Below are 72,089 nucleotides of genomic sequence, written 5' to 3'. Positions count from 1 at the left end.
AAGGGCTTTTACCATGCATTTAAAAGTTATATTCATCAAGAATCAAGGGCTTTTACCATGCATTTAAAAAGTTATATTCATCAAGAATCAAGGGCTTTTACCATGCATTTAAAAAGTTATATTCATCAAGAATCAAGGGCTTTTACCATGCATTTAAAAAGTTATATTCATCAAGAATCAAGGGCTTTTACCATGCATTTAAAAAGTTATATTCATCAAGAATCAAGGGCTTTTACCATGCATTTAAAAAGTTATATTCATCAAGAATCAAGGGCTTTTACCATGCATTTAAAAAGTTATATTCATCAAGAATCAAGGGCTTTTACCATGCATTTAAAAGTTATATTCATCAAGAATCAAGGGCTTTTACCATGCATTTAAAAAGTTATATTCATCAAGAATCAAGGGCTTTTACCATGCATTTAAAAGTTATATTCATCAAGAATCAAGGGCTTTTACCATGCATTTAAAAAGTTATATTCATCAAGAATCAAGGGCTTTTACCATGCATTTAAAAAGTTATATTCATCAAGAATCAAGGGCTTTTACCATGCATTTAAAAAGTTATATTCATCAAGAATCAAGGGCTTTTACCATGCATTTAAAAAGTTATATTCATCAAGAATCAAGGGCTTTTACCATGCATTTAAAAGTTATATTCATCAAGAATCAAGGGCTTTTACCATGCATTTAAAAAGTTATATTCATCAAGAATCAAGGGCTTTTACCATGCATTTAAAATATTCATCAAGTTATATTCATCAAGAATCAAGGGCTTTTACCATGCATTTAAAAAGTTATATTCATCAAGAATCAAGGGCTTTTACCATGCATTTAAAAAGTTATATTCATCAAGAATCAAGGGCTTTTACCATGCATTTAAAAAGTTATATTCATCAAGAATCAAGGGCTTTTACCATGCATTTAAAAAGTTATATTCATCAAGAATCAAGGGCTTTTACCATGCATTTAAAAAGTTATATTCATCAAGAATCAAGGGCTTTTACCATGCATTTAAAAAGTTATATTCATCAAGAATCAAGGGCTTTTACCATGCATTTAAAAAGTTATATTCATCAAGAATCAAGGGCTTTTACCATGCATTTAAAAGTTATATTCATCAAGAATCAAGGGCTTTTACCATGCATTTAAAAAGTTATATTCATCAAGAATCAAGGGCTTTTACCATGCATTTAAAAAGTTATATTCATCAAGAATCAAGGGCTTTTACCATGCATTTAAAAGTTATATTCATCAAGAATCAAGGGCTTTTACCATGCATTTAAAAAGTTATATTCATCAAGAATCAAGGGCTTTTACCATGCATTTAAAAAGTTATATTCATCAAGAATCAAGGGCTTTTACCATGCATTTAAAAAGTTATATTCATCAAGAATCAAGGGCTTTTACCATGCATTTAAAAAGTTATATTCATCAAGAATCAAGGGCTTTTACCATGCATTTAAAAAGTTATATTCATCAAGAATCAAGGGCTTTTACCATGCATTTAAAAAGTTATATTCATCAAGAATCAAGGGCTTTTACCATGCATTTAAAAAGTTATATTCATCAAGAATCAAGGGCTTTTACCATGCATTTAAAAAGTTATATTCATCAAGAATCAAGGGCTTTTACCATGCATTTAAAAAGTTATATTCATCAAGAATCAAGGGCTTTTACCATGCATTTAAAAGTTATATTCATCAAGAATCAAGGGCTTTTACCATGAATTTAAAAAGTTATATTCATCAAGAATCAAGGGCTTTTACCATGCATTTAAAAGTTATATTCATCAAGAATCAAGGGCTTTTACCATGCATTCAAAAGTTATATTCATCAAGAATCAAGGGCTTTTACCATGCATTTAAAACGTTATATTCATCAAGAATCAAGGGCTTTTACCATGCATTTAAAAGTTATATTCATCAAGAATCAAGGGCTTTTACCATGCATTTAAAAAGTTATATTCATCAAGAATCAAGGGCTTTTACCATGCATTTAAAAAGTTATATTCATCAAGAATCAAGGGCTTTTACCATGCATTTAAAAAGTTATATTCATCAAGAATCAAGGGCTTTTACCATGCATTTAAAAAGTTATATTCATCAAGAATCAAGGGCTTTTACCATGCATTTAAAAAGTTATATTCATCAAGAATCAAGGGCTTTTACCATGCATTTAAAAGTTATATTCATCAAGAATCAAGGGCTTTTACCATGCATTTAAAAAGTTATATTCATCAAGAATCAAGGGCTTTTACCATGCATTTAAAAAGTTATATTCATCAAGAATCAAGGGCTTTTACCATGCATTTAAAAAGTTATATTCATCAAGAATCAAGGGCTTTTACCATGCATTTAAAAGTTATATTCATCAAGAATCAAGGGCTTTTACCATGCATTTAAAAAGTTATATTCATCAAGAATCAAGGGCTTTTACCATGCATTTAAAAGTTATATTCATCAAGAATCAAGGGCTTTTACCATGCATTTAAAAAGTTATATTCATCAAGAATCAAGGGCTTTTACCATGCATTTAAAAGTTATATTCATCAAGAATCAAGGGCTTTTACCATGCATTTAAAAAGTTATATTCATCAAGAATCAAGGGCTTTTACCATGTTTAAAAAAAGTTATATTCATTAAAAAGTTATATTCATCAAGAATCAAGGGCTTTTACCATGCATTTAAAAAGTTATATTCATCAAGAATCAAGGGCTTTTACCATGCATTTAAAAAGTTATATTCATCAAGAATCAAGGGCTTTTACCATGCATTTAAAAAGTTATATTCATCAAGAATCAAGGGCTTTTACCATGCATTTAAAAAGTTATATTCATCAAGAATCAAGGGCTTTTACCATGCATTTAAAAAGTTATATTCATCAAGAATCAAGGGCTTTTACCATGCATTTAAAAGTTATATTCATCAAGAATCAAGGGCTTTTACCATGCATTTAAAAAGTTATATTCATCAAGAATCAAGGGCTTTTACCATGCATTTAAAAAGTTATATTCATCAAGAATCAAGGGCTTTTACCATGCATTTAAAAAGTTATATTCATCAAGAATCAAGGGCTTTTACCATGCATTTAAAAAGTTATATTCATCAAGAATCAAGGGCTTTTACCATGCATTTAAAAAGTTATATTCATCAAGAATCAAGGGCTTTTACCATGCATTTAAAAGTTATATTCATCAAGAATCAAGGGCTTTTACCATGCATTTAAAAAGTTATATTCATCAAGAATCAAGGGCTTTTACCATGCATTTAAAAGTTATATTCATCAAGAATCAAGGGCTTTTACCATGCATTTAAAAAGTTATATTCATCAAGAATCAAGGGCTTTTACCATGCATTTAAAAAGTTATATTCATCAAGAATCAAGGGCTTTTACCATGCATTTAAAAGTTATATTCATCAAGAATCAAGGGCTTTTACCATGCATTTAAAAGTTATATTCATCAAGAATCAAGGGCTTTTACCATGCATTTAAAAAGTTATATTCATCAAGAATCAAGGGCTTTTACCATGCATTTAAAAGTTATATTCATCAAGAATCAAGGGCTTTTACCATGCATTTAAAAGTTATATTCATCAAGAATCAAGGGCTTTTACCATGCATTTAAAAAGTTATATTCATCAAGAATCAAGGGCTTTTACCATGCATTTAAAAAGTTATATTCATCAAGAATCAAGGGCTTTTACCATGCATTTAAAAGTTATATTCATCAAGAATCAAGGGCTTTTACCATGCATTTAAAAAGTTATATTCATCAAGAATCAAGGGCTTTTACCATGCATTTAAAAAGTTATATTCATCAAGAATCAAGGGCTTTTACCATGCATTTAAAAAGTTATATTCATCAAATCAAATGCATTTAAAAGTTATATTCATCAGAATCAAGGGCTTTTACCATGCATTTAAAAAGTTATATTCATCAAGAATCAAGGGCTTTTACCATGCATTTAAAAAGTTATATTCATCAAGAATCAAGGGCTTTTACCATGCATTTAAAAAGTTATATTCATCAAGAATCAAGGGCTTTTACCATGCATTTAAAAAGTTATATTCATCAAGAATCAAGGGCTTTTACCATGCATTTAAAAAGTTATATTCATCAAGAATCAAGGGCTTTTACCATGCATTTAAAAAGTTATATTCATCAAGAATCAAGGGCTTTTACCATGCATTTAAAAAGTTATATTCATCAAGAATCAAGGGCTTTTACCATGCATTTAAAAAGTTATATTCATCAAGAATCAAGGGCTTTTACCATGCATTTAAAAAGTTATATTCATCAAGAATCAAGGGCTTTTACCATGCATTTAAAAAGTTATATTCATCAAGAATCAAGGGCTTTTACCATGCATTTAAAAAGTTATATTCATCAAGAATCAAGGGCTTTTACCATGCATTTAAAAAGTTATATTCATCAAGAATCAAGGGCTTTTACCATGCATTTAAAAAGTTATATTCATCAAGAATCAAGGGCTTTTACCATGCATTTAAAAGTTATATTCATCAAGAATCAAGGGCTTTTACCATGCATTTAAAAAGTTATATTCATCAAGAATCAAGGGCTTTTACCATGCATTTAAAAGTTATATTCATCAAGAATCAAGGGCTTTTACCATGCATTTAAAAAGTTATATTCATCAAGAATCAAGGGCTTTTACCATGCATTTAAAAAGTTATATTCATCAAGAATCAAGGGCTTTTACCATGCATTTAAAAGTTATATTCATCAAGAATCAAGGGCTTTTACCATGCATTTAAAAGTTATATTCATCAAGAATCAAGGGCTTTTACCATGCATTTAAAAGTTATATTCATCAAGAATCAAGGGCTTTTACCATGCATTTAAAAAGTTATATTCATCAAGAATCAAGGGCTTTTACCATGCATTTAAAAAGTTATATTCATCAAGAATCAAGGGCTTTTACCATGCATTTAAAAGTTATATTCATCAAGAATCAAGGGCTTTTACCATGCATTTAAAAAGTTATATTCATCAAGAATCAAGGGCTTTTACCATGCATTTAAAAGTTATATTCATCAAGAATCAAGGGCTTTTACCATGCATTTAAAAAGTTATATTCATCAAGAATCAAGGGCTTTTACCATGCATTTAAAAGTTATATTCATCAAGAATCAAGGGCTTTTACCATGCATTTAAAAAAGTTATATTCATCAAGAATCAAGGGCTTTTACCATGCATTTAAAAAGTTATATTCATCAAGAATCAAGGGCTTTTACCATGCATTTAAAAAGTTATATTCATCAAGAATCAAGGGCTTTTACCATGCATTTAAAAAGTTATATTCATCAAGAATCAAGGGCTTTTACCATGCATTTAAAAAGTTATATTCATCAAGAATCAAGGGCTTTTACCATGCATTTAAAAAGTTATATTCATCAAGAATCAAGGGCTTTTACCATGCATTTAAAAGTTATATTCATCAAGAATCAAGGGCTTTTACCATGCATTTAAAAAGTTATATTCATCAAGAATCAAGGGCTTTTACCATGCATTTAAAAAGTTATATTCATCAAGAATCAAGGGCTTTTACCATGCATTTAAAAAGTTATATTCATCAAGAATCAAGGGCTTTTACCATGCATTTAAAAAGTTATATTCATCAAGAATCAAGGGCTTTTACCATGCATTTAAAAAGTTATATTCATCAAGAATCAAGGGCTTTTACCATGCATTTAAAAAGTTATATTCATCAAGAATCAAGGGCTTTTACCATGCATTTAAAAAGTTATATTCATCAAGAATCAAGGGCTTTTACCATGCATTTAAAAAGTTATATTCATCAAGAATCAAGGGCTTTTACCATGCATTTAAAAAGTTATATTCATCAAGAATCAAGGGCTTTTACCATGCATTTAAAAAGTTATATTCATCAAGAATCAAGGGCTTTTACCATGCATTTAAAAAGTTATATTCATCAAGAATCAAGGGCTTTTACCATGCATTTAAAAGTTATATTCATCAAGAATCAAGGGCTTTTACCATGCATTTAAAAAGTTATATTCATCAAGAATCAAGGGCTTTTACCATGCATTTAAAAAGTTATATTCATCAAGAATCAAGGGCTTTTACCATGCATTTAAAAAGTTATATTCATCAAGAATCAAGGGCTTTTACCATGCATTTAAAAAGTTATATTCATCAAGAATCAAGGGCTTTTACCATGCATTTAAAAAGTTATATTCATCAAGAATCAAGGGCTTTTACCATGCATTTAAAAAGTTATATTCATCAAGAATCAAGGGCTTTTACCATGCATTTAAAAAGTTATATTCATCAAGAATCAAGGGCTTTTACCATGCATTTAAAAAGTTATATTCATCAAGAATCAAGGGCTTTTACCATGCATTTAAAAAGTTATATTCATCAAGAATCAAGGGCTTTTACCATGCATTTAAAAAGTTATATTCATCAAGAATCAAGGGCTTTTACCATGCATTTAAAAAGTTATATTCATCAAGAATCAAGGGCTTTTACCATGCATTTAAAAAGTTATATTCATCAAGAATCAAGGGCTTTTACCATGCATTTAAAAAAAGTTATATTCATCAAGAATCAAGGGCTTTTACCATGCATTTAAAAGTTATATTCATCAAGAATCAAGGGCTTTTACCATGCATTTAAAAAGTTATATTCATCAAGAATCAAGGGCTTTTACCATGCATTTAAAAAGTTATATTCATCAAGAATCAAGGGCTTTTACCATGCATTTAAAAAGTTATATTCATCAAGAATCAAGGGCTTTTACCATGCATTTAAAAGTTATATTCATCAAGAATCAAGGGCTTTTACCATGCATTCAAAAAGTTATATTCATCAAGAATCAAGGGCTTTTACCATGCATTTAAAAAGTTATATTCATCAAGAATCAAGGGCTTTTACCATGCATTTAAAAGTTATATTCATCAAGAATCAAGGGCTTTTACCATGCATTTAAAAAGTTATATTCATCAAGAATCAAGGGCTTTTACCATGCATTTAAAAAGTTATATTCATCAAGAATCAAGGGCTTTTACCATGCATTTAAAAAGTTATATTCATCAAGAATCAAGGGCTTTTACCATGCATTTAAAAAGTTATATTCATCAAGAATCAAGGGCTTTTACCATGCATTTAAAAAGTTATATTCATCAAGAATCAAGGGCTTTTACCATGCATTTAAAAAGTTATATTCATCAAGAATCAAGGGCTTTTACCATGCATTTAAAAAGTTATATTCATCAAGAATCAAGGGCTTTTACCATGCATTTAAAAAGTTATATTCATCAAGAATCAAGGGCTTTTACCATGCATTTAAAAAGTTATATTCATCAAGAATCAAGGGCTTTTACCATGCATTTAAAAAGTTATATTCATCAAGAATCAAGGGCTTTTACCATGCATTTAAAAAGTTATATTCATCAAGAATCAAGGGCTTTTACCATGCATTTAAAAAGTTATATTCATCAAGAATCAAGGGCTTTTACCATGCATTTAAAAAGTTATATTCATCAAGAATCAAGGGCTTTTACCATGCATTTAAAAAGTTATATTCATCAAGAATCAAGGGCTTTTACCATGCATTTAAAAGTTATATTCATCAAGAATCAAGGGCTTTTACCATGCATTCAAAAAGTTATATTCATCAAGAATCAAGGGCTTTTACCATGCATTTAAAAAGTTATATTCATCAAGAATCAAGGGCTTTTACCATGCATTTAAAAAGTTATATTCATCAAGAATCAAGGGCTTTTACCATGCATTTAAAAAAGTTATATTCATCAAGAATCAAGGGCTTTTACCATGCATTTAAAAAAGTTATATTCATCAAGAATCAAGGGCTTTTACCATGCATTTAAAAAGTTATATTCATCAAGAATCAAGGGCTTTTACCATGCATTTAAAAAGTTATATTCATCAAGAATCAAGGGCTTTCACCATGCATTTAAAAAGTTATATTCATCAAGAATCAAGGGCTTTTACCATCCATTTAAAAAGTTATATTCATCAAGAATCAAGGGCTTTTACCATGCATTTAAAAAGTTATATTCATCAAGAATCAAGGGCTTTTACCATGCATTTAAAAAGTTATATTCATCAAGAATCAAGGGCTTTTACCATGCATTTAAAAAGTTATATTCATCAAGAATCAAGGGCTTTTACCATGCATTTAAAAGTTATATTCATCAAGAATCAAGGGCTTTTACCATGCATTTAAAAAGTTATATTCATCAAGAATCAAGGGCTTTTACCATGCATTTAAAAGTTATATTCATCAAGAATCAAGGGCTTTTACCATGCATTTAAAAAGTTATATTCATCAAGAATCAAGGGCTTTTACCATGCATTTAAAAAGTTATATTCATCAAGAATCAAGGGCTTTTACCATGCATTTAAAAAGTTATATTCATCAAGAATCAAGGGCTTTTACCATGCATTTAAAAAGTTATATTCATCAAGAATCAAGGGCTTTTACCATGCATTTAAAAAGTTATATTCATCAAGAATCAAGGGCTTTTACCATGCATTTAAAAAGTTATATTCATCAAGAATCAAGGGCTTTTACCATGCATTTAAAAAGTTATATTCATCAAGAATCAAGGGCTTTTACCATGCATTCATTTAAAAAGTTATATTCATCAAGAATCAAGGGCTTTTACCATGCATTTAAAAAGTTATATTCATCAAGAATCAAGGGCTTTTACCATGCATTTAAAAAGTTATATTCATCAAGAATCAAGGGCTTTTACCATGCATTTAAAAAGTTATATTCATCAAGAATCAAGGGCTTTTACCATGCATTTAAAAGTTATATTCATCAAGAATCAAGGGCTTTTACCATGCATTTAAAAAGTTATATTCATCAAGAATCAAGGGCTTTTACCATGCATTTAAAAAGTTATATTCATCAAGAATCAAGGGCTTTTACCATGCATTTAAAAAGTTATATTCATCAAGAATCAAGGGCTTTTACCATGCATTTAAAAAGTTATATTCATCAAGAATCAAGGGCTTTTACCATGCATTTAAAAGTTATATTCATCAAGAATCAAGGGCTTTTACCATGCATTTAAAAAGTTATATTCATCAAGAATCAAGGGCTTTTACCATGCATTTAAAAAGTTATATTCATCAAGAATCAAGGGCTTTTACCATGCATTTAAAAAGTTATATTCATCAAGAATCAAGGGCTTTTACCATGCATTTAAAAAGTTATATTCATCAAGAATCAAGGGCTTTTACCATGCATTTAAAAAGTTATATTCATCAAGAATCAAGGGCTTTTACCATGCATTTAAAAAGTTATATTCATCAAGAATCAAGGGCTTTTACCATGCATTTAAAAAGTTATATTCATCAAGAATCAAGGGCTTTTACCATGCATTTAAAAAGTTATATTCATCAAGAATCAAGGGCTTTTACCATGCATTTAAAAAGTTATATTCATCAAGAATCAAGGGCTTTTACCATGCATTTAAAAAGTTATATTCATCAAGAATCAAGGGCTTTTACCATGCATTTAAAACGTTATATTCATCAAGAATCAAGGGCTTTTACCATGCATTTAAAAGTTATATTCATCAAGAATCAAGGGCTTTTACCATGCATTTAAAAAGTTATATTCATCAAGAATCAAGGGCTTTACCATGCATTTAAAATATTATATTCACCATGCATTTAAAAAGAATTCATCAAGAATCAAGGGCTTTTACCATGCATTTAAAAGTTATATTCATCAAGAATCAAGGGCTTTTACCATGCATTTAAAAAGTTATATTCATCAAGAATCAAGGGCTTTTACCATGCATTTAAAAAGTTATATTCATCAAGAATCAAGGGCTTTTACCATGCATTTAAAAGTTATATTCATCAAGAATCAAGGGCTTTTACCATGCATTTAAAAAGTTATATTCATCAAGAATCAAGGGCTTTTACCATGCATTTAAAAAGTTATATTCATCAAGAATCAAGGGCTTTTACCATGCATTTAAAAAGTTATATTCATCAAGAATCAAGGGCTTTTACCATGCATTTAAAAAGTTATATTCATCAAGAATCAAGGGCTTTTACCATGCATTTAAAATATTCATCAAGTTATATTCATCAAGAATCAAGGGCTTTTACCATGCATTTAAAAAGTTATATTCATCAAGAATCAAGGGCTTTTACCATGCATTTAAAAAGTTATATTCATCAAGAATCAAGGGCTTTTACCATGCATTTAAAAAGTTATATTCATCAAGAATCAAGGGCTTTTACCATGCATTTAAAAAGTTATATTCATCAAGAATCAAGGGCTTTTACCATGCATTTAAAAAGTTATATTCATCAAGAATCAAGGGCTTTTACCATGCATTTAAAAGTTATATTCATCAAGAATCAAGGGCTTTTACCATGCATTTAAAAAGTTATATTCATCAAGAATCAAGGGCTTTTACCATGCATTTAAAAAGTTATATTCATCAAGAATCAAGGGCTTTTACCATGCATTTAAAAAGTTATATTCATCAAGAATCAAGGGCTTTTACCATGCATTTAAAAAGTTATATTCATCAAGAATCAAGGGCTTTTACCATGCATTTAAAAGTTATATTCATCAAGAATCAAGGGCTTTTACCATGCATTTAAAAAGTTATATTCATCAAGAATCAAGGGCTTTTACCATGCATTTAAAAGTTATATTCATCAAGAATCAAGGGCTTTTACCATGCATTTAAAAAGTTATATTCATCAAGAATCAAGGGCTTTTACCATGCATTTAAAAAGTTATATTCATCAAGAATCAAGGGCTTTTACCATGCATTTAAAAAGTTATATTCATCAAGAATCAAGGGCTTTTACCATGCATTTAAAAAGTTATATTCATCAAGAATCAAGGGCTTTTACCATGCATTTAAAAAGTTATATTCATCAAGAATCAAGGGCTTTTACCATGCATTTAAAAGTTATATTCATCAAGAATCAAGGGCTTTTACCATGCATTTAAAAATCAAGAATCATATTCATCAAGAATCAAGGGCTTTTACCATGCATTTAAAAAGTTATATTCATCAAGAATCAAGGGCTTTTACCATGCATTTAAAAAGTTATATTCATCAAGAATCAAGGGCTTTTACCATGCATTTAAAAAGTTATATTCATCAAGAATCAAGGGCTTTTACCATGCATTTAAAAAGTTATATTCATCAAGAATCAAGGGCTTTTACCATGCATTTAAAAAGTTATATTCATCAAGAATCAAGGGCTTTTACCATGCATTTAAAAAGTTATATTCATCAAGAATCAAGGGCTTTTACCATGCATTTAAAAGTTATATTCATCAAGAATCAAGGGCTTTTACCATGCATTTAAAAAGTTATATTCATCAAGAATCAAGGGCTTTTACCATGCATTTAAAAAGTTATATTCATCAAGAATCAAGGGCTTTTACCATGCATTTAAAAAGTTATATTCATCAAGAATCAAGGGCTTTTACCATGCATTTAAAAAGTTATATTCATCAAGAATCAAGGGCTTTTACCATGCATTTAAAAGTTATATTCATCAAGAATCAAGGGCTTTTACCATGCATTTAAAAAGTTATATTCATCAAGAATCAAGGGCTTTTACCATGCATTTAAAAGTTATATTCATCAAGAATCAAGGGCTTTTACCATGCATTTAAAAAGTTATATTCATCAAGAATCAAGGGCTTTTACCATGCATTTAAAAAGTTATATTCATCAAGAATCAAGGGCTTTTACCATGCATTTAAAAAGTTATATTCATCAAGAATCAAGGGCTTTTACCATGCATTTAAAAAGTTATATTCATCAAGAATCAAGGGCTTTTACCATGCATTTAAAAGTTATATTCATCAAGAATCAAGGGCTTTTACCATGCATTTAAAAATATTCATCAAGTTATATTCATCAAGAATCAAGGGCTTTTACCATGCATTTAAAAAGTTATATTCATCAAGAATCAAGGGCTTTTACCATGCATTTAAAAAGTTATATTCATCAAGAATCAAGGGCTTTTACCATGCATTTAAAAAGTTATATTCATCAAGAATCAAGGGCTTTTACCATGCATTTAAAAAGTTATATTCATCAAGAATCAAGGGCTTTTACCATGCATTTAAAAAGTTATATTCATCAAGAATCAAGGGCTTTTACCATGCATTTAAAAAGTTATATTCATCAAGAATCAAGGGCTTTTACCATGCATTTAAAAAGTTATATTCATCAAGAATCAAGGGCTTTTACCATGCATTTAAAAAGTTATATTCATCAAGAATCAAGGGCTTTTACCATGCATTTAAAAAGTTATATTCATCAAGAATCAAGGGCTTTTACCATGCATTTAAAAAGTTATATTCATCAAGAATCAAGGGCTTTTACCATGCATTTAAAAAGTTATATTCATCAAGAATCAAGGGCTTTTACCATGCATTTAAAAAGTTATATTCATCAAGAATCAAGGGCTTTTACCATGCATTTAAAAGTTATATTCATCAAGAATCAAGGGCTTTTACCATGCATTTAAAAAGTTATATTCATCAAGAATCAAGGGCTTTTACCATGCATTTAAAAAGTTATATTCATCAAGAATCAAGGGCTTTTACCATGCATTTAAAAGTTATATTCATCAAGAATCAAGGGCTTTTACCATGCATTTAAAAAGTTATATTCATCAAGAATCAAGGGCTTTTACCATGCATTTAAAAAGTTATATTCATCAAGAATCAAGGGCTTTTACCATGCATTTAAAAAGTTATATTCATCAAGAATCAAGGGCTTTTACCATGCATTTAAAAAGTTATATTCATCAAGAATCAAGGGCTTTTACCATGCATTTAAAAAGTTATATTCATCAAGAATCAAGGGCTTTTACCATGCATTTAAAAAGTTATATTCATCAAGAATCAAGGGCTTTTACCATGCATTTAAAAAGTTATATTCATCAAGAATCAAGGGCTTTTACCATGCATTTAAAAAGTTATATTCATCAAGAATCAAGGGCTTTTACCATGCATTTAAAAAGTTATATTCATCAAGAATCAAGGGCTTTTACCATGCATTTAAAAAGTTATATTCATCAAGAATCAAGGGCTTTTACCATGCATTTAAAAAGTTATATTCATCAAGAATCAAGGGCTTTTACCATGCATTTAAAAAGTTATATTCATCAAGAATCAAGGGCTTTTACCATGCATTTAAAAAGTTATATTCATCAAGAATCAAGGGCTTTTACCATGCATTTAAAAAGTTATATTCATCAAGAATCAAGGGCTTTTACCATGCATTTAAAAAGTTATATTCATCAAGAATCAAATCAAGGGCTTTCAAGAATCATGCATTTAAATTTAAAAAGTTATATTCATCAAGAATCAAGGGCTTTTACCATGCATTTAAAAAGTTATATTCATCAAGAATCAAGGGCTTTTACCATGCATTTAAAAAGTTATATTCATCAAGAATCAAGGGCTTTTACCATGCATTTAAAAAGTTATATTCATCAAGAATCAAGGGCTTTTACCATGCATTTAAAAGTTATATTCATCAAGAATCAAGGGCTTTTACCATGCATTTAAAAAGTTATATTCATCAAGAATCAAGGGCTTTTACCATGCATTTAAAAAGTTATATTCATCAAGAATCAAGGGCTTTTACCATGCATTTAAAAAGTTATATTCATCAAGAATCAAGGGCTTTTACCATGCATTTAAAAAGTTATATTCATCAAGAATCAAGGGCTTTTACCATGCATTTAAAAAGTTATATTCATCAAGAATCAAGGGCTTTTACCATGCATTTAAAAAGTTATATTCATCAAGAATCAAGGGCTTTTACCATGCATTTAAAAAGTTATATTCATCAAGAATCAAGGGCTTTTACCATGCATTTAAAAAGTTATATTCATCAAGAATCAAGGGCTTTTACCATGCATTTAAAAGTTATATTCATCAAGAATCAAGGGCTTTTACCATGCATTTAAAAAGTTATATTCATCAAGAATCAAGGGCTTTTACCATGCATTTAAAAAGTTATATTCATCAAGAATCAAGGGCTTTTACCATGCATTTAAAAAGTTATATTCATCAAGAATCAAGGGCTTTTACCATGCATTTAAAAAGTTATATTCATCAAGAATCAAGGGCTTTTACCATGCATTTAAAAAGTTATATTCATCAAGAATCAAGGGCTTTTACCATGCATTTAAAAAGTTATATTCATCAAGAATCAAGGGCTTTTACCATGCATTTAAAAAGTTATATTCATCAAGAATCAAGGGCTTTTACCATGCATTTAAAAGTTATATTCATCAAGAATCAAGGGCTTTTACCATGCATTTAAAAAGTTATATTCATCAAGAATCAAGGGCTTTTACCATGCATTTAAAAAGTTATATTCATCAAGAATCAAGGGCTTTTACCATGCATTTAAAAAGTTATATTCATCAAGAATCAAGGGCTTTTACCATGCATTTAAAAAGTTATATTCATCAAGAATCAAGGGCTTTTACCATGCATTTAAAAAGTTATATTCATCAAGAATCAAGGGCTTTTACCATGCATTTAAAAAGTTATATTCATCAAGAATCAAGGGCTTTTACCATGCATTTAAAAAGTTATATTCATCAAGAATCAAGGGCTTTTACCATGCATTTAAAAAGTTATATTCATCAAGAATCAAGGGCTTTTACCATGCATTTAAAAAGTTATATTCATCAAGAATCAAGGGCTTTTACCATGCATTTAAAAAGTTATATTCATCAAGAATCAAGGGCTTTTACCATGCATTTAAAAAGTTATATTCATCAAGAATCAAGGGCTTTTACCATGCATTTAAAAAAGTTATATTCATCAAGAATCAAGGGCTTTTACCATGCATTTAAAAAGTTATATTCATCAAGAATCAAGGGCTTTTACCATGCATTTAAAAAGTTATATTCATCAAGAATCAAGGGCTTTTACCATGCATTTAAAAAGTTATATTCATCAAGAATCAAGGGCTTTTACCATGCATTTAAAAAGTTATATTCATCAAGAATCAAGGGCTTTTACCATGCATTTAAAAAGTTATATTCATCAAGAATCAAGGGCTTTTACCATGCATTTAAAAAGTTATATTCATCAAGAATCAAGGGCTTTTACCATGCATTTAAAAAGTTATATTCATCAAGAATCAAGGGCTTTTACCATGCATTTAAAAAGTTATATTCATCAAGAATCAAGGGCTTTTACCATGCATTTAAAAAGTTATATTCATCAAGAATCAAGGGCTTTTACCATGCATTTAAAAAGTTATATTCATCAAGAATCAAGGGCTTTTACCATGCATTTAAAAAGTTATATTCATCAAGAATCAAGGGCTTTTACCATGCATTTAAAAAGTTATATTCATCAAGAATCAAGGGCTTTTACCATGCATTTAAAAAGTTATATTCATCAAGAATCAAGGGCTTTTACCATGCATTTAAAAGGTTATATTCATCAAGAATCAAGGGCTTTTACCATGCATTTAAAAGATTATATTCATCAAGAATCAAGGGCTTTTACCATGCATTTAAAAGTTATATTCATCAAGAATCAAGGGCTTTTACCATGCATTTAAAAAGTTATATTCATCAAGAATCAAGGGCTTTTACCATGCATTTAAAAAGTTATATTCATCAAGAATCAAGGGCTTTTACCATGCATTTAAAAAGTTATATTCATCAAGAATCAAGGGCTTTTACCATGCATTTAAAAAGTTATATTCATCAAGAATCAAGGGCTTTTACCCTGAATTTAAAAGGTTATATTCATCAAGAATCAAGGGCTTTTACCATGCATTTAAAAGTTATATTCATCAAGAATCAAGGGCTTTTACCATGCATTCAAAAGTTATATTCATCAAGAATCAAGGGCTTTTACCATGCATTTAAAACGTTATATTCATCAAGAATCAAGGGCTTTTACCATGCATTTAAAAGTTATATTCATCAAGAATCAAGGGCTTTTACCATGCATTTAAAAAGTTATATTCATCAAGAATCAAGGGCTTTTACCATGCATTTAAAAAGTTATATTCATCAAGAATCAAGGGCTTTTTTACCATGCATTTTAAAAAGTTATATTCATCAAGAATCAAGGGCTTTTACCATGCATTTAAAAAGTTATATATTCATCAAGAATCAAGGGCTTTTACCATGCATTTAAAAAGTTATATTCATCAAGAATCAAGGGCTTTTACCATGCATTTAAAAAGTTATATTCATCAAGAATCAAGGGCTTTTACCATGCATTTAAAAAGTTATATTCATCAAGAATCAAGGGCTTTTACCATGCATTTAAAAAGTTATATTCATCAAGAATCAAGGGCTTTTACCATGCATTTAAAAAGTTATATTCATCAAGAATCAAGGGCTTTTACCATGCATTTAAAAAGTTATATTCATCAAGAATCAAGGGCTTTTACCATGCATTTAAAAAGTTATATTCATCAAGAATCAAGGGCTTTTACCATGCATTTAAAAAGTTATATTCATCAAGAATCAAGGGCTTTTACCATGCATTTAAAAAGTTATATTCATCAAGAATCAAGGGCTTTTACCATGCATTTAAAAAGTTATATTCATCAAGAATCAAGGGCTTTTACCATGCATTTAAAAAGTTATATTCATCAAGAATCAAGGGCTTTTACCATGCATTTAAAAAGTTATATTCATCAAGAATCAAGGGCTTTTACCATGCATTTAAAAGTTATATTCATCAAGAATCAAGGGCTTTTACCATGCATTTAAAAAGTTATATTCATCAAGAATCAAGGGCTTTTACCATGCATTTAAAAAGTTATATTCATCAAGAATCAAGGGCTTTTACCATGCATTTAAAAAGTTATATTCATCAAGAATCAAGGGCTTTTACCATGCATTTAAAAAGTTATATTCATCAAGAATCAAGGGCTTTTACCATGCATTTAAAAAGTTATATTCATCAAGAATCAAGGGCTTTTACCATGCATTTAAAAAGTTATATTCATCAAGAATCAAGGGCTTTTACCATGCATTTAAAAGTTATATTCATCAAGAATCAAGGGCTTTTACCATGCATTTAAAAAGTTATATTCATCAAGAATCAAGGGCTTTTACCATGCATTTAAAAAGTTATATTCATCAAGAATCAAGGGCTTTTACCATGCATTTAAAAGTTATATTCATCAAGAATCAAGGGCTTTTACCATGCATTTAAAAAGTTATATTCATCAAGAATCAAGGGCTTTTACCATGCATTTAAAAAGTTATATTCATCAAGAATCAAGGGCTTTTACCATGCATTTAAAAAGTTATATTCATCAAGAATCAAGGGCTTTTACCATGCATTTAAAAAGTTATATTCATCAAGAATCAAGGGCTTTTACCATGCATTTAAAAGTTATATTCATCAAGAATCAAGGGCTTTTACCATGCATTTAAAAGTTATATTCATCAAGAATCAAGGGCTTTTACCATGCATTTAAAAAAGTTATATTCATCAAGAATCAAGGGCTTTTACCATGCATTTAAAAAGTTATATTCATCAAGAATCAAGGGCTTTTACCATGCATTTAAAAGTTATATTCATCAAGAATCAAGGGCTTTTACCATGCATTTAAAAAGTTATATTCATCAAGAATCAAGGGCTTTTACCATGCATTTAAAAAGTTATATTCATCAAGAATCAAGGGCTTTTACCATGCATTTAAAAAGTTATATTCATCAAGAATCAAGGGCTTTTACCATGCATTTAAAAAGTTATATTCATCAAGAATCAAGGGCTTTTACCATGCATTTAAAAAGTTATATTCATCAAGAATCAAGGGCTTTTACCATGCATTTAAAAAGTTATATTCATCAAGAATCAAGGGCTTTTACCATGCATTTAAAAAGTTATATTCATCAAGAATCAAGGGCTTTTACCATGCATTTAAAAAGTTATATTCATCAAGAATCAAGGGCTTTTACCATGCATTTAAAAAGTTATATTCATCAAGAATCAAGGGCTTTTACCATGCATTTAAAAAGTTATATTCATCAAGAATCAAGGGCTTTTACCATGCATTTAAAAAGTTATATTCATCAAGAATCAAGGGCTTTTACCATGCATTTAAAAAGTTATATTCATCAAGAATCAAGGGCTTTTACCATGCATTTAAAAAGTTATATTCATCAAGAATCAAGGGCTTTTACCATGCATTCAAAAGTTATATTCATCAAGAATCAAGGGCTTTTACCATGCATTTAAAAAGTTATATTCATCAAGAATCAAGGGCTTTTACCATGCATTTAAAAAGTTATATTCATCAAGAATCAAGGGCTTTTACCATGCATTTAAAAAGTTATATTCATCAAGAATCAAGGGCTTTTACCATGCATTTAAAAGGTTATATTCATCAAGAATCAAGGGCTTTTACCATGCATTTAAAAAGTTATATTCATCAAGAATCAAGGGCTTTTACCATGCATTTAAAAAGTTATATTCATCAAGAATCAAGGGCTTTTACCATGCATTTAAAAAGTTATATTCATCAAGAATCAAGGGCTTTTACCATGCATTTAAAAAGTTATATTCATCAAGAATCAAGGGCTTTTACCATGCATTTAAAAAGTTATATTCATCAAGAATCAAGGGCTTTTACCATGCATTTAAAAAGTTATATTCATCAAGAATCAAGGGCTTTTACCATGCATTTAAAAAGTTATATTCATCAAGAATCAAGGGCTTTTACCATGCATTTAAAAAGTTATATTCATCAAGAATCAAGGGCTTTTACCATGCATTTAAAAAGTTATATTCATCAAGAATCAAGGGCTTTTACCATGCATTTAAAAAGTTATATTCATCAAGAATCAAGGGCTTTTACCATGCATTTAAAAAGTTATATTCATCAAGAATCAAGGGCTTTTACCATGCATTTAAAAAGTTATATTCATCAAGAATCAAGGGCTTTTACCATGCATTTAAAAAGTTATATTCATCAAGAATCAAGGGCTTTTACCATGCATTTAAAAAGTTATATTCATCAAGAATCAAGGGCTTTTACCATGCATTTAAAAAGTTATATTCATCAAGAATCAAGGGCTTTTACCATGCATTTAAAAAGTTATATTCATCAAGAATCAAGGGCTTTTACCATGCATTTAAAAAGTTATATTCATCAAGAATCAAGGGCTTTTACCATGCATTTAAAAAGTTATATTCATCAAGAATCAAGGGCTTTTACCATGCATTTAAAAGTTATATTCATCAAGAATCAAGGGCTTTTACCATGCATTTAAAAAGTTATATTCATCAAGAATCAAGGGCTTTTACCATGCATTTAAAAGTTATATTCATCAAGAATCAAGGGCTTTTACCATGCATTTAAAAAGTTATATTCATCAAGAATCAAGGGCTTTTACCATGCATTTAAAAAGTTATATTCATCAAGAATCAAGGGCTTTTACCATGCATTTAAAAAGTTATATTCATCAAGAATCAAGGGCTTTTACCATGCATTTAAAAAGTTATATTCATCAAGAATCAAGGGCTTTTACCATGCATTTAAAAAGTTATATTCATCAAGAATCAAGGGCTTTTACCATGCATTTAAAAAGTTATATTCATCAAGAATCAAGGGCTTTTACCATGCATTTAAAAAGTTATATTCATCAAGAATCAAGGGCTTTTACCATGCATTTAAAAAGTTATATTCATCAAGAATCAAGGGCTTTTACCATGCATTTAAAAGTTATATTCATCAAGAATCAAGGGCTTTTACCATGCATTTAAAAAGTTATATTCATCAAGAATCAAGGGCTTTTACCATGCATTTAAAAAGTTATATTCATCAAGAATCAAGGGCTTTTACCATGCATTTAAAAAGTTATATTCATCAAGAATCAAGGGCTTTTACCATGCATTTAAAAAGTTATATTCATCAAGAATCAAGGGCTTTTACCATGCATTTAAAAAGTTATATTCATCAAGAATCAAGGGCTTTTACCATGCATTTAAAAAGTTATATTCATCAAGAATCAAGGGCTTTTACCATGCATTTAAAAAGTTATATTCATCAAGAATCAAGGGCTTTTACCATGCATTTAAAAAGTTATATTCATCAAGAATCAAGGGCTTTTACCATGCATTTAAAAAGTTATATTCATCAAGAATCAAGGGCTTTTACCATGCATTTAAAAGTTATATTCATCAAGAATCAAGGGCTTTTACCATGCATTTAAAAAGTTATATTCATCAAGAATCAAGGGCTTTTACCATGCATTTAAAAAGTTATATTCATCAAGAATCAAGGGCTTTTACCATGCATTTAAAAGTTATATTCATCAAGAATCAAGGGCTTTTACCATGCATTTAAAAAGTTATATTCATCAAGAATCAAGGGCTTTTACCATGCATTTAAAAAGTTATATTCATCAAGAATCAAGGGCTTTTACCATGCATTTAAAAAGTTATATTCATCAAGAATCAAGGGCTTTACCATGCATTTAAAAGTTATATTCATCAAGAATCAAGGGCTTTTACCATGCATTTAAAAAGTTATATTCATCAAGAATCAAGGGCTTTTACCATGCATTTAAAAAGTTATATTCATCAAGAATCAAGGGCTTTTACCATGCATTTAAAAAGTTATATTCATCAAGAATCAAGGGCTTTTACCATGCATTTAAAAAGTTATATTCATCAAGAATCAAGGGCTTTTACCATGCATTTAAAAAGTTATATTCATCAAGAATCAAGGGCTTTTACCATGCATTTAAAAAGTTATATTCATCAAGAATCAAGGGCTTTTACCATGCATTTAAAAAGTTATATTCATCAAGAATCAAGGGCTTTTACCATGCATTTAAAAAGTTATATTCATCAAGAATCAAGGGCTTTTACCATGCATTTAAAAAGTTATATTCATCAAGAATCAAGGGCTTTTACCATGCATTTAAAAAGTTATATTCATCAAGAATCAAGGGCTTTTACCATGCATTTAAAAGTTATATTCATCAAGAATCAAGGGCTTTTACCATGCATTTAAAAGTTATATTCATCAAGAATCAAGGGCTTTTACCATGCATTTAAAAAGTTATATTCATCAAGAATCAAGGGCTTTTACCATGCATTTAAAAAGTTATATTCATCAAGAATCAAGGGCTTTTACCATGCATTTAAAAAGTTATATTCATCAAGAATCAAGGGCTTTTACCATGCATTTAAAAAGTTATATTCATCAAGAATCAAGGGCTTTTACCATGCATTTAAAAAGTTATATTCATCAAGAATCAAGGGCTTTTACCATGCATTTAAAAAATCAAGTTATATTCATCAAGAATCAAGGGCTTTTACCATGCATTTAAAAAGTTATATTCATCAAGAATCAAGGGCTTTTACCATGCATTTAAAAAGTTATATTCATCAAGAATCAAGGGCTTTTACCATGCATTTAAAAGTTATATTCATCAAGAATCAAGGGCTTTTACCATGCATTTAAAAAGTTATATTCATCAAGAATCAAGGGCTTTTACCATGCATTTAAAAAGTTATATTCATCAAGAATCAAGGGCTTTTACCATGCATTTAAAAGTTATATTCATCAAGAATCAAGGGCTTTTACCATGCATTTAAAAAGTTATATTCATCAAGAATCAAGGGCTTTTACCATGCATTTAAAAAGTTATATTCATCAAGAATCAAGGGCTTTTACCATGCATTTAAAAAGTTATATTCATCAAGAATCAAGGGCTTTTACCATGCATTTAAAAGGTTATATTCATCAAGAATCAAGGGCTTTTACCATGCATTTAAAAGGTTATATTCATCAAGAATCAAGGGCTTTTACCATGCATTTAAAAGATTATATTCATCAAGAATCAAGGGCTTTTACCATGCATTTAAAAGTTATATTCATCAAGAATCAAGGGCTTTTACCATGCATTTAAAAAGTTATATTCATCAAGAATCAAGGGCTTTTACCATGCATTTAAAAAGTTATATTCATCAAGAATCAAGGGCTTTTACCATGCATTTAAAAAGTTATATTCATCAAGAATCAAGGGCTTTTACCATGCATTTAAAAAGTTATATTCATCAAGAATCAAGGGCTTTTACCATGCATTTAAAAAGTTATATTCATCAAGAATCAAGGGCTTTTACCATGCATTTAAAAAAGTTATATTCATCAAGAATCAAGGGCTTTTACCATGCATTTAAAAAGTTATATTCATCAAGAATCAAGGGCTTTTACCATGCATTTAAAAAGTTATATTCATCAAGAATCAAGGGCTTTTACCATGCATTTAAAAGTTATATTCATCAAGAATCAAGGGCTTTTACCATGCATTTAAAAAGTTATATTCATCAAGAATCAAGGGCTTTTACCATGCATTTAAAAAGTTATATTCATCAAGAATCAAGGGCTTTTACCATGCATTTAAAAAGTTATATTCATCAAGAATCAAGGGCTTTTACCATGCATTTAAAAGTTATATTCATCAAGAATCAAGGGCTTTTACCATGCATTTAAAAAGTTATATTCATCAAGAATCAAGGGCTTTTACCATGCATTTAAAAGTTATATTCATCAAGAATCAAGGGCTTTTACCATGCATTTAAAAAGTTATATTCATCAAGAATCAAGGGCTTTTACCATGCATTTAAAAAGTTATATTCATCAAGAATCAAGGGCTTTTACCATGCATTTAAAAAGTTATATTCATCAAGAATCAAGGGCTTTTACCATGCATTTAAAAAGTTATATTCATCAAGAATCAAGGGCTTTTACCATGCATTTAAAAGTTATATTCATCAAGAATCAAGGGCTTTTACCATGCATTTAAAAAGTTATATTCATCAAGAATCAAGGGCTTTTACCATGCATTTAAAAAGTTATATTCATCAAGAATCAAGGGCTTTTACCATGCATTTAAAAAGTTATATTCATCAAGAATCAAGGGCTTTTACCATGCATTTAAAAAGTTATATTCATCAAGAATCAAGGGCTTTTACCATGCATTTAAAAAGTTATATTCATCAAGAATCAAGGGCTTTTACCATGCATTTAAAAAGTTATATTCATCAAGAATCAAGGGCTTTTACCATGCATTTAAAAAGTTATATTCATCAAGAATCAAGGGCTTTTACCATGCATTTAAAAAGTTATATTCATCAAGAATCAAGGGCTTTTACCATGCATTTAAAAAGTTATATTCATCAAGAATCAAGGGCTTTTACCATGCATTTAAAAAGTTATATTCATCAAGAATCAAGGGCTTTTACCATGCATTTAAAAAGTTATATTCATCAAGAATCAAGGGCTTTTACCATGCATTTAAAAAGTTATATTCATCAAGAATCAAGGGCTTTTACCATGCATTTAAAAAGTTATATTCATCAAGAATCAAGGGCTTTTACCATGCATTTAAAAAGTTATATTCATCAAGAATCAAGGGCTTTTACCATGCATTTAAAAAGTTATATTCATCAAGAATCAAGGGCTTTTACCATGCATTTAAAAAGTTATATTCATCAAGAATCAAGGGCTTTTACCATGCATTTAAAAAGTTATATTCATCAAGAATCAAGGGCTTTTACCATGCATTTAAAAAGTTATATTCATCAAGAAATCAAGGGCTTTTACCATGCATTTAAAAAGTTATATTCATCAAGAATCAAGGGCTTTTACCATGCATTTAAAAAGTTATATTCATCAAGAATCAAGGGCTTTTACCATGCATTTAAAAAGTTATATTCATCAAGAATCAAGGGCTTTTACCATGCATTTAAAAAGTTATATTCATCAAGAATCAAGGGCTTTTACCATGCATTTAAAAGTTATATTCATCAAGAATCAAGGGCTTTTACCATGCATTTAAAAAGTTATATTCATCAAGAATCAAGGGCTTTTACCATGCATTTAAAAAGTTATATTCATCAAGAATCAAGGGCTTTTACCATGCATTTAAAAAGTTATATTCATCAAGAATCAAGGGCTTTTACCATGCATTTAAAAAGTTATATTCATCAAGAATCAAGGGCTTTTACCATGCATTTAAAAAGTTATATTCATCAAGAATCAAGGGCTTTTACCATGCATTTAAAAAGTTATATTCATCAAGAATCAAGGGCTTTTACCATGCATTTAAAAAGTTATATTCATCAAGAATCAAGGGCTTTTACCATGCATTTAAAAAGTTATATTCATCAAGAATCAAGGGCTTTTACCATGCATTTAAAAAGTTATATTCATCAAGAATCAAGGGCTTTTACCATGCATTTAAAAAGTTATATTCATCAAGAATCAAGGGCTTTTACCATGCATTTAAAAAGTTATATTCATCAAGAATCAAGGGCTTTTACCATGCATTTAAAAAGTTATATTCATCAAGAATCAAGGGCTTTTACCATGCATTTAAAAAGTTATATTCATCAAGAATCAAGGGCTTTTACCATGCATTTAAAAAGTTATATTCATCAAGAATCAAGGGCTTTTACCATGCATTTAAAAAGTTATATTCATCAAGAATCAAGGGCTTTTACCATGCATTTAAAAAGTTATATTCATCAAGAATCAAGGGCTTTTACCATGCATTTAAAAAGTTATATTCATCAAGAATCAAGGGCTTTTACCATGCATTTAAAAAGTTATATTCATCAAGAATCAAGGGCTTTTACCATGCATTTAAAAAGTTATATTCATCAAGAATCAAGGGCTTTTACCATGCATTTAAAAAGTTATATTCATCAAGAATCAAGGGCTTTTACCATGCATTTAAAAAGTTATATTCATCAAGAATCAAGGGCTTTTACCATGCATTTAAAAAGTTATATTCATCAAGAATCAAGGGCTTTTACCATGCATTTAAAAAGTTATATTCATCAAGAATCAAGGGCTTTTACCATGCATTTAAAAAGTTATATTCATCAAGAATCAAGGGCTTTTACCATGCATTTAAAAAGTTATATTCATCAAGAATCAAGGGCTTTTACCATGCATTTAAAAAGTTATATTCATCAAGAATCAAGGGCTTTTACCATGCATTTAAAAAGTTATATTCATCAAGAATCAAGGGCTTTTACCATGCATTTAAAAAGTTATATTCATCAAGAATCAAGGGCTTTTACCATGCATTTAAAAAGTTATATTCATCAAGAATCAAGGGCTTTTACCATGCATTTAAAAAGTTATATTCATCAAGAATCAAGGGCTTTTACCATGCATTTAAAAAGTTATATTCATCAAGAATCAAGGGCTTTTACCATGCATTTAAAAAGTTATATTCATCAAGAATCAAGGGCTTTTACCATGCATTTAAAAAGTTATATTCATCAAGAATCAAGGGCTTTTACCATGCATTTAAAAAGTTATATTCATCAAGAATCAAGGGCTTTTACCATGCATTTAAAAAGTTATATTCATCAAGAATCAAGGGCTTTTACCATGCATTTAAAAAGTTATATTCATCAAGAATCAAGGGCTTTTACCATGCATTTAAAAAGTTATATTCATCAAGAATCAAGGGCTTTTACCATGCATTTAAAAAGTTATATTCATCAAGAATCAAGGGCTTTTACCATGCATTTAAAAAGTTATATTCATCAAGAATCAAGGGCTTTTACCATGCATTTAAAAAGTTATATTCATCAAGAATCAAGGGCTTTTACCATGCATTTAAAAAGTTATATTCATCAAGAATCAAGGGCTTTTACCATGCATTTAAAAAGTTATATTCATCAAGAATCAAGGGCTTTTACCATGCATTTAAAAAGTTATATTCATCAAGAATCAAGGGCTTTTACCATGCATTTAAAAAGTTATATTCATCAAGAATCAAGGGCTTTTACCATGCATTTAAAAGTTATATTCATCAAGAATCAAGGGCTTTTACCATGCATTTAAAAAGTTATATTCATCAAGAATCAAGGGCTTTTACCATGCATTTAAAAAGTTATATTCATCAAGAATCAAGGGCTTTTACCATGCATTTAAAAAGTTATATTCATCAAGAATCAAGGGCTTTTACCATGCATTTAAAAAGTTATATTCATCAAGAATCAAGGGCTTTTACCATGCATTTAAAAAGTTATATTCATCAAGAATCAAGGGCTTTTACCATGCATTTAAAAAGTTATATTCATCAAGAATCAAGGGCTTTTACCATGCATTTAAAAAGTTATATTCATCAAGAATCAAGGGCTTTTACCATGCATTTAAAAAGTTATATTCATCAAGAATCAAGGGCTTTTACCATGCATTTAAAAAGTTATATTCATCAAGAATCAAGGGCTTTTACCATGCATTTAAAAAGTTATATTCATCAAGAATCAAGGGCTTTTACCATGCATTTAAAAGTTATATTCATCAAGAATCAAGGGCTTTTACCATGCATTTAAAAAGTTATATTCATCAAGAATCAAGGGCTTTTACCATGCATTTAAAAGTTATATTCATCAAGAATCAAGGGCTTTTACCATGCATTTAAAAAGTTATATTCATCAAGAATCAAGGGCTTTTACCATGCATTTAAAAAGTTATATTCATCAAGAATCAAGGGCTTTTACCATGCATTTAAAAAGTTATATTCATCAAGAATCAAGGGCTTTTACCATGCATTTAAAAAGTTATATTCATCAAGAATCAAGGGCTTTTACCATGCATTTAAAAGTTATATTCATCAAGAATCAAGGGCTTTTACCATGCATTTAAAAAGTTATATTCATCAAGAATCAAGGGCTTTTACCATGCATTTAAAAAGTTATATTCATCAAGAATCAAGGGCTTTTACCATGCATTTAAAAGTTATATTCATCAAGAATCAAGGGCTTTTACCATGCATTTAAAAAGTTATATTCATCAAGAATCAAGGGCTTTTACCATGCATTTAAAAAGTTATATTCATCAAGAATCAAGGGCTTTTACCATGCATTTAAAAAGTTATATTCATCAAGAATCAAGGGCTTTTACCATGCATTTAAAAAGTTATATTCATCAAGAATCAAGGGCTTTTACCATGCATTTAAAAAGTTATATTCATCAAGAATCAAGGGCTTTTACCATGCATTTAAAAAGTTATATTCATCAAGAATCAAGGGCTTTTACCATGCATTTAAAAAGTTATATTCATCAAGAATCAAGGGCTTTTACCATGCATTTAAAAAGTTATATTCATCAAGAATCAAGGGCTTTTACCATGCATTTAAAAGTTATATTCATCAAGAATCAAGGGCTTTTACCATGCATTTAAAAAGTTATATTCATCAAGAATCAAGGGCTTTTACCATGCATTTAAAAAGTTATATTCATCAAGAATCAAGGGCTTTTACCATGCATTTAAAAAGTTATATTCATCAAGAATCAAGGGCTTTTACCATGCATTTAAAAAGTTATATTCATCAAGAATCAAGGGCTTTTACCATGCATTTAAAAAGTTATATTCATCAAGAATCAAGGGCTTTTACCATGCATTCAAAAAGTTATATTCATCAAGAATCAAGGGCTTTTACCATGCATTTAAAAAGTTATATTCATCAAGAATCAAGGGCTTTTACCATGCATTTAAAAAGTTATATTCATCAAGAATCAAGGGCTTTTACCATGCATTTAAAAAAGTTATATTCATCAAGAATCAAGGGCTTTTACCATGCATTTAAAAAGTTATATTCATCAAGAATCAAGGGCTTTTACCATGCATTTAAAAAGTTATATTCATCAAGAATCAAGGGCTTTCACCATGCATTTAAAAAGTTATATTCATCAAGAATCAAGGGCTTTTACCATCCATTTAAAAAGTTATATTCATCAAGAATCAAGGGCTTTTACCATGCATTTAAAAGGTTATATTCATCAAGAATCAAGGGCTTTTTATATTCCATGCATTTAAATTTAAAAAGTTATATTCATCAAGAATCAAGGGCTTTTACCATGCATTTAAAAAGTTATATTCATCAAGAATCAAGGGCTTTTACCATGCATTTAAAAAGTTATATTCATCAAGAATCAAGGGCTTTTACCATGCATTTAAAAAGTTATATTCATCAAGAATCAAGGGCTTTTGCATTTAAAAAGTTATATTCATCAAGAATCAAGGGCTTTTACCATGCATTTAAAAAGTTATATTCATCAAATCAAGGGCTTTTACCATGCATTTAAAAGTTATATTCATCAAGAATCAAGGGCTTTTACCATGCATTTAAAAAGTTATATTCATCAAGAATCAAGGGCTTTTACCATGCATTTAAAAGTTATATTCATCAAGAATCAAGGGCTTTTACCATGCATTTAAAAGTTATATTCATCAAGAATCAAGGGCTTTTACCATGCATTTAAAAGTTATATTCATCAAGAATCAAGGGCTTTTACCATGCATTTAAAAAGTTATATTCATCAAGAATCAAGGGCTTTTACCATGCATTTAAAAAGTTATATTCATCAAGAATCAAGGGCTTTTACCATGCATTTAAAAAGTTATATTCATCAAGAATCAAGGGCTTTTACCATGCATTTAAAAAGTTATATTCATCAAGAATCAAGGGCTTTTACCATGCATTTATTCATTTAAAAAGTTATATTTTACCATGCATTTAAAAAGTTATATTCATCAAGAATCAAGGGCTTTTACCCTGAATTTAAAAGGTTATATTCATCAAGAATCAAGGGCTTTTACCATGCATTTAAAAGTTATATTCATCAAGAATCAAGGGCTTTTACCATGCATTTAAAAAGTTATATTCATCAAGAATCAAGGGCTTTTACCATGCATTTAAAAGTTATATTCATCAAGAATCAAGGGCTTTTACCATGCATTTAAAAAGTTATATTCATCAAGAATCAAGGGCTTTTACCATGCATTTAAAAAGTTATATTCATCAAGAATCAAGGGCTTTTACCATGCATTTAAAAAGTTATATTCATCAAGAATCAAGGGCTTTTACCATGCATTTAAAAAGTTATATTCATCAAGAATCAAGGGCTTTTACCATGCATTTAAAAAGTTATATTCATCAAGAATCAAGGGCTTTTACCATGCATTTAAAAGTTATATTCATCAAGAATCAAGGGCTTTTACCATGCATTTAAAATCAAGTTATATTCATCAAGAATCAAGGGCTTTTACCATGCATTTAAAAAGTTATATTCATCAAGAATCAAGGGCTTTTACCATGCATTTAAAAAGTTATATTCATCAAGAATCAAGGGCTTTTACCATGCATTTAAAAGTTATATTCATCAAGAATCAAGGGCTTTTACCATGCATTTAAAAAGTTATATTCATCAAGAATCAAGGGCTTTTACCATGCATTTAAAAAGTTATATTCATCAAGAATCAAGGGCTTTTACCATGCATTTAAAAAGTTATATTCATCAAGAATCAAGGGCTTTTACCATGCATTTAAAAAGTTATATTCATCAAGAATCAAGGGCTTTTACCATGCATTTAAAAGTTATATTCATCAAGAATCAAGGGCTTTTACCATGCATTTAAAAAGTTATATTCATCAAGAATCAAGGGCTTTTACCATGCATTTAAAAAGTTATATTCATCAAGAATCAAGGGCTTTTACCATGCATTTAAAAAGTTATATTCATCAAGAATCAAGGGCTTTTACCATGCATTTAAAAAGTTATATTCATCAAGAATCAAGGGCTTTTACCATGCATTTAAAAAGTTATATTCATCAAGAATCAAGGGCTTTTACCATGCATTTAAAAAGTTATATTCATCAAGAATCAAGGGCTTTTACCATGCATTTAAAAAGTTATATTCATCAAGAATCAAGGGCTTTTACCATGCATTTAAAAAGTTATATTCATCAAGAATCAAGGGCTTTTACCATGCATTTAAAAAGTTATATTCATCAAGAATCAAGGGCTTTTACCATGCATTTAAAAAGTTATATTCATCAAGAATCAAGGGCTTTTACCATGCATTTAAAAAGTTATATTCATCAAGAATCAAGGGCTTTTACCATGCATTTAAAAAGTTATATTCATCAAGAATCAAGGGCTTTTACCATGCATTTAAAAAGTTATATTCATCAAGAATCAAGGGCTTTTACCATGCATTTAAAAAGTTATATTCATCAAGAATCAAGGGCTTTTACCATGCATTTAAAAAGTTATATTCATCAAGAATCAAGGGCTTTTACCATGCATTTAAAAGTTATATTCATCAAGAATCAAGGGCTTTTACCATGCATTTAAAAAGTTATATTCATCAAGAATCAAGGGCTTTTACCATGCATTTAAAAGTTATATTCATCAAGAATCAAGGGCTTTTACCATGCATTTAAAAAGTTATATTCATCAAGAATCAAGGGCTTTTACCATGCATTTAAAAGTTATATTCATCAAGAATCAAGGGCTTTTACCATGCATTTAAAAAGTTATATTCATCAAGAATCAAGGGCTTTTACCATGCATTTAAAAAGTTATATTCATCAAGAATCAAGGGCTTTTACCATGCATTTAAAAGTTATATTCATCAAGAATCAAGGGCTTTTACCATGCATTTAAAAAGTTATATTCATCAAGAATCAAGGGCTTTTACCATGCATTTAAAAAGTTATATTCATCAAGAATCAAGGGCTTTTACCATGCATTTAAAAAGTTATATTCATCAAGAATCAAGGGCTTTTACCATGCATTTAAAAAGTTATATTCATCAAGAATCAAGGGCTTTTACCATGCATTTAAAAAGTTATATTCATCAAGAATCAAGGGCTTTTACCATGCATTTAAAAAGTTATATTCATCAAGAATCAAGGGCTTTTACCATGCATTTAAAAAGTTATATTCATCAAGAATCAAGGGCTTTTACCATGCATTTAAAAAGTTATATTCATCAAGAATCAAGGGCTTTTACCATGCATTTAAAAAGTTATATTCATCAAGAATCAAGGGCTTTTACCATGCATTTAAAAAGTTATATTCATCAAGAATCAAGGGCTTTTACCATGCATTTAAAAAGTTATATTCATCAAGAATCAAGGGCTTTTACCATGCATTTAAAAGTTATATTCATCAAGAATCAAGGGCTTTTACCATGCATTCAAAAAGTTATATTCATCAAGAATCAAGGGCTTTTACCATGCATTTAAAAAGTTATATTCATCAAGAATCAAGGGCTTTTACCATGCATTTAAAAAGTTATATTCATCAAGAATCAAGGGCTTTTACCATGCATTTAAAAAGTTATATTCATCAAGAATCAAGGGCTTTTACCATGCATTTAAAAAGTTATATTCATCAAGAATCAAGGGCTTTTACCATGCATTTAAAAGTTATATTCATCAAGAATCAAGGGCTTTTACCATGCATTTAAAAGTTATATTCATCAAGAATCAAGGGCTTTTACCATGCATTTAAAAGTTATATTCATCAAGAATCAAGGGCTTTTACCATGCATTTAAAAAGTTATATTCATCAAGAATCAAGGGCTTTTACCATGCATTTAAAAAGTTATATTCATCAAGAATCAAGGGCTTTTACCATGCATTTAAAAAGTTATATTCATCAAGAATCAAGGGCTTTTACCATGCATTTAAAAGTTATATTCATCAAGAATCAAGGGCTTTTACCATGCATTTAAAAAGTTATATTCATCAAGAATCAAGGGCTTTTACCATGCATTTAAAAAGTTATATTCATCAAGAATCAAGGGCTTTTACCATGCATTTAAAAGTTATATTCATCAAGAATCAAGGGCTTTTACCATGCATTTAAAAAGTTATATTCATCAAGAATCAAGGGCTTTTACCATGCATTTAAAAAGTTATATTCATCAAGAATCAAGGGCTTTTACCATGCATTTAAAAAGTTATATTCATCAAGAATCAAGGGCTTTTACCATGCATTTAAAAAGTTATATTCATCAAGAATCAAGGGCTTTTACCATGCATTTAAAAAGTTATATTCATCAAGAATCAAGGGCTTTTACCATGCATTTAAAAGTTATATTCATCAAGAATCAAGGGCTTTTACCATGCATTCAAAAAGTTATATTCATCAAGAATCAAGGGCTTTTACCATGCATTTAAAAAGTTATATTCATCAAGAATCAAGGGCTTTTACCATGCATTTAAAAAGTTATATTCATCAAGAATCAAGGGCTTTTACCATGCATTTAAAAAGTTATATTCATCAAGAATCAAGGGCTTTTACCATGCATTTAAAAAGTTATATTCATCAAGAATCAAGGGCTTTTACCATGCATTTAAAAAGTTATATTCATCAAGAATCAAGGGCTTTTACCATGCATTTAAAAAGTTATATTCATCAAGAATCAAGGGCTTTTACCATGCATTTAAAAAGTTATATTCATCAAGAATCAAGGGCTTTTACCATGCATTTAAAAAGTTATATTCATCAAGAATCAAGGGCTTTTACCATGCATTTAAAAAGTTATATTCATCAAGAATCAAGGGCTTTTACCATGCATTTAAAAGGTTATATTCATCAAGAATCAAGGGCTTTTACCATGCATTTAAAAGTTATATTCATCAAGAATCAAGGGCTTTTACCATGCATTTAAAAAGTTATATTCATCAAGAATCAAGGGCTTTTACCATGCATTTAAAAGTTATATTCATCAAGAATCAAGGGCTTTTACCATGCATTTAAAAAGTTATATTCATCAAGAATCAAGGGCTTTTACCATGCATTTAAAAAGTTATATTCATCAAGAATCAAGGGCTTTTACCATGCATTTAAAAAGTTATATTCATCAAGAATCAAGGGCTTTTACCATGCATTTAAAAAGTTATATTCATCAAGAATCAAGGGCTTTTACCATGCATTTAAAAAGTTATATTCATCAAGAATCAAGGGCTTTTACCATGCATTTAAAAAGTTATATTCATCAAGAATCAAGGGCTTTTACCATGCATTTAAAAAGTTATATTCATCAAGAATCAAGGGCTTTTACCATGCATTTAAAAAGTTATATTCATCAAGAATCAAGGGCTTTTACCATGCATTTAAAAAGTTATATTCATCAAGAATCAAGGGCTTTTACCATGCATTTAAAAAGTTATATTCATCAAGAATCAAGGGCTTTTACCATGCATTTAAAAGTTATATTCATCAAGAATCAAGGGCTTTTACCATGCATTTAAAAAGTTATATTCATCAAGAATCAAGGGCTTTTACCATGCATTTAAAAAGTTATATTCATCAAGAATCAAGGGCTTTTACCATGCATTTAAAAAGTTATATTCATCAAGAATCAAGGGCTTTTACCATGCATTTAAAAAGTTATATTCATCAAGAATCAAGGGCTTTTACCATGCATTTAAAAGTTATATTCATCAAGAATCAAGGGCTTTTACCATGCATTTAAAAAGTTATATTCATCAAGAATCAAGGGCTTTTACCATGCATTTAAAAAGTTATATTCATCAAGAATCAAGGGCTTTTACCATGCATTTAAAAAGTTATATTCATCAAGAATCAAGGGCTTTTACCATGCATTTAAAAAGTTATATTCATCAAGAATCAAGGGCTTTTACCATGCATTTAAAAAGTTATATTCATCAAGAATCAAGGGCTTTTACCATGCATTTAAAAAGTTATATTCATCAAGAATCAAGGGCTTTTACCATGCATTTAAAAAGTTATATTCATCAAGAATCAAGGGCTTTTACCATGCATTTAAAAGTTATATTCATCAAGAATCAAGGGCTTTTACCATGCATTTAAAAAGTTATATTCATCAAGAATCAAGGGCTTTTACCATGCATTTAAAAAGTTATATTCATCAAGAATCAAGGGCTTTTACCATGCATTTAAAAGTTATATTCATCAAGAATCAAGGGCTTTTACCATGCATTTAAAAAGTTATATTCATCAAGAATCAAGGGCTTTTACCATGCATTTAAAAAGTTATATTCATCAAGAATCAAGGGCTTTTACCATGCATTTAAAAAGTTATATTCATCAAGAATCAAGGGCTTTTACCATGCATTTAAAAAGTTATATTCATCAAGAATCAAGGGCTTTTACCATGCATTTAAAAAGTTATATTCATCAAGAATCAAGGGCTTTTACCATGCATTTAAAAAGTTATATTCATCAAGAATCAAGGGCTTTTACCATGCATTTAAAAAGTTATATTCATCAAGAATCAAGGGCTTTTACCATGCATTTAAAAAGTTATATTCATCAAGAATCAAGGGCTTTTACCATGCATTTAAAAAGTTATATTCATCAAGAATCAAGGGCTTTTACCATGCATTTAAAAGTTATATTCATCAAGAATCAAGGGCTTTTACCATGCATTTAAAAAGTTATATTCATCAAGAATCAAGGGCTTTTACCATGCATTTAAAAAAAGTTATATTCATCAAGAATCAAGGGCTTTTACCATGCATTTAAAAAGTTATATTCATCAAGAATCAAGGGCTTTTACCATGCATTTAAAAAGTTATATTCATCAAGAATCAAGGGCTTTTACCATGCATTTAAAAGTTATATTCATCAAGAATCAAGGGCTTTTACCATGCATTTAAAAAGTTATATTCATCAAGAATCAAGGGCTTTTACCATGCATTTAAAAATCAAGTTATATTCAAAAGTTATATTCATCAAGAATCAAGGGCTTTTACCATGCATTTAAAAAGTTATATTCATCAAGAATCAAGGGCTTTTACCATGCATTTAAAAAGTTATATTCATCAAGAATCAAGGGCTTTTACCATGCATTTAAAAGTTATATTCATCAAGAATCAAGGGCTTTTACCATGCATTTAAAAAGTTATATTCATCAAGAATCAAGGGCTTTTACCATGCATTTAAAAAGTTATATTCATCAAGAATCAAGGGCTTTTACCATGCATTTAAAAAGTTATATTCATCAAGAATCAAGGGCTTTTACCATGCATTTAAAAGTTATATTCATCAAGAATCAAGGGCTTTTACCATGCATTTAAAAAGTTATATTCATCAAGAATCAAGGGCTTTTACCATGCATTTAAAAAGTTATATTCATCAAGAATCAAGGGCTTTTACCATGCATTTAAAAAGTTATATTCATCAAGAATCAAGGGCTTTTACCATGCATTTAAAAGTTATATTCATCAAGAATCAAGGGCTTTTACCATGCATTTAAAAGTTATATTCATCAAGAATCAAGGGCTTTTACCATGCATTTAAAAAGTTATATTCATCAAGAATCAAGGGCTTTTACCATGCATTTAAAAAGTTATATTCATCAAGAATCAAGGGCTTTTACCATGCATTTAAAAAGTTATATTCATCAAGAATCAAGGGCTTTTACCATGCATTTAAAAAGTTATATTCATCAAGAATCAAGGGCTTTTACCATGCATTTAAAAAGTTATATTCATCAAGAATCAAGGGCTTTTACCATGCATTTAAAAGTTATATTCATCAAGAATCAAGGGCTTTTACCATGCATTTAAAAAGTTATATTCATCAAGAATCAAGGGCTTTTACCATGCATTTAAAAGTTATATTCATCAAGAATCAAGGGCTTTTACCATGCATTTAAAAGTTATATTCATCAAGAATCAAGGGCTTTTACCATGCATTTAAAAGTATATTCATCAAGAATCAAGGGCTTTTACCATGCATTTAAAAAGTTATATTCATCAAGAATCAAGGGCTTTTACCATGCATTTAAAAGTTATATTCATCAAGAATCAAGGGCTTTTACCATGCATTTAAAAGTTATATTCATCAAGAATCAAGGGCTTTTACCATGCATTTAAAAAGTTATATTCATCAAGAATCAAGGGCTTTTACCATGCATTTAAAAAGTTATATTCATCAAGAATCAAGGGCTTTTACCATGCATTTAAAAAGTTATATTCATCAAGAATCAAGGGCTTTTACCATGCATTTAAAAGTTATATTCATCAAGAATCAAGGGCTTTTACCATGCATTTAAAAGTTATATTCATCAAGAATCAAGGGCTTTTACCATGCATTTAAAAGTTATATTCATCAAGAATCAAGGGCTTTTACCATGCATTTAAAAAGTTATATTCATCAAGAATCAAGGGCTTTTACCATGCATTTAAAAAGAATCAAGGGCTTTTACCATGTTATATTCATCAAGAATCAAGGGCTTTTACCATGCATTTAAAAAGTTATATTCATCAAGAATCAAGGGCTTTTACCATGCATTTAAAAAGTTATATTCATCAAGAATCAAGGGCTTTTACCATGCATTTAAAAAGTTATATTCATCAAGAATCAAGGGCTTTTACCATGCATTTAAAAAGTTATATTCATCAAGAATCAAGGGCTTTTACCATGCATTTAAAAAGTTATATTCATCAAGAATCAAGGGCTTTTACCATGCATTTAAAAAGTTATATTCATCAAGAATCAAGGGCTTTTACCATGCATTTAAAAAGTTATATTCATCAAGAATCAAGGGCTTTTACCATGCATTTAAAAGTTATATTCATCAAGAATCAAGGGCTTTTACCATGCATTTAAAAAGTTATATTCATCAAGAATCAAGGGCTTTTACCATGCATTTAAAAAGTTATATTCATCAAGAATCAAGGGCTTTTACCATGCATTTAAAAGTTATATTCATCAAGAATCATATTCATCAAGAATCAAGGGCTTTTACCATGCATTTAAAAGTTATATTCATCAAGAATCAAGGGCTTTTACCATGCATTTAAAAAGTTATATTCATCAAGAATCAAGGGCTTTTACCATGCATTTAAAAAGTTATATTCATCAAGAATCAAGGGCTTTTACCATGCATTTAAAAAGTTATATTCATCAAGAATCAAGGGCTTTTACCATGCATTTAAAAGTTATATTCATCAAGAATCAAGGGCTTTTACCATGCATTTAAAAAGTTATATTCATCAAGAATCAAGGGCTTTTACCATGCATTTAAAAAGTTATATTCATCAAGAATCAAGGGCTTTTACCATGCATTTAAAAGTTATATTCATCAAGAATCAAGGGCTTTTACCATGCATTTAAAAAGTTATATTCATCAAGAATCAAGGGCTTTTACCATGCATTTAAAAAGTTATATTCATCAAGAATCAAGGGCTTTTACCATGCATTTAAAAAGTTATATTCATCAAGAATCAAGGGCTTTTACCATGCATTTAAAAAGTTATATTCATCAAGAATCAAGGGCTTTTACCATGCATTTAAAAAGTTATATTCATCAAGAATCAAGGGCTTTTACCATGCATTTAAAAAGTTATATTCATCAAGAATCAAGGGCTTTTACCATGCATTTAAAAGTTATATTCATCAAGAATCAAGGGCTTTTACCATGCATTTAAAAAGTTATATTCATCAAGAATCAAGGGCTTTTACCATGCATTTAAAAAGTTATATTCATCAAGAATCAAGGGCTTTTACCATGCATTTAAAAAGTTATATTCATCAAGAATCAAGGGCTTTTACCATGCATTTAAAAAGTTATATTCATCAAGAATCAAGGGCTTTTACCATGCATTTAAAAAGTTATATTCATCAAGAATCAAGGGCTTTTACCATGCATTTAAAAGTTATATTCATCAAGAATCAAGGGCTTTTACCATGCATTTAAAAGTTATATTCATCAAGAATCAAGGGCTTTTACCATGCATTTAAAAAGTTATATTCATCAAGAATCAAGGGCTTTTACCATGCATTTAAAAAGTTATATTCATCAAGAATCAAGGGCTTTTACCATGCATTTAAAAAGTTATATTCATCAAGAATCAAGGGCTTTTACCATGCATTTAAAAAGTTATATTCATCAAGAATCAAGGGCTTTTACCATGCATTTAAAAAGTTATATTCATCAAGAATCAAGGGCTTTTACCATGCATTTAAAAAGTTATATTCATCAAGAATCAAGGGCTTTTACCATGCATTTAAAAAGTTATATTCATCAAGAATCAAGGGCTTTTACCATGCATTTAAAAAGTTATATTCATCAAGAATCAAGGGCTTTTACCATGCATTTAAAAAGTTATATTCATCAAGAATCAAGGGCTTTTACCATGCATTTAAAAAGTTATATTCATCAAGAATCAAGGGCTTTTACCATGCATTTAAAAAGTTATATTCATCAAGAATCAAGGGCTTTTACCATGCATTTAAAAAGTTATATTCATCAAGAATCAAGGGCTTTTACCATGCATTTAAAAAGTTATATTCATCAAGAATCAAGGGCTTTTACCATGCATTTAAAAGTTATATTCATCAAGAATCAAGGGCTTTTACCATGCATTTAAAAAGTTATATTCATCAAGAATCAAGGGCTTTTACCATGCATTTAAAAGTTATATTCATCAAGAATCAAGGGCTTTTACCATGCATTTAAAAAGTTATATTCATCAAGAATCAAGGGCTTTTACCATGCATTTAAAAAGTTATATTCATCAAGAATCAAGGGCTTTTACCATGCATTTAAAAAGTTATATTCATCAAGAATCAAGGGCTTTTACCATGCATTTAAAAGTTATATTCATCAAGAATCAAGGGCTTTTACCATGCATTTAAAAGGTTATATTCATCAAGAATCAAGGGCTTTTACCATGCATTTAAAAAGTTATATTCATCAAGAATCAAGGGCTTTTACCATGCATTTAAAAGTTATATTCATCAAGAATCAAGGGCTTTTACCATGCATTTAAAAAGTTATATTCATCAAGAATCAAGGGCTTTTACCATGCATTTAAAAAGTTATATTCATCAAGAATCAAGGGCTTTTACCATGCATTTAAAAAGTTATATTCATCAAGAATCAAGGGCTTTTACCATGCATTTAAAAGTTATATTCATCAAGAATCAAGGGCTTTTACCATGCATTTAAAAAGTTATATTCATCAAGAATCAAGGGCTTTTACCATGCATTTAAAAAGTTATATTCATCAAGAATCAAGGGCTTTTACCATGCATTTAAAAAGTTATATTCATCAAGAATCAAGGGCTTTTACCATGCATTTAAAAAGTTATATTCATCAAGAATCAAGGGCTTTTACCATGCATTTAAAAAGTTATATTCATCAAGAATCAAGGGCTTTTACCATGCATTTAAAAAGTTATATTCATCAAGAATCAAGGGCTTTTACCATGCATTTAAAAAGTTATATTCATCAAGAATCAAGGGCTTTTACCATGCATTTAAAAAGTTATATTCATCAAGAATCAAGGGCTTTTACCATGCATTTAAAAAGTTATATTCATCAAGAATCAAGGGCTTTTACCATGCATTTAAAAAGTTATATTCATCAAGAATCAAGGGCTTTTACCATGCATTTAAAAAGTTATATTCATCAAGAATCAAGGGCTTTTACCATGCATTTAAAAAGTTATATTCATCAAGAATCAAGGGCTTTTACCATGCATTTAAAAAGTTATATTCATCAAGAATCAAGGGCTTTTACCATGCATTTAAAAAGTTATATTCATCAAGAATCAAGGGCTTTTACCATGCATTTAAAAGGTTATATTCATCAAGAATCAAGGGCTTTTACCATGCATTTAAAAGTTATATTCATCAAGAATCAAGGGCTTTTACCATGCATTTAAAAGTTATATTCATCAAGAATCAAGGGCTTTTACCATGCATTTAAAAAGTTATATTCATCAAGAATCAAGGGCTTTTACCATGCATTTAAAAAGTTATATTCATCAAGAATCAAGGGCTTTTACCATGCATTTAAAAAGTTATATTCATCAAGAATCAAGGGCTTTTACCATGCATTTAAAAAGTTATATTCATCAAGAATCAAGGGCTTTTACCATGCATTTAAAAAGTTATATTCATCAAGAATCAAGGGCTTTTACCATGCATTTAAAAAGTTATATTCATCAAGAATCAAGGGCTTTTACCATGCATTTAAAAAGTTATATTCATCAAGAATCAAGGGCTTTTACCATGCATTTAAAAGGTTATATTCATCAAGAATCAAGGGCTTTTACCATGCATTTAAAAGTTATATTCATCAAGAATCAAGGGCTTTTACCATGCATTTAAAAAGTTATATTCATCAAGAATCAAGGGCTTTTACCATGCATTTAAAAAGTTATATTCATCAAGAATCAAGGGCTTTTACCATGCATTTAAAAAGTTATATTCATCAAGAATCAAGGGCTTTTACCCTGAATTTAAAAGGTTATATTCATCAAGAATCAAGGGCTTTTACCATGCATTTAAAAGTTATATTCATCAAGAATCAAGGGCTTTTACCATGCATTTAAAAAGTTATATTCATCAAGAATCAAGGGCTTTTACCATGCATTTAAAAAGTTATATTCATCAAGAATCAAGGGCTTTTACCATGCATTTAAAAAGTTATATTCATCAAGAATCAAGGGCTTTTACCATGCATTTAAAAAGTTATATTCATCAAGAATCAAGGGCTTTTACCATGCATTTAAAAAGTTATATTCATCAAGAATCAAGGGCTTTTACCATGCATTTAAAAAGTTATATTCATCAAGAATCAAGGGCTTTTACCATGCATTTAAAAGTTATATTCATCAAGAATCAAGGGCTTTTACCATGCATTTAAAAGTTATATTCATCAAGAATCAAGGGCTTTTACCATGCATTTAAAAGTTATATTCATCAAGAATCAAGGGCTTTTACCATGCATTTAAAAAGTTATATTCATCAAGAATCAAGGGCTTTTACCATGCATTTAAAAAGTTATATTCATCAAGAATCAAGGGCTTTTACCATGCATTTAAAAGTTATATTCATCAAGAATCAAGGGCTTTTACCATGCATTTAAAAAGTTATATTCATCAAGAATCAAGGGCTTTTACCATGCATTTAAAAAGTTATATTCATCAAGAATCAAGGGCTTTTACCATGCATTTAAAAGGTTATATTCATCAAGAATCAAGGGCTTTTACCATGCATTTAAAAAGTTATATTCATCAAGAATCAAGGGCTTTTACCATGCATTTAAAAAGTTATATTCATCAAGAATCAAGGGCTTTTACCATGCATTTAAAAAGTTATATTCATCAAGAATCAAGGGCTTTTACCATGCATTTAAAAAGTTATATTCATCAAGAATCAAGGGCTTTTACCATGCATTTAAAAGTTATATTCATCAAGAATCAAGGGCTTTTACCATGCATTTAAAAAGTTATATTCATCAAGAATCAAGGGCTTTTACCATGCATTTAAAAAGTTATATTCATCAAGAATCAAGGGCTTTTACCATGCATTTAAAAAGTTATATTCATCAAGAATCAAGGGCTTTTACCATGCATTTAAAAGTTATATTCATCAAGAATCAAGGGCTTTTACCATGCATTTAAAAAGTTATATTCATCAAGAATCAAGGGCTTTCACCATGCATTTAAAAAGTTATATTCATCAAGAATCAAGGGCTTTTACCATCCATTTAAAAAAGTTATATTCATCAAGAATCAAGGGCTTTTACCATGCATTTAAAAGGTTATATTCATCAAGAATCAAGGGCTTTTACCATGCATTTAAAAGGTTATATTCATCAAGAATCAAGGGCTTTTACCATGAATTTAAAAAGTTATATTCATCAAGAATCAAGGGCTTTTACCATGCATTTAAAAGTCCATTCCAGGATAGCCCCTTTAAATGCACGGTATATAAAGTTTGATTTAGTATGTCATTTTGTTTTATAAAATGAGGACCTGATAATGTGGTCTCCAGTTTTGTATCATATGTAGTTGTGTTCCAATTTGAACAACTGTAATAGTCACTGGATGGATTATCACTGTCAAAGTTGGTTGTTTTGTAAGTTGGTTTACATAAAGGTGTTTGCTGATCATGTCATAAGTGAAGTGGATCAGCCAGAGGCTTGAATGTTTATGGCCCAAATATACAGTGCCCTGCGAAAGTATTCGGCCCCCTTGAACTTTGCGACCTTTTGCCACATTTCAGGCTTCAAACATAAAGATATAAAACTGTATTTTTTTGTGAAGAATCAACAACAAGTGGGACACAATCATGAAGTGGAACAACATTTATTGGATATTTCAAATTTTTTTAACAAATCAAAAACTGAAAAATTGGGCGTGCAAAATTATTCAGCCCCCTTAAGTTAATACTTTGTAGCGCCACCTTTTGCTGCGATTACAGCTGTAAGTCGCTTGGGGTATGTCTCTATCAGTTTTGCACATCGAGAGACTGACATTTTTTCCCATTCCTCCTTGCAAAACAGCTCGAGCTCAGTGAGGTTGGATGGAGAGCATTTGTGAACAGCAGTTTTCAGTTCTTTCCACAGATTCTCGATTGGATTCAGGTCTGGACTTTGACTTGGCCATTCTAACACCTGGATATGTTTATTTTTGAACCATTCCATTGTAGATTTTGCTTTATGTTTTGGATCATTGTCTTGTTGGAAGACAAATCTCCGTCCCAGTCTCAGGTCTTTTGCAGACTCCATCAGGTTTTCTTCCAGAATGGTCCTGTATTTGGCTCCATCCATCTTCCCATCAATTTTAACCATCTTCCCTGTCCCTGCTGAAGAAAAGCAGGCCCAAACCATGATGCTGCCACCACCATGTTTGACAGTGGGGATGGTGTGTTCAGGGTGATGAGCTGTGTTGCTTTTACGCCAAACATAACGTTTTGCATTGTTGCCAAAAAGTTCAATTTTGGTTTCATCAGACCAGAGCACCTTCTTCCACATGTTTGGTGTGTCTCCTAGGTGGCTTGTGGCAAACTTTAAACAACACTTTTTATGGATATCTTTAAGAAATGGCTTTCTTCTTGCCACTCTCCATAAAGGACAGATTTGTGCAATATACGACTGATTGTTGTCCTATGGACAGAGTCTCCCACCTCAGCTGTAGATCTCTGCAGTTCATCCAGAGTGATCATGGGCCTCTTGACTGCATCTCTGATCAGTCTTCTCCTTGTATGAGCTGAAAGTTTAGAGGGACGGCCAGGTCTTGGTAGATTTGCAGTGGTCTGATACTCCTTCCATTTCAATATTATCGCTTGCACAGTGCTCCTTGGGATGTTTAAAGCTTGGGAAATCTTTTTGTATCCAAATCCGGCTTTAAACTTCTTCACAACAGTATCTCGGACCTGCCTGGTGTATTCCTTGTTCTTCATGATGCTCTCTGCGCTTTTACCGGACCTCTGAGACTATCACAGTGCAGGTGCATTTATACGGAGACTTGATTACATACAGGTGGATTGTATTTATCATCATTAGTCATTTAGGTCAACATTGGGTCATTCAGAGATCCTCACTGAACTTCTGGAGAGAGTTTGCTGCACTGAAAGTAAAGGGGCTGAATAATTTTGCATGCCCAATTTTTCAGTTTTTGATTTGTTAAAAAAGTTTGAAATATCCAGTAAATGTCGTTCCACTTCATGATTGTGTCCCACTTGTTGTTGATTCATCACAAAAAAATACAGTTTTATATCTTTATGTTTGAAGCCTGAAATGTGGCAAAAGGTCGCAAAGTTCAAGGGGGCCGAATACTTTCGCAAGGCACTGTATTCAACAGAGAAATGTTTGAAGCAGGTTTTCTCTCCCCACTTACCAGTATTTAAAACCCATTATTCCTTATAAAGCGATATTGTTAGCAGGAAGACAAATATAGAATATACCTGTATTGAAAATGTTCTTGTATAGTAAGGGCCTTTGGGTTGGATGTAGGTTCTGAGTGGAATTCCATTATTTAGTCAATCAACTCAATTATATTTGAAGAGTTTATTTACAAAAATCCATAGACCAGGTAGAAATTGACTCTACTGACATTTTCAATCTCTCCTTTTCCCAGTCGGTAATCCCAACATGTTGACCACCATTGTCCATGTTCCCAAGAACTCCCAAGGTAACCTGCCTAAACGACTATCGCCCTGAAGCACTCACATCTGTAATTATGAATACCATCATCCCAGACACCATGGACCCACTCCAATTCGCATACCGCCCCAACAGATCCACAGATGACTCCTCCCACTGCCCTCTCCCACCTGGACAAGAGGGGAAATAACTGTCAGAATGTTGTCCATAGTGTTCAGCCTTCAGCACCATAGTACCCTCCAAGCTTATCACCAAGTTGGGGACCCTTGGACCGAACACCTCCCTCTGCAACTGGATCCTGGACTTCCTGACAGGCCGGCTCCAGGTGGTGAGGGTAGGCATCAACACCTCCATCACGATGACCCTCAACATGTGGGCCTCTCAGGGGTGTGTGCTTAGTGCCTTCTTGTACTCCCTGTATTCCCTGTACTCCCTGTTCACCCATGACTGCATGGCCACACGCAATTCCAACACCATCATCAAGTCTGCTGACGACACAACAGTGGTAGGCCTGATTGCTGATGACAGCCTACAGGGAGGAGGTCAAAGACTTGCCAGTGTGGTGCCAGGACGACAACCTCTCCCTCAACATCAGTTAGACCAAGAAGCTGATCGTGGACTACAGGAGGAAGAGGGAAGATCAAGCACCCATCCACATTGATGGGACTGTAGTGGAGCGATTTGAAAGCTTCAAGTTACTTGGCGTACACATCACTAAGAGCTTAACATAACCTCATCATCGTGATATCTTGACTGGTTGCATCACTGTTTGGTAAGGAAAATGCAGTGCCCTCAATCACAAAATGCTACAGAGTGTGATGCGGACAGCCCAGTACATCGCTGGAGCCGAGCTCCCTGCCATCCAGGACTTCTATATCAGGTGGCGAGGACAGCCCAGTACATCACTGGGGCCAAGCTCCCTGCCATCCAGGACTTCTATATCAGGTGGCGAGGACAGCCCAGTACATCACTGGGGCCAAGCTCCCTGCCATCCATGACTTCTATATCAGGTGGCGAGGAAGGCCCGAAAAATGACCAAAGTCTTCCAAGCAATAGACTGTTCATTCTGCTACAGTCGGTACCAGAGCATCTGCTCTTCGTCCAAAAGGCTCAGTGAAATCTTCTTCCCCCAAGCCATAAGACTGCTAAATGGTTATCCAGAATATCTGCACTGACCCTATGTACACCCACAAGACTATATACTGTATACACACTCACACACATTACACTGACACTACACTTGTGATATAATGGCTGCCGTTTTACGGGCTCCTAACCAACTGTGCTATTTAGTTTTTTTTCTCACATTGTTTATAACTCATTTTGTACATAAAGTTTCTGCTACCGTCTCTTATAACCGAAAAGAGCTTCTGGATATCAGAACAGCGATTACTCACCTCGAACTGGACAAAGATTTTTTATTTTTTATGATTTCGACGCGAAGGATATACTGCTTCCCGAAGACCAGGCCGAAATCACTGTCATTCGCATGAAGAAAAGACGGAGATAAAGGGGGCGAAGATTGGGGTGCCTTGTGAGGACTCGTAGGGGAGTGATAAAATCACCACTACCATCGGTTCTATTGGCCAACGAGCAACAGTGAAGAGGTGCCTCCGGGATGCTGGCCTTCTAGGCAGAGTTGCAAGAAAAAGCCATATCTCAGACTGGCCAATAAAAATAAAAGATTAAGATGGGGAAAAGAACACAGACACTGGACAGAGGAATTCTGCCTAGAAGGCCAGCATCCCGGAGGCGCCTCTTCACTGTTGATGTGGAGACTGGTGTTTTGAGGGAAAATTATAAGTGACCCCAAACTTTTGAGTGGTAGTGTATGTTTAGAACTCAGTTATACACTGGTGAGCTCTGCAATGGTTACAAGGCTGCAATAATTTCCTATTTATGTCTGTTGACTTGTCGAGACTGGACTAGAGCCAATCAACGACCTTACCCTCAACTAGCCCTAGTCATGAATCTGACCCCAAAGTTGATGTTTCCCACATTCATTTAACCACCATAAATCTGATTAGTCCTGATCTGTCCAGTTTAAATGAAAAGTTTCAGCTTGTACGTGTGATAGTCCTCTTTTTATTAACGATGTGATTCCGTAGACAAAGGCAACTGAATAGACTTCAGCTTCACACTGACATCACAAGTGGTTCATGAGATTACATGCATTAAGCTGCTTTAGCTGCAGGAATAGAAACATTAAGAAGTGGAGCCGTCTTAGGTGCACGGGTCATGTGGCGTCTTTGTGAAAGATATGCCCTATATGACTAACGCTCTTCAACTTGACAGACTATTCTATAAGGGAAAAAAATATCCCCTTTCTGGACATATTTATTCAGGGGTAAGTTAGTGCATTTACTTGGTTGTTCATTCAGGGGTAAGTTAGTGCATTTACTTGGTTGTTCATTCAGGGGTAAGTTAGTGCATTTATTTGGTTGTTCATTGCATCGGAGCCTCTGAGATATAGGTTGTGTATGCCAGGAATGCATATAGCTCACCTGAGAATGTAACGGAAGGCATTGAAAATGGTCACGGAGAGTAAAATGGAGTGTATTGGGAATCTGGGATTCTAGAGGAAATGTGTTTCTTACCATTAAGAACTAATAACTGATTCAGTAAAGCATGCTAAATGTTACCGTGTATAAGGGTTGGGGTCAATTGCAATTTAATTTGGAATTCCAATTCAATTCTTGAATTCACTTATTAGTTGGAAAATGTACGTTGAATTAAATTTGAATTTCACATATCTTCAAGTTATGGAATTGAAATTGAATTGGAATTGCAAAAACATCAAATCTTTGGAATTTAATTGAATTGTAATTCATATTTTCTACATTTCACAGTTAATGAAATTAGTGCACATAGTATCAAACATGTATTGTAGGATGTGTTTTTAATCATATCACTATATTTTAATTAACCTGTATCACTATATTTTCAGTATAGCTAGGCTGTCTGAAGTGACATGATCAGCCTTACAGGCTGAAGGAAGTGAATTTGAATTTGTGGAATTGTTGGGGATAATTTCAAGATTTGGAATTGACCTAACATTGGAATTCAGAAGAATTAACTTATATCTGAATTCAAAGACTGACCTGGAATTGAATTCAATGGAATTTACAGGGAGAGAGAATTGAATTAGAATTGAATTTGTGGAATTGACCCCAATTCCAGGTCTTTTGGAAATAGTGATAATATATATTTCCAGGTAAGTATGAAATGTGCATATGGGTGGCGAAGGCTATCTGTTCTTTCCTGGTGTTGGATAATTCTACTCAATGGATTACATTTAATTCAATTCTTTAATCTGAAAATGAGTCAACATTTTCTATGAATTTTTGGCTGTATCACTATCGACATTACATCCTTATCTAATGCTGACATTACACGAGGTGAGATGACAAGACATTACATGACATTCATGTCAAGCAGTTTGGCCTAAATTAAGCCAATTTATCTTAAAAACATTTTTTATAAATGTATGGTACATCAATTCTTTGCATCAATTGTGATGCTTTTTAAAATTCTGGGCTCATTCAGTGGTTGAATAAATCTGTCATTTTGGACCTGAGCATAATCAGGGAGATAGATACCTATTTCCTATGCCAGTATGAGAGAGTGGACATTAAGCGGCAGGGTAGCTTAGTGGTTAGAGCATTGGACTAGTAACCGAAAGGTTGCAAGTTCAAATCCCCGAGCTGACAAGGTACAAAATCTGTCGTTCTGCCCCTGAACAGGCAGTTAACCCACTGTTCCTAGGCCGTCATTGAAAATAAGAATTTGTTCTAAACTGACTTGCCTAGTAAAATACATTTTTTAAAAATTTAAAAAGCCTCAATTTAAGATGACAGTAGGATTTCACACCAACTATCACATATCTATATGCTACATGATCACATCAGAAAACTGTTTTCTGTCCGTTTCCTACTGCTTTATAATAATCTATTGGTGTGGAAATTTTCGGACTACCATTTTATCAATAACAGTACCAACGCTACAGTTGCTGTAGATGTGCCACTGTTTTTTGAGAGACAATTCTAATCAAACACTCAGAGATTGGTATGTTGCATGCATCATAATCAATATTTTGGTTTTGATTTGCAATCTTAACCAAACACCTAGCGAGCTTGTCAATCTGTTCAGATGTTTGTTTTGAATAATGGCTAAGGTGTGGCTTGACAGCCACAGGATCTGGGTTGGACTCCCGTTCAGGGCTACCCCCAGAATTCACTACAGTATATAAACACTGTTCATTCTGTTATTACTTTTTAACCCTATCAAGTCTTGAGAGCCCCAGCAAAAAATGGCCTTTTTCATTTATTTGACTTAAATGTATATTTTATATAGCCCTTATATTTAGCCTTACAATGAAGTGATTTTACCATTTTATTTTCAGAACAACCTTAAAAAATAAGGTCAGCCAAAGCAAAAATGTGATAGAAAGGCATTTATACGGAAATTGTTTGCTCAGTGGGAAATTAATAACCAACTAGTCAGTAACAACTGTGTGGAGTTTGGTGATTTGTGACAGCAACTACGTGAGCTTATTACAGTATTATAGACATTATGTCCTAGGGATTCTATGATCTTCTATGTGTAGAAAAACCCTGGACCTTCTAACGACACTTGTGTAGCTTGTGAGCTTCATAGAGCAAAACATATTACATGTGCCATTCGGACTCCACGGACGATTTTGTAAAACACTGCCCTTTGTCTCACAAACACCTCTCCAGCTCAACCCTCTTTAATCACACAGACTAATGGTTGATACCAACGGATGCATAAGAAATAGACGAATCCAAAAAGGTACAACTCAAAAGTCAAACACACAAAGGTCAAATCACGCCGGCACCATGGTGGGACTAATTGGGTTAAACAGCCATGATTTTGTAATTGTCTGTTGCAGTGTACGGGAAATTGGAGGCTGAGGCCTAGGGAAGAATGAGTCGTCGCGGGAGCAGGAGGAGGAACAGTCGGAGGAGGAAGAGCCCCGCCAGCAGTAAACGTGAGTGGAGGTTATTGGGGCGGATCCTTTAGAGGAATGGGGTTAATCCTGTCATGGCTGGCTGAGTCACGCCCAGCCCATGCACCCACACCTTCACTATTAAGCCTGCCACACTGTTTGGCCAATCGGAGCAGGTGAGGATTACTGTGGTCTCGTCTATGTAACCACAGCTAATGGACAAGAGCCAAGAGGCTCCATCTTGGAATGAATCCCACACATTGTGATAAGGTACCATTTTGTCAAATTGAGCTTGAGAGAAATGCATCACAGAAAAGGGTCAGTAGTGTATACGAGGATGGCTCAGCAGCCACGAGGCCTATAAGCTTTACACCAAATACAAGAGTTCGAAAATAATTCAACCACAATCCTCACTACCATGTATTAATCAATTCAATCTCAGGGTACATAGAAGGGATCAACCTTTTAGATACATTTTGAGAGATTTAGTTCCTCAGTCTCATAGCTTGTCAATGGCATTGTGGCCATACAGTGGTCTTAATAGTTGTTGTTGTAGTTTTTGATGTAGGCTAAATGTTAAGGTGTATTCATTTTTTGTCTTCCTTACAGAGAGTGCCTCTCAATGCGTTTTTCAAAAACAAAACAAAAGTAACAGTGTGGTTTGCCAGGATGATATCACTGAGAAAGGAGAAATTCAATCATTACGCAAAGATAATATTTTGTCAGACTCTGATGAAGAGGGAAAATACAGTGAGATTCCAAGCAAAGAGAAAAAAGTCAGGCGAGACAGTCAAGGGGAGTCCTCTCGAAACAAAAGGCCACCTAGCATCGCAAAGCAAGAGAACATAGACAGGGGGGTGAAATTCACAACTTTGGTAACCATTGACAGTTTGCAACCGTCATCTTCAAAAATCATCTTTCAGCACTCTCGTATTGGCTCGAACATGAAGTTTGAAATTCAAGAAATTCTACACTCCGATAACTCAGGGATCAAGACAGTATATGTGTTCGAAAGTCAACAGGGGGCTACCGGAGAGCCTTGTGTCCAGAGTCAACGTGAGAAGAGACTCGGTCCAAATAATGATTTAATTCAGCAGTCATGGACTCTAAACCCAAATGTAAACATCACAGTCCACAGTCAAAACAGGAAGCACAATTACGAATTTAGCGTTCCAGAAAGCAGCAAGGATGCAGAGTACACAGAAAGACATAGCATTGCCTCAAGGTGTTGTGGGGAATTGGCCTGCCGCAAAAGCTGCTGTGATGATCAATTTGCTTTTCACCGTTCGCCCAGCAACAATGACACCGACTTCACATTGGCAGGTGGGTCCTCCAGCCCACCCCCTTTGTCTGATTTCTGGAAAAGCACAGATGCACTGTGTGACATTCCCCCACCATGTGAGTTTTCCGACCATAAATATGAATCCCTGGCAGACCTTACCGAAGACATAGCTTCCTGTCAGATTGGGGCTTGTTGTACTACGGACAAGCAGCAATGGATATTCAGTCCACCACCCTCCATGAGGCACCATAAAGACTCTGGTTGCCCCTACTCACTTGATGGTGAAGACAGTGCCCATTTGGCATCTTTCTTCGACAGCGTATCGGAATCAGACAACTATGAACCCATGTTCATGAGACCACCATTGTCAGTGAACAGGTCCAGTTACACCAAAGACTTCATCCAAAACCACGAGATGAAGACCCAGATGCGGAACAATAGCATAGCTACCGTAGAATGCAAAACCTGCTTGTCGTCCAGTTATCTACAAAAGCCGACGAAGAGGCGGCGGACTTTCCCCGGGGTGAAAGAAGAACCAAGTCAAATGCAGGAGGGCCTACCTTCGTGGGAGGGAAGAGAGTCTTTTTCGTCTGGCACCATCTCCTCTTACATTATGGAGTCCCTTCCACTTCAAGCAGAGAGACTACGCAGACTGACAGCAGACCACCAGGAAGATGAGAGGCTTTGTCCCTTTAGTGCATTGAGACGTAAATCCTCCCAAAGCAGCTACAGTTACAGACCCAGCTCCAGCAATGCAAACAGCCACCTCGAGCCACAGCAACAACTGATCAATCCGTCATATGCTTCTACGTCCGAGGAGGCTGTAGATGAGGTCTTCCAGTTACCAGAGCCAAGGCACCTACCATGTGAAGAATCCAGAGGACCCGACCTGGACTTTGGAGGGAATGCATTGGCGGACATGGCTTTCGGAGTGGAGCAGATCGAGGTGGCAGAGAGCGGCTTTGATGAAGACATGGGGGAAGTGGAGTACCACAGCCTAGATCCCACGGTGGAGGAGCTCACTCAGAGGGACCTGCTCATTCAGGTCTTCCGTCCCTCCCTTTCCAAACTGTCATCCCAAGAGAATTCAGTTCCCAATCTTCAATCCATGCGGCGAAGAGGATCAGTCATGGCCATAACAACAGGGAGCACTGAGCAAAGGGTCTTGCAGAGTGTCTCCAAACTAGCAGAGAGCGCAGCACTGAATAGTCCCCACTGGGACACCTCCAACGTAATCCCAGAGACACGGTCTGTGTTCCCCATACTGAACATGGAGATGGATTCAGGAATCACAAGTAAAGCTACAGAGGAAGTTAGACTAACGCCGAAAAGGTCTCAAACTGTAAGAGCTAGCATCTCCAGCCCTACTCTTTCACAGATCGAGGAGGGGAAAGAACCTCCTCCAAAATATAAGATTGTAGAGGATTCAGGCATGGAAATTGCAGAGGCACCCAGTCCAGATCATGAATCTCAAGACCAAGAGACAGAAAGCAATTGGAAGCCCAAGCTATATCAGACAGATTCTACAGCGGAAAAACAAAGTGTGTCCAAATGTGAGTTGTGCCAATGTCACGCCCTGGTCAAAGTATTTTGTGTTCATCTTTATGTATTTGGTCAGGCCAGGGTGTGGCATGGGGTTTTTTGTAATTGTGGTGTGTTTGTCTTGGGGTTTTGGTGGTGGTATTGGGATTGTAGCTTAGTGGGTTGTCTAGCAAAGTCTATGGCTGTCTGGAGTGGTTCTCAATCAGAGGCAGATGCTTATCGTTGTCTCTGATTGGGAACCATATTTAGGCAGCCATATTCTTTGAGTTTGTCGTGGGTGATTGTCCTTAGTGTCCTATGTGTACTCGTTGTTAGTTTGCACCAGATAGGCTGTTTCGGTTTCGTTTATTGTTTTTTTGTAAAGTTCGTGTTTTTTTGTTATATTAAACATGGATCGCAATCGACACGCTGCAGTTTGGTCCGACTCTCTTTCATCACCACTAGAAAACCGTTACAGAATCACCCACCACCAACGGACCAAGCGGCGTGTCAACAGGCAGGAGCAGCCGAAAAGGAGATGCTCACCAAGGATTTCTGGTCATGGGAGGAGATCTTCGACGGGAGAGGACCCTGGGCTAAACCAGGGGAGTGTAGCCGCCCAAAGGAGCAACAGGAGAAGAGGCAACAGAGGCAGCAGCAGCAGGAGCAGCAGCAGCTACAGTGGGAGAGGTTGCACCACCTGGAGTTATGGACATGGGAGGAGGAATTGGACGGTAAAGGACCCTGGAATGAGCCTGGAGATTATTGTCGCCCCAAAGCCGAGCTGGAGGCAGCAAAAGCAGAGAGGCGGCATTATGAGGAGCTAGCACGGCAGAGCGGATGGAAGCCCGAGAGTCAGCCCCAAAAATTTCTTGGGGGGCTTACAGGGAGTATGGCTATGCCAGGTAGGAGACCTGCGCAAACTCCCTGTGCTTACCGGGGGCTGGAGACCGGGCAGGCACCGTGTTATGCTGTGGAGCGCACGGTGTCTCCAGTGCGGGTGCACAGCCCGGTTCGGTATATTCCAGCTCCGCGTATCGGCCGGGCTAGATTGAGCGTCGAGCCAAATGCCATGAAGCCGGCTCTACGCATCTGGTCCCCAGTGCGTCTCCTTGGGCCGGCTTACATGGCACCAGCCTTGCGCTCGGTGTCTCCGGTTCGCCTGCATAGCCCAGTGCAGGCTATTCCACCTCGCCGCACTGGCAGGGCAACCGGGAGCATTCAACCAGGTAAGGTTGGGCAGGCTCGGTGCTCAAGAGCTCCAGTGCGCCTGCACGGTCCGGTCTATCCAGTACCACCTCCACACCCCAGCCCTCCGGTAGCAGCTCCCCGCACCAGGCTTCCTGTGCGTGTCCTCGGTCCAGTACCACCAGTACCAGCACCACGCATCAGGCCTACAGTGCGCCTCGCCTCTCCAGCGCTGTCGGAGCCTTTCTCCTCTCCTGCGCTGCCGAAGTCTCCCGCCTATCTAGCGCTGTCGGAGCTTTCCTCATCTCCAGCGCTGCCGGAGTCTCCCGCCTGTTCAGCGCAGCCAGAGCTGCCAGTCTGCATGAAGCAGCCAGAGCTGTCAGTCTACATGAAGCAGCCCGCGCTGCCAGTCTGCATGAAGCAGCCAGTCTACATGGAGCAGCCAGAGCTGTCAGTCTGCATGGAGCAGCCAGAGCTGTCAGTCCGCATGGAGCAGCCAGAGCTGTCAGTCCGCATGGAGCAGCCAGAGCTGTCAGTCCGCATGGAGCAGCCAGAGCTGTCAGTCCGCATGGAGCAGCCAGAGCTGTCAGTCCGCATGGAGCAGCCAGAGCTGTCAGTCTACATGAAGCAGCCCGAGCTGCCAGTCTGCATGAAGCAGTCAGTCTACATGGAGCAGCCAGAGCTGTCAGTCCGCATGGAGCAGCCAGAGCTGTCAGTCTACATGAAGCAGCCCGAGCTGCCAGTCTGCATGAAGCAGCCAGTCTACATGGAGCAGCCAGAGCTGTCAGTCTGCATGAAGCAGCCAGAGATGTCAGTCTGCATAGAGCAGCCAGTCTGCATGGAGCAGCCAGTCTGCATGGAGCTGCCAGTCTGCATGGAGCTGCCAGTCTGCACGGAGCTGCCAGTCTGCACGGAGCTGTCAGTCTGCACGGAGCTGTCAGTCTGCACGGAGCTGTCAGTCTGTAAGGAGCTGCCAGTCTGCAAGGAGCTGCCAGTCAGCACGGAGCCGCCAGAGCGGTCAGTCTGTAAGAAGCCGCCAGAGCTGTCAGCCTATATGGGGCAGCTAGTGCCGCCAGTCTGCCCAGCGCCGCCAGTGCCCCCAGTCTGCCCAGCGCCGCCAGTCTGTCCAGCGTCGCCAGTCTGTCCAGCGTCGCCAGTCTGCCCAGCGTCGCCAGTCTGCCCAGCGTCGCCAGTCTGCCCAGTCGCCAGTCTGCCCAGCACCGCCAGTCTGCCCAGCGCCGCCAGTCTGCCCAGCGTCGTCAGTCTGCCCAGCGCCGCCAGTCTGCCCAGCGCCGCCAGTCTGCCCAGCGCCGCCAGTCTGCCCAGCATCGCCAGTCTGCCCAGCGCCGCCAGTCTGCCCAGCGCCGCCAGATCTGCCAGTCTGCCCAGCGCCGCCAGATCTGCCAGTCAGCCAGACTCTTCCAGATCTGCCAGTCAACCAGACTCTTCCAGATCTGCCAGTCAGCCAGACTCTTCCAGATCTGCCAGTCAGCCAGACTCTTCCAGATCTGCCAGTCAGCCAGACCCTTCCAGATCTGCCAGTCAACCAGACTCTTCCAGATCTGCCAGTCAACCAGACTCTTCCAGATCTGCCAGTCAACCAGACTCTTCCAGATCTGCCAGTCAGCCAGGATCTGCCAGTCAGCCAGGATCTGCCAGTCAGCCAGGATCTGCTGAGACCACCAGCCAGCCAGGAGCTGGTAGATCTATTTACCGGCCTGAGCTTCCTCTCACTCCTGAGCTTCCTCTCACTCCTGAGCTTCCTCTCACTCCTGAGCTTCCTCTCACTCCTGAGCTTCCTCTCACTCCTGAGCTTCCTCTCACTCCTGAGCTTTCTCTCACTCCTGAGCTTTCTCTCACTCCCGAGCTTCCCCTCAGTCCCGAGCTGCCTCGGTCCCGAGCTGTCCTTCAGTCCCGATCTGCTCCTCAGTCCAGTGGGGTTCTGGGTGAGGACTACTAGGCCATGGTCGGCGGCGAGGGTGGACTATCCAGGGACGAAGGGAGAGGGGACTAAGACATTAAAGGAGTGGGGTCCACGTCCCGCGCCGGAGCCGCCACCATGGACAGACGCCCACCCGGACCCTCCCTATTGTTTTGAGGTGCGTTCGGGAGTCCGCACCTTAGGGGGTTCTGTCACGCCCTGGTCAAAGTATTTTGTGTTCATCTTTATGTATTTGGTCAGGCCAGGGTGTGGCATGGGGTTTTTGTAATTGTGGTGTGTTTGTCTTGGGGTTTTGGTGGTGGTATTGGGATTGTAGCTTAGTGGGTTGTCTAGCAAAGTCTATGGCTGTCTGGAGTGGTTCTCAATCAGAGGCAGATGCTTATCGTTGTCTCTGATTGGGAACCATATTTAGGCAGCCATATTCTTTGAGTTTGTCGTGGGTGATTGTCCTTAGTGTCCTATGTGTACTCGTTGTTAGTTTGCACCAGATAGGCTGTTTCGGTTTCGTTTATTGTTTTTTTGTAAAGTTCGTGTTTTTTTTGTTATATTAAACATGGATCGCAATCGACACGCTGCAGTTTGGTCCGACTCTCTTTCATCACCACTAGAAAACCGTTACAGCCAATCTCAGGTTTTTCACTAATCATAGCCTAAGACATTGATTCCAAATCCCTACTTGTCCCAGAGGGACCACCAGATTCAATAATTTGGTTAAGATGAGATAAGGGGGTCAGAAAGTGTTCTCATATGGGTATCCTTTATTTATTTTCTGAAGCCTCCTTAGAGGTCAAGGACAACGGCCCCGAGCACTGGGCTAAGAGACGGAATCTCTTCAAGGACAGCAAGCAATGGAGCTCTATAGGGGGAAGCTCCCTAACCAGCAGCATCAATGAGGAGTCAGGTAGGCACCCTAATGTCCCCTAATCTAGAACCAGACACAGCTTTCATTTGTTGGTCTATAACCAGCCACAACACAGATATTGAGTGTTATGCCTTTATTGCTATGACCAGACATAACAAGGCAATCAGAACTGTGTGAACAGGAGATAGAATATGATATAAGTCGTATTTTAGGTGTGTCAGCGATACCAGAGGTTTTCACAATTGGGGTGATTTGGGTGTAGTCATTGTAAATCTACTGTAGGTATTGCAGAAATGGGAAGGCAACGGCATCTCCCATAAATAAACACAACTACGTTTTTTACCTCATTCTCTTTTTTTATTTAAAAAAAGCTTATGTGTTTTGACTTTCGTCAACAGGTGCAATCTGGGAAAAAAATACAACAATTCCACCTACTTTACAATTTGTTGTTTTTCAGATTGCACCTGCTGACGGAAGGCCTACGTTCCCACAAAGAACGGTGCCCAACACCCCTCCCCCCACAAAAAAAGCAAGCTTTGACGAAGTCGAAAGCCGAAATGCGCCCACTTTTTAAAAATAAAACAGAACTCCGTGAAACTAAACATGTTGTTGTTGTTGTGGTTATTTATGTCAGATGCTATCACTTTGACTTTTCTGGAATACCGGAACCAATGATGTATAAGTCATTAACAGAAAACTTGTTTCGGAAAACTAGTAATGGAATGTCATGTCATGTCATTCTATGTGTGCTTATGTCACTGTGTAGGAATTTCAGAAGACAGTCGTTCTGTTGACATGGCAACAAGGGACCTTGGAGATAAGGGTTTCTACACAGAAACCTTCCACTGTGCCTCATGGATTTACAGTGGAGACGAAGTCAGTCCGACTGCTGGGCCAGTTCCTCCTGGTCTCCAACCTCGAACTGTCACAAGTAGGACACCTTTCTACATTTCTTACATCACGGTGTTGGGACCTTCTCCAATAAAGTCAGTCAATTCAGAGATTGAAAATCAGTTAACAAATTAAAATCTTCTTTAAGAAAATAATCAACGTGCCAGAGTTTGGCGTAGCATTCTAAGCTCCCAACTCTGTCCGATGTATATCACCTGGCGACCGAGGTTTGAGCCCTGTGTCGGCCACCCTATGTCTATGGCCATACTATTTGTCTCCCTCTCTAAAATATCTAAGGAGGTCCTGTAAAACAAACACTACTACTACCACTACTGATGTTACTTCTACATGTACATGCTAGTCATTTAGCAGACACTCTTATCCAGAGCGACTTACAATAGTGAGTGCATACATTTTCATATTTTTACTACTACTACTACTACTCCTCCTACCACCACCAATGTTCTTAATGTTATCAACAAATTAATAGAACTCTTGAAGGTGAAAACATAGATGGACCATTCTTACTTAATTGGTTCTTCTCTCTGCAGTTCGTGAGAGGACGGTCAAGATTTGGAAAGGAATGGGAGAGTACCCCTGGGGGTTTAGAATACAGTTTTCCAAACCTATTGTGGTCACAGAGGTCGACACAAGTAAGTCCATTTGCGTACCGTACTTATCACGCTAATAAATGCACAGCAAAGGTTACTCAGACAATATTTTCAATTGTTTTGTTTGCTTGATAAAGATGCAGTTTGATCAACAAAGAATTTGCTATCCTTTTAAAAAGAGACTGATTAGTAAATTTTTCATTTTAAGGCAGACATTTTGTGTCACTGCAGCAATTGCCAAGCAGTTTGATGTTTTTGACAGATATTATCACTGCTGCAAGTGTCCATTGGCCGTATCTAGCAAACCACACTGCTAGCTCAGCTGTAAGCCAAGCTCCTCCCTTCTGGTTTCAGATGGAGCAGCCGAGGAGGCGGGGCTATTGGTGGGAGATTTCGTCATGGCCGTCAATGGGATCGATGTCACCAGTATCCCCCACTCTGAGGCAGCTGACCTGGCAAGACAAGGTAATAATAAAATAGGCCAACATGTTAACTGTTAGATCATGGTACTGCACAAGTATGTAGTTAGAATTAGCTATAAAGGATAATGCACCACAGGAGGTTGGTGGTACCTTAATTTGGGAGGACAGGCTCATGGTAATGGCTGGAGCGGAATCTCTGGAATGGTATGAAATACATCAAACACATGGTTTCCATGTGTTTGATGCCATTCCATTCGCTCAGCTCCAGACATTATTATGAGCCGTCCTCCCCTCAGCAGCCTCCTGTGGAGTGCCCATCAGGTACCTATTTACAAGCCAAATATTTTGCTATCATGTTTATTTTTTTTTAGTATGTGATTGAGAATGGGATCCCCTTATTATTTGTTTTTTTGATAGGCCCGGACCTCCTGACTATGACCATTGGCTCAGACATCGGTCGAGGCCCCAACACCCCCAGACCTACCTGCCGAGGCTACCTCCATAAACGCACCCAGTCTGGCCTGATCAAGGGTTGGAGAAGGAGGTGGTTCGTGCTCAGACATGACTGCTGTCTGTACTACTACAGGCATAAAAAGGTGAGCACAGCATCCTGGTAACTCGCCACGTGCCTTTAGAGAAACTACCCTCCTGTGTTTTGGATCTAAAAGGGACATTTCAAATTCAAAGTTTGTCAGACATTTTGCATACCTCATAATTGCTCTTCAGTCAAGCTGTTTTATATTCCACACTATGTATTGTGTAAATGCCCCTGTAGGACAACATTACTTATGAGGTGAACTATCCCTACTTTATTCCACAACAATATTCTCCCAGAAGTTTCATTTAGAAAAGGTGAATTGGGCCTGGAAATCGATTAACAGGAAGTCACAAATTATATTAGTTTTCTTTGAAGGGCCTACAGTAACTATGACATGTGTGGATTGTGGTATTCTCTTTAAGTGGATGAAAGAGTGTCCAGATAAACGTGGCTTAACAGTCATACACATGGCACCACTCCTTCACTCTAAAAGTCATCCTCAAGACACCACTCCTTCACTCAATTAGTCATCCTCAAGACACCACTCCTTCACTCAATTAGTCATCCTCAAGACACCACTCAATTCAATTCAATTCAAGGGCTTTATTGGCATGGGAAACATGTGTTAACATTGCCAAAGCAAGTGAGGTAGATAATATATAAAGTGAATATATAAAGTGAAATAAACACTCCTTCACTCTAACAGTCATCCTCAAGACACCACTCCTTCACTCTAACAGTCATCGTCAAAACACCACTCCTTCACTCTAACAGTCATCCTCAAGACACCACTCCTTCACTCAATTAGCCATCCTCAAGACACCACTCCTTCACTCAATTAGCCATCCTCAAGACACCACTCCTTCACTCAATTAGCCATCCTCAAGACACCACTCCTTCACTCTAACAGTCATCCTCAAATCAAATCCAATTTATTTATATAGCCCTTCGTACATCAGCTGATATCTCAAAGTGCTGTACAGAAACCCAGCCTAAAACTCCAAACAGCAAGCAATGCAGGTGTAGAAGCACGGTGGCTAGGAAAAACTCCCTAGAAAGGCCAAAACCTAAGAAGAAACCTAGAGAGGAACCAGGCTATGAGGGGTGGCCAGTCCTCTTCTGGCTGTGCCGGGTGGAGATTATAACAGAACATGGCCAAGATGTTCAAATGTTCATAAATGACCAGCATGGTCAAATAATAATAATCACAAGCAGAACAGTTGAAACTGGAGCAGCAGCACGGCCAGGTGGACTGGGGACAGCAAGGAGTCATCATGCCAGGTAGTCCTGATGCATGGTCCTAGGGCTCAGGTCCTCAGAGAGAGAGAAAGAAAGAGAGAAAGAGAAAATTAGAGAGAGCATACTTAAATTCACACAGGACACCGGATAAGACAGGAGAAGTACTCCAGATATAACAAACTGACCCTAGCCCCCCGACACATAAACTACTGCAGCATAAATACTGGAGGCTGAGACAGGAGGGGTCAGGAGACACTGTGGCCCCATCTGATGATACCCCCGGACAGGGCCAAACAGGAAGGATATAAGCCCACCCACTTGTCCAAAGCACAGCCCCCACACCACGAGAGGGATATCTTCAACCACCAACTTACCATCCTGAGACAAGGCCGAGTATAGCCCACAAAGATCTCTGCCACGGCACAACCCAAAGGGGGGGCGCCAACCCAGACAGGAAGACCACATCATTGACTCAACCCACTCAAGTGATGCACCCCTCCTAGGGACGGCATGAAAGAGCACTAGTAAGCCAGTGACTCAGCCCCTGTAATAGGGTTAGAGCCAGAGAATCCCAGTGGAAAGAGGGGAACTGGCCAGGCAGAGACAGCAAGGGCGGTTCGTTGCTCCAGAGCCTTTCCGTTCACCTTCACACTCCGGGTTCAGACTACACTCAATCATATGACCCACTGAAGAGATGAGTCTTCAGTAAAGACTTAAAGGTTGAGACCGAGTTTGCGTCTCTCAAATGGGTAGGCAGACCATTCCATAAAAATTGAGCTCTATAGGAGAAAGCCCTGCCTCCAGCTGTTTGCTTAGAAATTCTAGGGACAATTAGGAGGCCTGCATCTTGTGACCATAGCGTACGTGTAGATATGTACGGCAGGACCAAATCAGAGAGATAGGTCGGAGCAAGCCCGTGTAATGCTTTGTAGGTTAGCAGTAAAACCTTGAAATCAGCCCTTGCCCTTGCACTAACTGAAGTTTATTTAGTGCTTTATCCAGGTAGCCGGAAAGTAGAGCATTGCAGTGGTCTAACCGAGAAGTAACAAAAGCATGGATTAATTTTTCTGCATAATTTTTGGACAGAAAGTTTCTGATTTTTGCAATGTTAAGTAGATGGAAAAAAGCTGTCCTTGAAACAGTCTTGATATGTTCGTCAAAAGAGAGATCAGGGTCCAAAGTAACGTCGAGGTCCTTCACAGTTTTATTTGAGACGACTGTACAACCATTAAGATTAATTGATCAGATTCAACAGAATATCTCTTTGTTTCTTGGGACCTAGAACAAGCGTCTCTGTTTTGTCCGAGTTTAAATGTAGAACGTTTGCAGCCATCCACTTCCTTATGTCTGAAACACAGGCTTCAACTGAGGGCAATTTTGGGGCTTCACCATGTTTCATTGAAATGTACAGCTGTGTGTCGTCCGCATAGCAGTGAAAGTTAATATTATGTTTTCAAATGACATCCCCAAGAGCTAAAATATATAGTGAAAACAATAGTGGTCCTAAAACGGAACCTTGAGGAACACCGAAATTTACAGTTGATTTGTCAGAGGACAAACCATTCACAGAGACAAACTGATATCTTTCCGACAGATAAGATCTAAACCAGGCCAGAACTTGTGCGTGTAGACCAATTTGGGTTTCCAATCTCTCCAAAAGAATGTGGTGATCGATGGTATCAAATGCAGCACTAAGGTCTAGGAGCACGAGGACAGATGCAATGCCTCGGTCTGATGCCATTAAAAGGTAATTTACCACCTTCACAAGTGCAGTCTCAGCGCTATGGTGTGGTCTAAAACCAGACTAAAGCATTGTTTGTCTTCAGGAAGGCAGTGCGTTGCTGCGCAACAACATTTTCTAAAAATGTTGAAAGTAATGGAAGATTCGATATAGGCCGATAGTTTTTTATATTTTCTGGGTCAAGGTTTGGTTTTTCAAGAGAGGCTTTATTACTGCCACTTTTAGTGAGTTTGGTACGCATCTGGTGGATAGAGAGACGTTTATTATGTTCAACATAGGAGGGCCAAGCACAGGAAGAAGCTCTTTCAGTAGTTTAGTTGGAATAGGGTCCAGTATGCAGCTTGAAGGTTTAGAGGCCATGATTATGTTCATCATTGTATCAAGAGATATAGTACTAAAACACTTGAGTGTCTCTCTTGATCCTTGGTCCTGGCAGAGTTGTGCAGACTCAGGACAACTGAGCTTTGAAGGAATATAGATTTAAAGAGGAGTCCGTAATTTGCTTTCTAATAATCATGATCTTTTCCTCAAAGTGGTTCGTGAATTTATTACTGCTGAAGTGAAAGCCATCCTCTCTTGGGGAATGCTGCTTTTTAGTTAGCTTTGCGACAGTATCAAAAATAAATTTAGGATTGTTCTTATTTTCCTCAATTAAGTTGGAAAAATAAGATGATCGAGCAGCAGTAAGGGCTCTTCGATACTGCACGGTACTGTCTTTCCAAGCTAGTCGGAAGACTTCCAGTTTGGTGTCGCGCCATTTCCGTTCCAATTTTCTGGAAGCTTGCTTCAGTGCTCCGGTATTTTCTGTATACCAGGGAGCTAGTTTCTTATGAGAAATGTTTTTAGTTTTTAGGGGTGCAACTGCATCTAGGGTATTGCACAAGGTTAAATTGAGTTCCTGAGTTAGGTGGTTAACTGATTTTTGTCCTCTGGCGTCCTTGGGTAGGCAGAGGGAGTCTGGAAGGGCATCAACGAATCTTTGTGTTGTCTGTGAATTTACAGCACGACTTTTGATGCTCCTTGGTTGGGGTCTGAGCAGATTATTTGTTGCAATTGCAAACGTAATAAAATGGTGGTCCGATAGTCCAGGATTATGAAGAAAAACATTAAGATCCACAACATTTATTCCATGGGACAAAACTAGGTCCAGAGTATGACTGTGACAGTGAGTAGGTCCAGAGACATGTTGGACAAAACCCACTGAGTCGATGATGGCTCCGAAAGCCTTTTGAGTGGGTCTGTGGACTTTTCCATGTGAATATTAAAGTCACCAAAAATGTGAATATTTTCTGCTATGACTACAAGGTCCGATAGGAATTCAGGGAACTCAATGAGGAACGCTGTATATGGCCCAGGAGGCCTGTAAACAGTAGCTATAAAAAGTGATTGAGTAGGCTGCATAGATTTCATGACTAGAAGCTCAAAAGATGAAAACTTCATTTTTTTTTTTGTAAAATGAAATTTGCTATCGTAAATGTTAGCAACACCTCCGCCTTTGCGGGATGCACGGGGGATATGGTCCACAACAAGACACCACTCCTTCACTCTAACAGTAATCCTCAAGACACCACTCCTTCACTCTAACAGTCATCCTCAAGACACCACTCCTTCACTCTAACAGTCATCCTCAAGACACCACTCCTTCACTTTAAAAGTCATCCTCAAGACACCACTCCTTCACTCAATTAGCCATCCTCAAGACACCACTCCTTCACTCTAACAGTCATCCTCAAGGCACCACTCCTTCACTTTATTAGTCATCCTCAAGACACCACTCGTTCACTCTAACAGTCATCCTCAAGGCACCACTCCTTCACTTTAATAGTCATCCTCAAGACACCACTCTAACAGTCAAGACACCAACTATTCACTTACAATCTCCACTGACAGCCAGTGTATTTCTGTTGCAGGATGAGGGGAGGAAGCGAGCTCTGTCATCTTTTAAGCTAGAGGGAGCAGATGTTGGAGGGGACCCCTCCCTGGGGAAACCCTTTGTGTTCAAGTGCTGCCCCCTGACTGCCAACAGAGTGTACTACTTCTCCGCTACATCCAACCTGGAGATGAAAAGGTATCGATAGAGTAGTAGTCCTTGCATAGTGTTTATTGCGTTTTTATGTAGTTTTGTGTATGACCAGACTAATTTCAGATAGAAATGCACGTTATAGATCTATCATTCATTCTCATTCAAATAAAGTATGATAAGGTGCTAGATCTATTCTATGTGCCGTATTTCTACGCTTCTTCTCCCTTCCTTTCTTGGTTTATTTTTTACATCAGCTACAACAGCTAAAAATACAATATTTGGGGTTATTTAAAATATTTTTCACAGTGGTTTAGATGGTACCATGATTCTCTATGGCTATGCTATACATTGCTTATAGTCACAAACTGAAATGAGATTTGAGACATTTTAGAATTTTAGAAACCAGGAAGTAGCAGAGCACTAAAGTGTGCATACAATGCCAATAACAAGTTATTTATTTGAAATAATTATCTGTGTTATTGCTCACCTGCTGTTTTTCATTAATTTAGGTGGTTGGATGCCATGGACAGAGCTGTTCATCCTGTAACACAGGTAAGGATTGTTGTCAAACAAGGAAAACATGTAGAATTTATATCCAGTTAAAATAAAATATACAATCTTTCTTGAAATTCTGTCTCGCTACAATACACTATTACATTCCATCATGCATATTTTTAACTGTGGAGGATATAATCAAAGGTGGTTTTTGGGGGGAATGATTCAAATAAATGAGGCATGTTGTTGTCCATGCTGAGACTATAGCCTATAGAACTAATCCCTGCCCTGACCTCTCATGTGGCAGAATCACGTGTGGGTGGATGTGACTCGCCACAACGCCAGCCTCCCCCCACTGGCCGTGAAGAACCCAGAGTGTCTGGGCCTGCTTCACCAGATAGACAGGAATAACAAGGACACGTGGGTGCAGCACTACTGTACACTGAAGGACGGGTGTCTCTACTTCTACGCAGGCATCCGCTCAACGCACGCTCTGGGTATGTTGTGAAGGCCTCACCTTGATCCTTTAAAAAACACGTTTTTATTTAACTAGGCAAGTCAGTTAAACATTTTTTTTGTTATTTTCAATGATGGCCTAGGAACAGTGAACTGCCTTGTTCGGGGGTAGAACAACAGATTTTTAACTTAGCTCGGGGATTCAATCTTGCAACCTTTCGGTTACTAGTCCAACGCTCTAACCACTAGGCTACCCTGCCGCCAAAATGTTGACACTGAGGAGACTGCGTTGTCCATTTAGGAAAATTGATTAGGAGTTATTGATGATAAATATAAATTATAAATGTATGATTAAATGATAAATAGATGACAAACCATATTCTGTTTAACCCATATGTCAATGAATGGAAATCAATGTCAGAGATCATAATTAGTGTGGTCTTTTTTTGTTGTCAATAACTTATTAGCGAGGTTTTGTTTTTTAACCCATTACATGACATTATTTGCACTCCTTGGAGAAGCCTCCTCTGCTAAATACTGTAATATACAGTATCTGACTGCCTCTAGAAGCCTCCTCTGCTAAATACTGTAATATACAGTATCTGACTGCCTCTAGAAGACTCCTCTGCTAAATACTGTAATATACAGTATCTGACTGCCTCTAGAAGCCTCCTCTGCTAAATACTGTAATATACAGTATCTGACTGCCTCTAGAAGCCTCCTCTGCTAAATACTGTAATATACAGTATCTGACTGCCTCTAGAAGACTCCTCTGCTAAATACTGTAATATACAGTATCTGACTGCCTCTAGAAGCCTCCTCTGCTAAATACTGTAATATACAGTATCTGACTGCCTCTAGAAGACTCCTCTGCTAAATACTGTAATATACAGTATCTGACTGCCTCTGGAAGACTCCTCTGCTAAATACTGTAATATACAGTATCTGACTGCCTCTGCCTAAAAACTCCTCTGAAGACTCCTCTGCTAAATACTGTAATATACAGTATCTGACTGCCTCTAGAAGCCTCCTCTGCTAAATACTGTAATATACAGTATCTGACTGCCTCTAGAAGCCTCCTCTGCTAAATACTGTAATATACAGTATCTGACTGCCTCTAGAAGCCTCCTCTGCTAAATACTGTAATATACAGTATCTGACTGCCTCTAGAAGCCTCCTCTGCTAAATACTGTAATATACAGTATCTGACTGCCTCTAGAAGCCTCCTCTGCTAAATACTGTAATATACAGTATCTGACTGCCTCTAGAAGCCTCCTCTGCTAAATACTGTAATAAATATATGACTCCCTCCAGGGGGGATCTACTTACATGGGTACACTGTGAGGGAACAGTCCTTGGGATCCAAGAAATCCACCATTGAACTGAAACCCCCTTCGGAAGAGTTCAAAACCTTCTATCTCTGTGCTGAAAACCCCATGGAAAACAAACGGTGAGATGTTCACACATTTGACACATGTTGGCACATTTTAAGTAAGCATTTCACTGTACTGTTTACACCTGTTCCCACTGGGCACAGACAACATTTCAATGTCCAGTTTTGATTTACATTTGGTTGATTTGTCAACTAATGTGAATTTCAACGTGAAATCAACAAAAAAGCTCACCATGTCATGTTCCGTTGAGGACTTTTTGCAAATCCAAACAATTTTCCACTTTGATTCAACGCTTTTTGTTGTTGAAAATGCTTGGAAACAACGTTGATTTAACCCGTTGTTGCCCAGTGGGTTGTATCCTGTGCACGTGACAATTAAACTTTTGACACATTGTACACAAAGTAGACTCTCATTGCATTGATTTAGGAAGGAATAAAGGCACAGCTTTTTAACATGACATAATACTGTATGCTTGGAAATACCTTTGCGATAATTAATCATTTCTGAAGTTCATGTTCACAGATGGATCTTGTCTATAAAAGCGTCCGCAAAAAAATGGCTACCATACCATCAGGCCGTTCAGGACTACATGAATCGACCACCAGAGGAGACCAGAATGTGAGCTCGATGGATAATTCCTCGCATCGCAAACAACCTTTACTGTTCTAGCTTCTGGTTTGGTTTAACCAAAAGCATGTTAAAGGATCACTTTACTCAAAAACTTGTTATGATGCAAAACATATCATCATCATCATCATCACCACAGTTTTTACTCTGTACTGAAAACTTGACTAGTGACATGCACAATGGAATTTTGGGGAGATTGTATTAACAGTGAACTTTTGGTTATAGTTTTGCAGTGACCTATTCCTTTAATATTGGTTATGTTTGACATTCCCTTGAAGGATTCCATGTAAACCTGAAAATTGAATGGGAATTTAAGTATTTCAATGCAGTTTAACTTCAAGTCGCTTTACTCTACTCTGAGTGTCAGTCTGTTTACATTATCATGCAAGACGACAAACACACAGATCTGGGACCAGTCTTACCCTTGTTGGACGACCAGCTGTTCAAGGCATTTACAGTATGTTCACTTCAGAAAAATTATTACCAGCACTTTGGGAAAACTACTCTTTAACTAACAGTGTACTTTGAAGATGTCCATAGTCTTTATTTTTTTTTTTAATTGGGGGAGAGATATTTGTTATTTTAAAGAGACCTTTGGAGTATTGTAGAGTATGTTGGAAAAGAAGATAGAATGTTTTTCACAGATCAATTCACATTTTGAAGTAATTGAATTGTAGAATTCATCTGCTGCTATGCTTTTTCAACAATTTCTCCAGATTCTCACTGAACAGTCTGCAAGTATTTGGGAATTGAATGAGTTTCTGGCATTATGCATTTTATACACATTTGTAAACATATGATATGGATGGAGTTGTCTGGAGGATTTTGAATTGTTGCTATGGGCTTGTTGTATGTTTTGATACTGTTAGCTTCCTTAGTGATACAGCACTGCACCATTTCAGAGATGATGATGTTGGCTGAATAATAAATACATAATAAATGACATGACAGTTTGACTATAATAACACAGTTCTATCATCTATCATTGCTACACAAACACCAACAACAAATAAAACATGAACTTGTTTTATTTTTATGGGTAAGCATGTTGAGCTGTTTACTGATTTGACATGAAGTAATATCGTACATTATATATGATTATACATTTGACACAAAAAAAACAGATTATTAGTGATTTACTTTGTATTATAAACTGGGTGGTTCGTCCCCTGAATGGTGATTGTCTGAAAGCCGTGGTATACCACAGGTATCACAAAACATTTATTTTTACTGCTCTAATTAGGTCGGTAACCAGTTTATAAAAGCAATAAGGCACCTCGGGGGTTTGTGGTATATGGCCAATATACCAAGACTAAGGGCTGTATCCAGGCACTCAGCGTTGCGTCGTGCGTAAGAACAGCCTTTAGCCGTGGTATATTGGCCAGATACCACACCCCCTAGGCCCTTATTGCTTAAATCTAAAATGTATCAATATGTGAAAGTTTACTAGTTAAAGCTGCAGATGCTGATGGATAGTACAGAATGGATCCATCCCATTAGTTAAGTCTGCTTCAGAATGGTTTGAGAAGTGTTCAGCTGCTCCAGTATGGTCTTAGACCCCGCAGCCAGCCACGTAGGAACTCAGGTCCTGATTCTGACAGTGAAGGCGCCAAGCCACCCTAAAATGTACACACACCATCATGTTGGTATTTGATATATAGACATTACATATCAGATATAAGACAACAGAACATAATGTGGAATTGAAGGATGATAGAAGACTTGGAAACGGTTTACATTACGTAGGCATTAATTCAGGGTCATTTTAAGGGAGTATTTAAGTTAGATAATTACCATGTACAGGCAGTTCTTACCATTTAAATGCTTCTAAAAGGTGAGAGCTAATTTGTTACAGGTTATCCCATTTATACATAGTCTTGTAGAGTGATATTGGGCTACAGGTATCATAAAGTATGGCTAATTATTTTGTAACTGAAATGTTTTTGTAACATGGTACTTTCAGGGAAACCTGCCACTTTACCATGCCCCGATTCCGTTCGGGTCCAACACCACACGCTTGGCACAACGGATCGCCACTGTGAGGTCATCAGTTAGCAGCTCTGTCAGAAGTAAGAGGAAGGGAAACCTTTAGTCATAGTACCGTACGGGAAACAGGAGGAACCAAAAGCTTAGAAAAACAACAACAACAGCAGATTCCTGTACAATGAAACAATAAAGGTAAGTTGGGTCAGGGTTTAGAATAGAGAAGTAGGCCTACCGGGAGCCCCAGTGTCTGTTTATTCTCATTTTGACTGTATTCAAATGTAACATCCAAATTATGTAAGATCAACATTATAGTGCCTTCAGAAAGTATTAATACCCCTTGACCTTTCCACATTTTGTTGTGTTTTTTTTGTGTGATTTAAAAGACACACATTTTGTTGTTTGATTTAATTCAAAACTGTAACTATGTCACTCAGGAAAATGAGTCTTCTTGGTAAGCAACTCCGGTGTATGTTTGGCCTACTGAAAGGTATATTTGTCTCCCAGTGTTACGTATACGCTGGGAGTCGGAAAGCAGGTGCAGAAGGTGAGTTTAATACGGAACAGATACAAAAGAACAAACATGGGAAGCGTACTGAACGTGAGAGACAATCAATAACGCCTAAGGACTGATGAACACAGAGGCTAAATAAAGGGGAAGTAATCAGGGATGTGATTAGGATTTTCCTTCAGGCTTTTTCCTGTGCTTAGCTCTATTCCGTTTCTTTTTATCCTAAAAAAAACTCTCTAGTCCTTGCCAATGACAAGCATACCCAAAACATGATGCTGCCATCACCATGCTTGAAAATATGAAGAGTGGTACTCAGTGATGTGTTGTGTTGGATTTCCCCCAAACATAACGCTTTGTATTCAGGGCATAAAGTTAATTATTTTCCACATTGTAGTATTACTTTAGTGCCTTATTGCAAACAGGATGCATGTTTTAGAATATTTGTATTCTGTACAGACTTCCTTCTTTTCATTCTGCCATTTAGGTTAGTATTGTGGAGCAACTACAATGTTGTTGATTCATCCTCAGTTTTCACAGCCATTAAACTCTGTAACTTATTAAAGTCACCATTGGACTCACTGAGCGATTTCCTTCCTCTCTGGCAACTGAGTTAGGAAGGACGCCTGTATCTTTGTAGTGAATGGGTGTATTGATACACAATCCAATTTATAATTAATAACTCCCCATGTTCAAAGGGATAATCCATGTCTGCTTTTTTATTTTTTTTAACCATCTACCAATAGATGCCCTTCTTTGCGAGGCATTGGAAAACCTTCCTGGTGTTTGTGGTTGAATCTGCGTTTGAAATTCGCTGGTCAACTGAAGGACCTTACAGATAATTGTATGTGTGGGGGTACAGAGATGAGGTAGTTATTCAAAAATCATGTTAAACACAATTAATGCACACAATTTATGTACCTTGTTAAGCACATTTGCACTCCAGAATTTGTAAAAATGTCTTAAAACAACTACACTTTGATATTATGGGGTATTTATTGTGTGTGCAGGCCAGTGACACTAAATCTCGATTTAATCCATTTAATTTCAGGCTGTAACACAACGAAATAAGTGGAATAAGTCAAGGGGTACACTGCCAATAGCCCTCAACACGGCACATTTCTTGTCAAAAGTAATTATCTATGTATGCGATGCCATTCGGTAGACAGGCTACTCACCGTTGCAGCGGATACCACAGACGTTCTTAGCCCCCGGGGTACGTCCGTCGTCACACCAGTAGCGGCTGTTGATCTGGAAGATGCCATAGTCGGTGGAGCCGTCGGTGTTGCGGTTGGTGGCCTGGGTATTGTAGCTTGACTCCCATTTAGACAGACAGACCCCTTAGAGGACATATAGTCACGCGGTGGATTATCCTCAGTGTAAGGTTAGCTATGGTAAGATATTTTTGGAGCTCAGAAACATACAACCATATGCACACACACACACATCCTCAAAGACCACGATCAAGTATATTATCACTCACAGTTGGGGAGGCTGTTTCCAGCGTAGCCATCCATTCCGGATGCCTTCAGCGCTCTGGCCAGCTCACATCTGTCATATACCTTAGCACTGGCCAGAGCCACAAGCAGGAGAACAACAACAGCTCTCATTCTGAACAGACAGACAGCTAGGTCTAATGGTTTGGATGAAAAGAAGGCCTGTGTCTCTAAAAGTGTGAACAAGTCAACTTCAGCTTTCCTTATAAAGGCTCCGGATGAAAGAGACATTGATATCGCACTATTTACACAATAGATATGTGCCAATAGCTTCTGCAAAAAGTAGTGGTTGTGAAACTGAGGGTTTTCCCATTTAACCTTTTGTTAGGCAGACTTTATTTGCTTATGATTTAGATACAGTAGGTCCAGTATTAAATGCATAGTGGGTATTTTTTAAGACAAAGGCTTCATTCGCTGTTTAAAAATTGCATATTGAGTATCATCATTATGCCCAGTAGATTAGATTTAAAGTACTGTATTTTTCAATATCATCATTATGCCCAATATATCAAATCAAATCAACTTTTATTGGTAGCATACACCGATTTGCAGATGTTATCGACAGGTTCAGTGAAATGCTTGTGTTTCTAGCTCCAACAGTGCAGTAATACCTAGCAATACAAAATATTGAAAAAACAGTATACACATAATCCAGAAAAACCATACATTCTGAAATATCAGAATGAGCAATGTCAGAGACCGGAATAGAAATATATGTACACATAATGGCAGGTAGTCTAGCGGTTATAAGTGTTGGGCCAGTAACTGAAAGGTCGCTGGTTAGAATCCCTGAGCCGACTTGGTAAAACATCTGTCGAGGTGCCCTTGAGCAAGGCACTTAACTCTAATTGCTCTGGATAAGAGCATCTGCTAAATACAGTATATGAATAGAAAAGGCTTGTACAGCAGTAGTTATATAGGAAAAGCCATGATTAGCATACAGTAAATACACATAAAACGCAATGTACATTTTATTAACGTGCCCAGTGTTCATTGATTGTTTTGCTCTATAACCTGTTAGTTCACGTGCCTTGCAGACTAGTAAACAACTAGTGATTTAGAACCACAGAGATTTAGTGCAGGTCACAAAGCAAACAGGAGTTGCCTCCACTATTCCAGCACCATTTCAACATCATCAAATCACCTCTGCTTAGTATAATACAGTGACAACAAAAAAGTACCAAAAGCAATTTAGTCCAATCAACGTATGCCAAATATGATCTTGAAGTTCATGGTTCTGATTTCTGTTTGTCTGTGTGTGTTTGTGGAAGTAGAAAAAAAATGAGGATGGAAGTTCCTCCTTTCTTTCATGTTGACGAAACGGTCTATGACTCTGTCATACAGTGCACGCTTTTATTTTTTATTGCCCTAGGCTACCTGGGTAAAATGTTTGCTCGCTAGCCTAACTTCCTTTCATGGGCAACGTTAGCTAGTTAACAGTAGCCTTCTACATCTAGCTACATATTGAACTTCCATCCTCTCAGTCCAGAGACACAATGTATTTTATGGTTGGATCAAAATCACCTTTATAATCTCCAGTAAGGAGAATAAAGAAAAATCACAATTTCTCCACCTATCTCCATTTATGGCTAATATAGGAAGGGGACTTAATGCTATCTAGCTTGCTACCAGAGGACAACAACACAACAAGATGCAACAATTCAAGCTGTTTCTGTCAATGACATATTTCTCTGTGATAGGAGTGAAGCCAAATCGAAACTGGCTTCCCTTTTGGAACATGCTGACTTCACTATGACATTCTAGCTTCTGTGTTATCTGAGAAAATGGGCATGTTACTTTCGCCCTGTGTTACTTTCGTGCGACAAAGCTCTTAAAAGAAAATGAGGAAAAAAACAGAGAATGGACTTTACCTACCGTGCATTCGGAAAGTATTCAGACCCCTTGACCTTCTCAAAATGTTGCTACATTACAGCTTTGTTCTAAAATGGATTAAATAAATTTTTCCCTCATACATATACACACAATACCCCATAATGACAAAGCAAACACAGGTTTTTAGAAATGTTTGCAAATTTATTAAAAATAAAAAAAACTTAAATAATTATTTACATAAGTATTCAGACCCTTTGCTATGACACTCAAAATTGAGCTCAGGTGCATCCTGTTTCCATTGA

At 35.0% G+C, this 72,089-nt stretch overlaps 2 protein-coding genes across 2 annotated transcripts; one reads left to right on the top strand and one right to left on the bottom strand.

Moving 5' to 3' along the window:
- The first annotated feature begins 45,987 nt into the window (after positions 1 to 45,987).
- pdzph1 (PDZ and pleckstrin homology domains 1) lies at positions 45,988 to 67,090 on the top strand. The gene is made up of 13 exons (XM_024381481.1): positions 45,988 to 46,113; positions 48,679 to 48,777; positions 49,345 to 51,570; positions 55,444 to 55,569; positions 56,297 to 56,461; positions 56,973 to 57,074; positions 57,387 to 57,497; positions 57,872 to 58,050; positions 62,883 to 63,040; positions 63,505 to 63,547; positions 63,798 to 63,987; positions 65,261 to 65,396; positions 65,863 to 67,090. Exons 2-13 carry the CDS (start codon positions 48,714 to 48,716, stop codon positions 65,960 to 65,962), a joined length of 3,600 nt encoding a protein of 1,199 aa, XP_024237249.1. The 5' UTR covers positions 45,988 to 46,113; positions 48,679 to 48,713; the 3' UTR covers positions 65,963 to 67,090.
- Positions 66,978 to 70,161, bottom strand: LOC112219985 (lysozyme C II). Its single transcript, XM_024381482.2, has 4 exons — positions 69,942 to 70,161; positions 69,637 to 69,798; positions 67,949 to 68,027; positions 66,978 to 67,586 (listed from the first exon to the last, which is right to left on the bottom strand). Exons 1-4 carry the CDS (start codon positions 70,066 to 70,068, stop codon positions 67,520 to 67,522), a joined length of 435 nt encoding a protein of 144 aa, XP_024237250.1. The 5' UTR covers positions 70,069 to 70,161; the 3' UTR covers positions 66,978 to 67,519.
- Between the last annotated feature and the right edge of the window lie 1,928 nt (positions 70,162 to 72,089).

The sequence above is a fragment of the Oncorhynchus tshawytscha genome, linkage group LG20 (assembly GCF_018296145.1).
Source record: "Oncorhynchus tshawytscha isolate Ot180627B linkage group LG20, Otsh_v2.0, whole genome shotgun sequence".
Lineage (NCBI taxonomy): Eukaryota > Metazoa > Chordata > Actinopteri > Salmoniformes > Salmonidae > Oncorhynchus > Oncorhynchus tshawytscha.
This window is presented reverse-complemented; position numbering and strand designations above follow the sequence as displayed.

Coding starts and splice junctions, on each gene's coding strand:
- pdzph1 (XM_024381481.1), top strand. CDS start 48,714: ATGAGTCGTCGCGGGAGCAGGAGGAGGAACAGTCGGAGGAGGAAGAGC. Junction 57,498..57,871: donor AGCTGACCTGGCAAGACAAG/GTAATAATAAAA, acceptor TTTTTTTGATAG/GCCCGGACCTCCTGACTATG. Junction 63,548..63,797: donor CTGTTCATCCTGTAACACAG/GTAAGGATTGTT, acceptor CTCATGTGGCAG/AATCACGTGTGGGTGGATGT.
- LOC112219985 (XM_024381482.2), bottom strand. CDS start 70,068: ATGAGAGCTGTTGTTGTTCTCCTGCTTGTGGCTCTGGCCAGTGCTAAG. Junction 69,799..69,941: donor TGGAAACAGCCTCCCCAACT/GTGAGTGATAAT, acceptor ATGTCCTCTAAG/GGGTCTGTCTGTCTAAATGG. Junction 68,028..69,636: donor CTGTGGTATCCGCTGCAACG/GTGAGTAGCCTG, acceptor TACTTCTGACAG/AGCTGCTAACTGATGACCTC.